At 43.6% G+C, this 72,089-nt stretch overlaps 1 protein-coding gene across 1 annotated transcript; it reads left to right on the forward strand.

Moving 5' to 3' along the window:
- Positions 1-2,972: 2,972 nt before the first annotated feature.
- RASGEF1B (RasGEF domain family member 1B) lies at positions 2,973-50,777 on the forward strand. The gene is made up of 14 exons (XM_083367173.1): positions 2,973-3,273; positions 21,230-21,412; positions 26,817-26,939; positions 28,360-28,497; positions 38,715-38,927; positions 39,475-39,549; positions 39,815-39,910; positions 40,593-40,695; positions 41,673-41,752; positions 42,459-42,554; positions 45,244-45,339; positions 47,218-47,341; positions 48,332-48,404; positions 49,330-50,777. The coding sequence occupies exons 2-14, from the start codon at positions 21,236-21,238 to the stop codon at positions 49,352-49,354; spliced, it is 1,419 nt and encodes a 472-aa protein (XP_083223299.1). The 5' UTR covers positions 2,973-3,273; positions 21,230-21,235; the 3' UTR covers positions 49,355-50,777.
- The last annotated feature ends 21,312 nt before the right edge of the window (positions 50,778-72,089 follow it).

The following is a 72,089-nucleotide window of genomic DNA, read 5'->3' on the forward strand; positions in this document are numbered from 1 at the left end:
TTAAATGTAAGGTTTAAAGCAATGTAGAAACACAGCATTTTCAACAGAGTAAGCCCATAAGATACTAACTCTTGTTTTTAACTAGTTCACTAAATAAACTGTCATTGTCTGGCTTTGCAAGAAATATAAACTATGCTTCCCATATTATAATGGCTAAATTAGTACGTGTTCATCTCATGGTCCAATTATATGTGGTTCATTGAATGAACCCAATTTAGTAAATCATATTTTGACTGGAAATGTTATGATGTAATTACAACCTGCAATAGTAGCTATCTCTAGCTAATATACTTGAAAGTGTAATACTCAGAAGCGATTATCGTTTCAGCTGGTGAAGCAACTACAACTAAGATAATCTGTTTATACATTTATCACCTACTATATGATTCATCACCAACACTCCCCCTGAGAATGTAATTTTTCTCCCCAGTTACAATTCTTCAGAAAGATCTCTGTTAGCCTGTTGACAGTTCCGAGTAAATCCACATCATAGGAGCTACATCATGCCAGAGCTGCAGGCATTTCCCACTAAAAGGAATGAATTCAATGACCTTTTTTGCTTAAATAGCTGGTGATGATTCCCACTAAAAACAGTATTGCTCATCTTCTGGGCACAACTTAAGGTTGATCAAGAGATTGGAGCTTTCAAGTACCAGCATATTTCTTGTTTTATAGTCAGGCACCTCTCCCACTTCCTGTCAACACGTTAACTCAGTAAGGAAAATGGGAGCAGAACCCAACTTCACATGAAGTGTTAACGCCACTCTATAATGCCTTGGTAAGACCACACCTGGAACACAGTTTTGGTTGCCACAATGTAAAGCCTGTGTCTAGATAGGGCTTTAAAAAAAGGGGCTGTAGGAATCTGACCACTTGTTCCCCCCCCCCCCTGGTCGGTTTCTCACAACTCTGCTTGTCCAGGTCAGTCAAAGATAGGGGTGGCTGTTATTAGTCTTAGTTTTAACTGCGGTGGGCTTAGTTTATTGTGTAAGCCTTCCTATTTGCTTCGGCTTAGTCTTCAGTATGTTTTTATAACCAATGTAAAAAAAAGATGTTGAGACTCTAGAAAGAATGCAGAGAACAGCAACAAAGATGATCAAGGGACTGGAGACTAAAACATATAAAGAACTGGATATGGCTAGTTTAATAAAAAGAAAGTCTAGGGGTGACATGATAGCAGTGTTCCAATATTTGAGGGGCTGTCACAGAGGGAAAAAAAAGGGGGAGTCAATCTATTTTCCAAAGCAGCTGAAGGCAGGACAAGAAGCAAAGGATGGAAACTAATCAAGGAGAGAGCGCCAATCTAGAACTAAGGAGAAATTTCCTGACAGTGAGAACAATTAAAATCAGCGGAACAACCTGCCTCCAGAAGTTGTGGATGCTCCAACCCTGGAAGTTTTTAAGAAGAGACCGGACAACCATTTGTCTGAGCAGAGGGTTGGACTAGAACAGGGGTAGGCAACCTCGGCTCTTTTATGACTCATGGACTTCAACTCCCAGAATTCCTGAGCCAGCCAAGCTGGCTCAGGAATTCTGGGAGTTGAAGTCCATGAGTCATAAAAGAGCCGAGGTTGCCTACCCATGGACTAGAAGACCTCCAGGGTCCCTTCCAACTCTCTTATTCCGCTGTCCAACGTTTGGCGACATGAAGCGCAGGAGGGGACTTGGGCCGGCCCCATCTGAAGAAAAAAAAAAAGACACTCAACAGTTTCGCTCCGGACTCCAACTCGATCCCCACCCCAACCCCGCTCCGACAACCTTCCCTCATTTAAAGTTAGCAAGCGAAGATTCAGCCGTACCAACAGGCGTAAAAATAGCTTTTATCCGTGGGCTGTTAGGCTTTTAAATGGGACATAATCTTATGCAGAATTGACTTGGGAGGCCGGTGTGTGGTGTAGTTGGTTCACATAGTGTGGTGGGATGGAGGGTTTGTTGTCACTGTGTGTTGGGGGGGGGAGAGAGCACGGGGGGGGAGGCTCAGCTAATCTCAATGCACACATGGTGTACTTTGACAATAAAGGTTTATTATGGCATGGGTCCGGAGTGCATGGCATGGGTCTGGAGTACCTCGGGGATCACCTGCTGCGAGCGTCAACTTCCCTCCGCCCTGTGCGTTCCCACAGAGAGGGCCTCCTCAGGGTGCCACCGGTCAGAGAATGTCGGCTGTTGGCCCCCAGTGGGAGGGCCTTCTCTGTGGGTGCCCCGGCTTTATGGAATCAGCTGCCGGTTGAGCTCCGGATGGCACCCGACCTTCGCTCCTTCCGACGCGGCCTGAAGACCTACCTATTTGAGCAAGCCGGCCTGGCCTGATGGGGGATGTGCTGGGGTTTTTATTGGGGATTTTTATATTATTCTACTGTTTTTAGTTCGGGCTCTTATTTAATTCTTTTTTAATTTTTGTATTCTGTATTTTTTATGTGCCCTGTTCACCGCCCTGAGTCCTTCGGGAGAAGGGCGGTATACAAATATAATAAATGAAATGAAATGAAATGAAATTATTATTATTATTTATTTATTTTATTTTAATTCCATTTATATCCCGCCCTTCTCCAAAGACTCAGGGCGGCTTACAAGCTTAGCAGTAGCCTTCATTCTATGTATATGCCTGCTTATTAGGGCTTTCACACACCCCCAAGCGGCATTATTACAAAGTCAGCTTAATTGCCCCCAACAATCTGGGTCCTCATTTTACCTACCTCGGAAGGATGGAAGGCTGAGTCAACCTTGAGCCTGGTGGGATGCAAACCTGCACTAATTGCAGGCAGCTGGCGTTACTTAAGGAGGCATTAGCCCACTGCTCCACCGAGGCTCTGTGTGAGCAATTATTATTATTATTATTATTATGAGCAATCCACATCCCGACTCTTCTCTTCCCCCCCTCCCCGTTCACCCCCCCACCACCACCCATTTTAACTTCTCCTGCTCCGGCCCCGCCCACTACCGTGTCGGATTGCAGAGCCAGGATTGGTGGGAGAAGCCTGGACAGGCGGAGTCCAAAGGCGAGAAGGGGGAGTCGGCGCTACTACTGTCGTGCCGGCCAGACGCGGTCTAGGCGCATTCGAGAGGAGGGGCCGCCGGCAGAGTCGCCTGCGCGCAGCATCCAGCCGTCGCGCAGCATCCAGCCGTCCCCCAGCTCCGGAGGGCGCTGCTGCTGCTGCTGCTACTACTGCTGCTGCTGCTCGCTCCTCTGCGCTTTCCCGGAGCCAGGTGTGCGGCGGCGGCGTCTCGGACTTTCCCGAAAGGGGAAAAAGCTTCTTCCCGGGGCTGCGCGCGGTAGGCATCGGCGTCGCCTTCCTAATTTTTATTTTTATTTTTATTTTTTTTGCGCCCAAGCAGTTGGGTCTTCTTGGCGGCAGGCGAAGTCGCGCTCAGCAAAGAAAGCCTGGAGCCGTGCCGCCTTCTCTCCGGCCATCCGGATTCTCTTCCTTCCAGGGGGGGGGGGACCCCCGTCCGGGGCTTGCTTTCCCGTTGCTCCCGGGGGTGTGTGTGTGTGGCTTTGCTCACCTGTCCCGGACTGGGAAGATAATTTTGCCAGCTTAGAACCGTTCACCTGCCGGCCCCGGGTTAAGTGTTGCGCGGCGGGACGAAAAGTCTCGGAAGCCGCCTTGCTTGCAGGTCGTTCAAAGCGGCGGAGTAAAGCCCCCCCAAAGCTCATCGCGGGACCTTCGAGGCGCTGCTGTTGGAAGGTAGCCAAACCCCGTCCTTTCGTGTGTGTGTGTGTGTGTGTGCACGCTTCTCACGAGCGGCTTTCCGAGTGGGAAGGTGGCGGCGAGAGATGGGGACACGAGTGAGGGCTGCTCGGTATTATAAATTAACTCTCAAAGTAAGGGAGAGTTCAGCATTGCCTCCCTTCCACCACTGACGGTGTTGCCTAGCTGGCTAATGAAACGTCTGCAAAAACAACTAACCAAGATCAGAGAACACACACACACACACACACACACACACGGGGTGTTGCGTTTGGCCCTGCCGGGTTGCTTAAAGCAGGCTAGGAAGGCGCGCTTCTTCTTCGACTTAGCTTGCGGGTTTAAAACGGCGATCCTAGTTGTGGCTGTGAATGAGGTTGCGCGATAAGAAGCCGCCGGGTGGATCCCTAGGCTGCGATCTCTTTTCGAGGCGGAGCTGCCGCTCTTCTCTGTCCCCGCTCCGCTTCGAAATCCTCCCCGTCTCCGAAGTATTAAATGCGGTCTGAAGGAAGAGAGCCGGCTGCCTCTTCCCATCTATAGATTTAGCTTTCGGAAAGCAAGCAAAGAATTCCCAGCTGAATTCCAGCAGGGGAGCCGCTATTAGCCCCGGGAATCCAGATCGGGGTTTTGGGGAAAGCCTGTGTCTTGTTGTTGTTGTTAGCTGCGAAGTCGTGTCCGACCCATCGCGACCCTATGGACAACATTCCTCCAGGCCTGTGTCTAGATACGGCTTAAAAAAGGGGCTGTAGGAATCTGACCACTTGTTCCCCCCCTCCCCCCCCCCGCTGGTCGGTTTCTCACAACTCTGCTTTGTCCAGGTCAGTCAAAGATAGGGGTGGCTGTTATTAGTCTTAGTTTTAACTGCGGTGGGCTTAGTGCATTGTGTAAGCCCTGCCTATTTGCTTCGGCTTAGTCTCCAGTGTGTTTTTATAACCGACAAGATGGGTTACTTCAATAGTTGGACCCAGATTGTTGGGGGCAATTAAGCTGACTTTGTAATAATGCCGCTTGGGGGTGTGTGTGAAAGCCCTAATAAGCAGGCATATACATAGAATGAAGGCTACTGCTAAGCTTGTAAGCCGCCCTGAGTCTTCGGAGAAGGGCGGGATATAAATGGAATTAAAATAAATAAATAAATAAATGTTTGTGTGAATTTATGCTGTGCTCCCTTGCCTGATTTGACCTAGGTCAGCAGCAGTAAAATTACCCAAAATAAGCTCTCTGGATGTTTTAGCTGGTTTATTTTGTTAGTGACGAAAGAAGCTAAAAACCACTTGATCTGTGTCGCTAAGTCAGTGTATATACTCTGAAACTTTAGAGTCAAGCTAGCTGGCCATAGCTCTGTTTTTCAGGCTTATTGGCCATTAATTCCTAGATAAGTCCATTAATGGTGTTGACTGCAATAATCTCAGTTCAGGGAAAGGGTATCAAAAGCAAATAGGCTTGAGCAGAATGCAACAATGTGAGGAAGTGGTTAAGGACCAAGGACACTCAGATTTAAGTTCCTATTGAAACTAGGAATGGATAGATCTGCTGGTTGTATTAAGAGAACTGACTCACTCTATTTACTGAATTAAACTATTTTATGAACTTGCACGATATGCTGAACCCTATGCTTTGGGTATTCCTACCATAATTCAAGAGGCTAAAAACTGATTTAATTGAACCCCCAATAAAACTTAGAATTTTGGAATGCACAAAGCTGCTTTTAGCTTGATCAGGTATTTTCTGGGTTAATGACTGGTAAGTAACTTCCAGCTGGTCACTTTCTCCCTGGCCAAATGATAAATCCTGATGTTGTGGCCTTATCCAGCCAGGTATGGCCCAGGTATCTTGAAATTCAGTTCCCAGAATTTCAGGTCATTTTGAAGATGCCAAGTTGGCCAGGTTAAGGATAGATTATTCTGGGGGGAAAAATATATCTCATTATGGGGTTGCTCAGAGTCAATATAAACTTGAAGGTGCTTAATAATAGTAATAAAATTTGGATCTGGTCTTATAGGATCAGCTTGGTTATTGACTTCCAGTAATATAATCATGGTGATTAAATTGTCAAACTACAAACTTCCAGAAGTATGATCAGAACAACATTTAAAGCTGAAGGTAATGTCCTCGTGCATTGCCTTTTAGATAGTAATATAATTATTTCAGGCACTTCAGGCTGTGGAAAGCCAGATCTTCACCCTGCTAAGTTGCTCCCCCCCCCCCAAAAAAAACCCACACTGATCCTGTAACACCTTTAGGATAATCTATATTAATGGCTTCTCATTGGATTGCTCCCTTTTAATTTGAGCTGGTGACTCTCTGCTTGTCTGTGGCCAAGGAGAACAGCCTAGAGAAATGGTGGGAAATAAAAAAAAAATCCAGTTATCAAGATCAGAAATGAAACTACAGTGACAGCAATTTTAATGTTGTCTTGGCTGGCTGGTGTATTTCCTTCCACTCTGGGGTGTGTCTTTAGCCTCCTTTTCTCGGAGGTGGATTAATGGGCTTGTTTTGGCTTTCCTTGCCAACTTTGATCTCCCACAATATGCCTGTGTCTGTGCGTTGCAGAATCCTCTAAATTTAGCACCCAGGGGATGCACAACTAAGGAAGCTAAAGCTGAGAGAATCTCGGAAATTTACAGGGAGAGAGGGCTGGACCTGGTGCCTTGTTTTGATCACAGCATGGTGAGACAAGTAACACTCAGCTTAAACGATGACACATTCTTGCTCTTCCATTGGAAATGAGTGCATATTTATATCCAACTATGGCTTGTGGTTCCTGATGGCTACCAGGAAATAAGGGGATGGCTAGGAAAAAGAATAGGAAGTTTTAATTTCAAAGGGAGAATGCAGTTCTCTGTGGCTACTTGGAAGTAACTCTTGTTGCATTCAGTGGGGCTTGCTAGTTGTGACTGCAAGAAAGATTACTCTTGGTTGTGCTTTGTCTTAGAAGATCATTGTTGGTTAAGCCATAATTGATTGGATTCTCTCAAGACTATTGGTTGGAAACATGCGGAAGAGGCCTTCATCCTGCGGTGGATAGACAATGGCTAGAGTGATGATGAAGATGATGATGATAATAATTGGGTTCTTATAGTAAACCATGAGCAATGGTTTTGAAAGGCTAAAGGACAGTTTTGGCTTTGCACAATGTGTTCTAACTCTTACAAACCATTTACATCTTCCTGCTATTAGTTAGCTCGGATGCTGCTCATAAGTCATGTTTATATACTTCAAGGATTCTCGAGGTCAGCAAGCCCAGCCTATTGTGATTCAGTTAATAAATTATGCTTTACGATTAGGATTTAACTGAATGTGTGGATCCAGTCATAGAAAACTACTGGGTACTCCAGGAGTAGATATTCAGTCTCACCACTTGCTACTCCAGTCAGTAGGGCAACCATAATACAGATTGGAAAATTAGATGTCTTCAATGGATATCTTTCCTTTTATCTACAAAATCCTCCAGCCAAAAGCAATCTGAAGTAAAATCCTGCAGAGTGAATCCCATCACATCTGCAGGGGATCAGGTTGGGAACGATTGTGTTACGGCTGGCTTGAGGATTAGTGATTGGCAATGTGTGTGTAATATATATATATATATACACACACACACACACTCTGCTCAAAAAAATAAAGGGAACACAAGATAAGACATCCTATTAAATACAGTACATTGTGTTGTTTAAGTGTTCCCTTTATTTTTTTGAGCAATACACACACACACACACACACACACACACACACACACACACACACACATATATATATATATATATATATATATATATATATATATATATATATATATATATATATGCAATAATTATATATGTAGATTGCCAGTGTGTCTAAAAATAAAGAGGAGGAAGGTATGTTTGAGATGTTTGCTGCCTTGAATTATTTGTAAAAAAAATAATAAAGGTGGGACATTAAATAAATAAATAAATGTAGCCTTGTGCTTCAGGCAGGGGTGGCGTTACTGGCACAAGGGTTTGTGCTGCTGGTACAAAATAGGTTTCTATACGTCCTACACACACTTCATTTTATCTATTTATCTAGAGCTTTCTTAAGCTCTCCCTAACCCTCCTTTGTGATTGAAACTCTTTGATCTCAGCAAGGCTTGTTTCGATTTAACAGTGGCAGAGATTTTGATTGCATTTATTATCCTGTGGGAAAGTGAGGTTAGGGTTAATCTTTCCAAGACGTGTTTGTGATGCTGACTCCTAGCTTGCTTAGCCTAAATAATAAAAAAGGGGTATGGGTAGTCCTTGACTTACAACCATTCGTTTAACAAATGTTTGAAGTTACAACGGGGCTGAAAAAAAGTGACCTACGACCCATCCTCACACTTATGACCATTGCAGCGTCACCACATCCCTATGTTCAGAATTTGGGTGTGTGGCAACCACCATGTGTTTAGGATGGTTGCAGCATCCCAGGGTCACTGAAATGCCATTTGGATTTTCCCAGAGGGCTTCCAGGAAACAAAGTCAAGGAGAGAAGCCAGATTTCCTTAATGACTTTGCTTAATTACTTAACAACCACAGCAAAAAAAGGTCATAAAATTGGGCACAACTTTCATGACTTCATGGCTTAAGGAACCCTGGTGGCGCAGTGGTGAGAATGCAGTGTTGGAGAATAACTCTGCCTGCAGCCAGGCGTTCGATCCTTGACTCGGCCTTTCATCCTTCCAAAGTCAGTAAAATGAGGACCCAGGTTGTTGGGAGCAATAGGCTGACTCTGTAAACCACTTAGAGAGGGCTGTAAAGCAATATGGAGCAGCATATAAGTCTAAGAGCTATTGCTATTGCTAATGGAAGTTCCAGTCCCAATTGTGATTGTAAGGCAGGGGTCTTCAAACTTTGGCCCTTTTATGACTTGTGGACTTCAACTCCCAGAATTCCTCAGCCAGGCACACTGGCTGAGGAATTCTGGGAGTTGAAGTCCACAAGTCATAAAAGGGCCAAGTTTGAAGACCTCCTGTTGTAAGGAAAAACGACTATTTGTAGACTGATCCAGAGAAGTCAAGAGGATCAACAGCTATTGTCCTTCAAGACATTGTGATTTAATTTAATTTAATTTAATAATATTTGTATACCGCCCTTCTCCCTGAGGACTCAGGGCGGTTCACAGGGCAGAATAAAATACTAAATACAAACATTAAAAAGAGATTAAATGATTGCCCAAGTTAAAACAATTGGAATAGAATTCTAAAACACCAAGTTAAAATTAAGACACCAAAAATAAAAAACCCCACCAATCCCCATCAGGCTAGGCCGGCTTGTACAAACAGAAACGTCTTGAGATCACGACGAAAGGAGTGAAGATCGGGCGCCATCCGGAGCTCTACCGGTAGCTGATTCCACAGCTCCGGAGCGCCCACAGAGAAGGATCTCCCCCTGGGGGCCACCAATCGACATTCTCTGATCGGTGGCACCCTGAGGAGGCCCTCTCTGTGGGAACGCACAGGGCGCAGGGAGCTTGATGCCGGCAGCAGATGTTCCCTAAGGTACTCTGGCCCCATGCCATGGAGGGCTTTGAACACCGTTACCAGTACCTTGATGACTGAAGTTCAGCTGCTAGATAGATTGGTAGAGCTGCCTTCTGTTGTTGGCCACTTGAGGATAGACTGGTGGGCTTAAATGGGCCGGGGGCAATGGTGGGATTCAAATATGTAAACAACCGGTTCTCTGTGTGGATGCCACTTCCAGAAGTCCATTCTAGGCCTGGGCAACAAAAAATTACCTGAAGTGGTGCGAACTGGCTGAATCCCACCGCTGGCCAGGGGTCCATTCTGCAAGCACATTGGTTATGTTCTTCTTATAAGTATAAGAATTCCCTCCTTAGAGTCTAGTATGAGAGCAAGGGGAAGCATTGAAATGGATGTGTTGAGGAAAAATGTCCAAATTGACCATCGGTACATTTTGCTCTCAGCTTTCCAATTTATTAATTCCATTAGGGATCGCAAGCCATATGTTTCAGCTCTGGGTTTTTGAACCAGGCTTAGTGGTCTAATTCACAGTAAGCCCAAAACAAACCAGATTGTGATACAGCATTACAGGTAGTCGAGTTGCAGCAGTTCATTTAAGTGACCGTTCAAAGTTACAACAGCCCTGGAAAAATGACTGATGACCATTTTTCACACTTAATGACCATTGCAGCATCCCCATGGTCACATGAACAAAATTCAGACACTTGGCAACTGGCTCACATTTATGACAGATCCCAGGGTCACGTGATCCCCTTTTAAGACCCTCTGACAAACAGAGTAAACAGGGAAACCAGATTCGCCTTACAACAGCGTTACTAACTTAACAACTACAGTTGTGTTAAGTCAGGGCTTTTCAACCTTTTCACCCATTGTACCACTTTTAGGATATGGCAACATCCGAGTATCACCAGTCGCCTAGCAAGGTGTCAGAAACTTGATGACCAAAAAAAAGAAAAAAAGTGATGAAGTACAGGTAGTCCTTGACTTACAACAGTTTGCTTAGTGACTGTTCGAAATTACAATGGCACTGAAAAAAGTGCCACCCCAAAGCACAGCCGAGCAAGACGCCTGCCCGCCCGCCCAGCGGCACCCTTCCTCCTGTCCGAGGTTTTCATTGTTGTGAGCATTTCTGTTGAGGATTGGCAGTGGGGATGGGGTGGGAGTGGGGTGTTTGGTTTCTATTCACCTCCCCCCCGCTGGGTGGTTGCAGCAGGTTTTGGTCACTTCACATGGCCTGGGACACTCTAACCATCATACATGTGAATCAGTTGCCAAGCATCTGAATGTAAATCACAAGACCCTGGAGATGCTGGCAACATTCCAGCTGATCTTTCTGGGCTCAGCAGAAGCACCAGGATCAGCGCCAAGCTCCAGCTGGAGCCTGGCGCTGATCCTGGCGCTTCCACTGAGGCCTGAGAGCCGCAAAGAAGCGCTGATCCTGGCGCTTTTGCTGAGCCCTGACAGCCCTGCAACTCCATCCGTCTCTCGCTCAGGCGGTGTTACCACTGGTTCAGCTCATTCCCCTCCCCCTCTACCACTTTTCTAGGATGGTCGCATACCACCTGCCAGGTGCCAATGTACCACAGGTGGTACCCGTACCACTGGTTGAAAAGCCCTGTGTTAAGCAATTTGCTTAACCACTGCAGCAAGAAGGTTTGTAAAATGAGGCAAAATTTACTTAACTGTCTCACTTAACAGAAGTTTTGGGCTCCACTGTGGCCGTAAGTCAAGGACTACTTGTAATATCTGTATGACTAACCTAAATTACAGAGATTGTGCTTTTCAAAACAAAGAGTTGGATAACAAGCTTTTGTATTTATATGGCTACTGGAGAAGAGAACATGTAGGAAAGTTTCTGGAACTAATTCTGTGAGACAGGTGGGACATCCTGAAAATAGAAAATAAATTGAGCACTAGTGAAATAGTTAAGAACCATGACACATTAAAGCAACAGACTGAAAAGACCTAGACACTTATTTTTATGTATTAGATTTTTATCCTAACTTTATTACTTTATAGGTAATGCAAGGTGAGCCCTGCTGGTCGTAAACACTCTTATTCTTCAGAAATCACTGAACGAATAAATGTGGGATGACTGAAGTGGCACCTGAATGCTATCTCACTTAATGTGCACCACAGAATCTGCACAAAGCAGGATTACAGCTTATACCGCAGTGCATTGTGATGCAGGCCCTAAAAGCGTCAGGCTTTGATTCATGTCTGCTGGTGGAGATACCTACAACACCTGCATTGCGAGCAACCCCGTTCCTACTCCCTTCACCAGTGTTTTCCAGATTGAAGCTGCCGCTGCCACCATTCAGATATATTGTCATGCAGCATTTGTCACTCTTTAAGATGTGGGGACTTCATCACCCAGAATTCCCCAGCCAGCATGTCGAGAAGATTGAGAAACCCTGTAGTGAATGTACATCTGTGGTGAGGAAATGCTTGCAGACCCATTTTTTATATTAAAAAAACCCAAACAAACACGGCAGTGGTGGGATTCAAATATGTGAACCACCGGTTCTCTGTGTGGATGCCGCTTCCGGAAGGCCATTCTGGGCCTGGGCCACAAAAAATTAGCTACCGGTTCTGCTGAAGTGGTGCGAACCGGCTAAATCCCACCACTGAAACACGGTCTGTAAAGAATAGGAATTCTCACATCAGGCAGCTGCTAGGAACCTGACAGTTACTACTTCTTTTGCTTGTTCGTCTGTGCTGTTGATTTCAGATTGTTTACCTATAGTAATGTGTTGCACCTGACACTGTCAATTACTGCAGAACAGATAAAATGTTTGGTTTTTTTCCCAGCGGTTACTTAACAACCATCTTTGTCGGGCTGTCAAAAAGAGATGGCACTCCCATTCCAGGGCATGGAAAATTGTTCAAAAAAAAAATATCCATGTTTTCAGTGGGTGAAAAATGGAGAAATGAGAAGTGGCAGATGGTTTCAAAAGAGAGCAAAACTCCACAGTCCAGCTGATAATAGTTTGATGGATTTAGATCAGGTTGTATATCTCAGGCGCAGATTGAGTGGCAACTTGGTATGTTCGATTGTGACATTGTGGGGCAGAGGAGGGGTGGGGGAGAGAAAGACTTGGAACAGGCAATTTTTCATTGAGCGTCGACAGCCCTGCTTTTCCCTCATTTTCTCCTGCCTTGCAGTGTGCGCCTTTTGGTGGTTAGATAAGACAAAAACATCAGTGGGTCTCAGCGCTTTTGTAATAGAATGGTACCCGAGCTGATCTGGATTGGATTTGTTTCTCTAGAAGGAAGCTGACAGTTTATTTAGAGATTTATAGTCGGAAGGAAGGATCTGTTCCTTGCAGATAATGAAATAATTAAAATGTCTGCACTGACGCTGCTCCGTGTTAGAAAGCTGATTGCAGTCGTGGAGACTTTTTTTTAACTTGTGAGTGTAAATGCCAAAATGGGCAGAGGGCTGGGGTTGCCGCTCCGTATAAAAATAGTCAGAGGCAAGATCTTTTTGTGAGAGTGACTCAGGTCTGTGTGTGTGGTCTAGGGAATTTTGTTTTCCAGTGTCCCCTTGAAATGTGTGGGTGTGCATGTTGGAAACGGGTCTGAATAAGGAGGTTAAAAGTTAAGAATTCTTACTCATCTTGAATTTTTCCCCCATTTCTCCGCCAACAGCATGAGCATCTTTCTCTTAAAAAGAGAGCAGCAGTCACTGTGTTTCTTGGATGCCCGTGCAACACTCTCCTTAAATCTGTTGACTTTACAAGTATGATTGCTTGCAAGGCTGAAGCTTTGAGCCGAGAGTTTAGCGTCTAGAGTTCCACCTTCTGTGCAACGTGAGAATTGCTGGCAGATAGCTGAAATAATCCAGCTGCCGAAGAGCCTCTGATGTGGTTAATTCGTTTTTCCTTCACTCTGTTCCTTCCTTTGGATCAGGTTCCACTGGAGGAAATTAGCACTGAGATCACAAGAGACTTCGCTGAACATGGAACTCTAGAATAAGAGAATACCGGTAATCCTTGACTTATGACCACAATTGAGTCCAAAATTTCTGCTGCTAAGGGAGACAGTTGTTAAGTGAATTTTGCCTCATTTTACAACCTTTCCCGCCACAGCAGTTAAGTGAATCGCTGCATTTGTTAAGTTAGTAACACGGTTGTTAAGTGAATCTGGCTTCCCCACTGACTTTGCTTGTCAGAAAGTTGCAAAAGGGGAATCACATCGACCCCGGGACACTGCAACCGTCATAAATAAGAGTCAGTTGCCAAGCCTCTGAATTTTGATCACATGACCATGGGGATGCTGCAACTGTTGCAGGTGTGAAAAACGTCTTGCTCCAATGCCTCTTCCTTTAGGACTTATTTCTCTTGTGCTTTTCTCTGACATGGGGTCTCTCCCCACCTGCATAAGAACCACGTGCCTGGTCCTGATATAAGACGAGAGGAATGACTAGCATTGTGCAAGTCATGTGGGATTTGTTTCAGTTCAGCTATTAGAAGGTGATAGGATTAGAGTCAAATTGATCCAGTTTAATGGAAGATTCAGCAATGAGCTCTAAAGGGAATATGTCAAAATACTTTCAAGGATTTCACTTTTTATTTTTATTTTTATTTTTTTGCAGAATGGGGTAAAAATTATAGGGATGGCAAACTCCTTAGAGGCCACTAATCCTGCAAAATTTCAGCTGGATTGTTTCAAAGGTTTCACTACAATACATCTTAAAAATATTTCCTTGATTCTATTTTTTTTTAAAGGCGGAATTAATGGGGATGAGAAAAGGACAGTCAGCAGCTTGTACATTGTCCAGGAAGAAATCTATAGAGAAGCTCTCCGACTTAAAAAAAGATACACATTTAAAAATATTTTTAAGAAGTAGGCTCTTAAAAATCTGCCACTCCCATTCTTAACGAGTGATCATTTAATTAGTGATGGGAGCAGTGACATTCTTCACACCTAAAGCCAAGCTGAGAATGACTGTTTTTTTGTTTTGTTTTGATTTGAATTAGCATGAATTGCTCATCCTCTGGCTATAGTGTGGGATTTTGTGTGAATCAGACCTCTGATGCAGACCTTTAAAGAGCAAACTTGAGTTTAGCTTTGATTAGCAGCAGCTGCAAACAGTGGAGAAATGGAATCCTATAAAAACAGAATGTGTGGCTTCTTGTGTGAGTTCATTCCCTACAGAGCATTTAATGTGTGCCAGTGTGTTCACAGAAAAAGTGAGAATAAAGGCTATCTTATTATTCAGCTGATATGCCCTATAATCTGTATCCAGTTCTTTGCAAGTGTCCTCGTTAATTTTGAGGGGGAGGCTTAACTTCTGCTTAAATGCACAGGCTGGATTCACACATGGGAAAATATAGCTTGATTTGCTTGGTTTATCATCTTGTATAAATGCAGACAACTTTAGTCAACAGACTAGTTAAACTGTGGGGTCCTTTGTGCTCTTAGAACTTGGTGGTTTTCTTGCAGACGTTTCATCACCAAACTAGGCAACGTCATCAGTGCAACCCTGAACTACAAATATTATCTTCTATGACAGAGGTCCCCAATTTTTTGGGCACCAGGGACCCGGTTCTGTGGAGAGAGGTTTTTCCGTGGACCGGAGGGTGAGTGGTTTTGTGTGCTGCCTGCATCTTGTGAATGGGGCTTTGCTTGTTTGTGCAGACCGGTTGCCGGCATGGGACTGGTCCACGGACATGGGGTTGGGGATCCCTGTTCTGTGGAGACGAGTTAAAATAAACTGCCGTTTAGGGTCACTGGAGTCCCCAACCGCTTAGAAATCTTTCCGCTTTGGGTTCAAATAAAGGAGCCAAATAAAGTCAACCTCAGGGGTCCGAATAGAGATAATAGGCAGAAAATGCAGATGTGAAGCTTGTGCCTTCACTTCAAGATGGGCTATTGTTTCAAAGGGCTTCCTTGCCAGCTGCTTTGGTCATAAATAATGACTTGGTAAGACACCGGCCTCAGATGCTGCTACGCACCACATGGAGTTAAGGCATGCTTGATTTGGCTTTGGCTATTCTCAGATCCTTTGTGTATGCTTTTCCAATTAATTCAGTCCATAAATCACCTGAGCTTTCCTTTGTAACAAAATAAATAGCTGGCCAAATTTTTTCAGGGCCTTTGGAGGATAATAGTACTGTGTGCAAGTGCCTCTAGCACAGGGGTTGGCGACTATGACAACTTTACGACCTGTGGACGTCAACTTCCAGAATTCTTGAGCCAAATGAAGCATGGTGCATTTCCTCCTCTGCTTACCCTTCTTCCCACACACACAAGCAAAGGAGCTATCACTCAGCCGAGTTGAATCACATGCAAACTTACTACAGTAATCATTCGTGGTGAATAAATGAGGTGCACCATAACCATGGAGGAAACCCTCAGACATTCTATTAACAGCTGGTTTGGGATGAGATGCTTACCAGCTACAGTGTAGACTGTTTGGCTTGGATGATAACATGAAGTCACCCATGAGTTGGTTCATACATCCTATATGGGCCACCATCTTTTAATGGCTTCACTTAACCATTGTTTGCAAGATGTGTGGGTTCTGGTAAGCAAGGACAAGTCACATAAGGGGCGGGGGCAGGTTTGTATGCGTTGCCATGGGGTTAAGATGGGTGGGAAGTTCCTAGGGAGCACACGTAGCCATTTCAAAGATGGCTTTTAGCATGTTTAGATCTCTACATGATTGACCTGCGGAGGGTTTTCCTTTGACTTTATACATGGTATTATTTTCACTCTTGGCTGGGTTTGTCTAGGGCTTTTTTATTGCGGTTTGTTTTCCCTTTTAATCTCCTGTACATCTGATAGGCAGCTCACATTCTTGGCCAGTCGAAAAGTGCCATAAAGAAGGACTATCCGTGTAAGATTTATAGTGAGAAAGCACGGGCAAACTCTTTCATGAAAGAGACTCCATCCATGTCTATAAACTGATAAATTTCTAAATTGTGGGATCCTTGGTTGCTCTCGAAGCTTGGTTGTTTTCTTGCAAACGTTTCACCCACACATCTTGCAAACGTTACAAGAGCCTTGGTGGAGCAGTGGGCTAATGCCTCCTTAAGTAACACCAGCTGCCTGCAATTAGTTCAGGTTCGCATCCCACCAGGCTCAAGGTTGACTCAGCCTTCCATCCTTCCGAGGTAGGTAAAATGAGGACCCAGATTGTTGGGGGCAATAAGCTGACTTTGTAATAATGCCGCTTGGGGTGTGTGTGAAAGCCCTAATAAGCAGGCATATACATAGAATGAAGGCTACTGCTAAGCTTGTAAGCCGCCCTGAGTCTTCCGAGAAGGGCGGGATATAAATGGAATTAAAATAAATAAATACATAAATTACACAACTAGGTAACGTCATCAGAGACGACAAAAAAAAGTCAAGAAGGAAACCAAAAGGCCAGAACATATCCTCTCCAGCAGCCTACACTTAGATAAGCAGGGATTAATACCAGACAAACGATCAAGCCAAAAAAAAATACCCTAATCAAAGAGAAAACCACACTTCCACACCAACACAGACAAAAGGCGAGCTACTGTTTATAAACTGGGAAGCAAACCCCACACTCCGTTGCCCTGATGACGTTACCTGGTTGGGTAATGAAATGTCTCCAAGCAAACAACCTTGCAGAGAGCACCAAGGACCCTACGGTTCAACCCTTGAGCTGCAAATATATTCTCTCTTAATTTCTACATGACCTTCTCCTCCTTTCTCTCTCCCTCTCTTTTTTTTTTTTTTACTTTTCTTTAAGCATCTTTTCCTTCCAAAGCATTCTCAGCCTGGCTCTTTCCAGCTTCTTTCTTAAGGCTCCTAGTTTTGCAGCATTACACACACCCACACCCCCACACACCCCCCCCGCGGTTCTCCTTCTTGTTAAGGCACGTGGAAGCCTTTCCTTCAGGGGCCCCTCCTGACCTATTTGTGCTGGGAAGAATCCAATCCCCAGTTGAACAGCTGCTCCCAGGGATGAACGTGACTTTTCGAGATCTTTGCCGGGTGCCCTCCCTCATTTTGATGCAAATCTCCTTTGGCATTTTGAAAAGAGGGATTAGCAGAAAGGAGGGGGGTCCCCTGGGTGGGAAGGCTTCTCTCAGTGTGCCCTCTATCCCCTAAGCAGCAAGTTTTTGCTTTCTCTTATTGTTTACTGGCTGAATCCTTTACTTGGGGTGGGGTGGGGTGGCTTTTGAAAGCTTTCCTTGTTCTGACCTGCTGCCAGAAGCAAGCCAGCCTTTTGAATTCCTTTTTGAATTCTTTGTGCACTGGTGTGTTTTCCTTTTTTTTTTGGGGGGGGGGGGGTTAGGGGGTTAGAATGTCCCTAGGAATCTGGCTAATAACTTAATAGCTTCTCTACTCCTACTGCAAACGCTTTGTACGGCACAGAGTGGACAGATGGAGGCAAAAAGAAAAAACAAAGAAAAAGTAGATTTCTCTGTAGGCAGCCCCATTAGCTCTGGCTTTTCAAAATCAGGTGTTTTCCCGGCCTGCCTTTCCTTGCTTTCATTTATGCTCGGAGAAGCTTTCCTTCTCTTTTTACCAAAAGAAAAAGGATGGCATCATGGCTGGGAGGGGGGTGGGGGCATTTGGGCTCTTTCTGGGCACAGGGGTGTGCAGTTTGCCAGCAGCTGGCCTGCACAAATGAGGCTTGCCATTTGGAGATTGTCTCTAGTGAATTGGGGAGGGGCAGCTATGCTAGGGAATATAAGGGGTACATGTGGATCCCTAAATGTGCTTAGAAAGAGGTTAGTTACAACCGAGGCGCGTAAAGCTGAAAAAGCTTGGAAAGGGTCCGGGACAGGTAGTCCTCGACTTATACCCATTGGTTTAGCCACTGTTCGAATGACAAAAGCCCTGAAAAATGGGATTTGTTAACCTGTCCTCATACTTTACGACCATTGCAGCATTGGCAGAGTGATCAAAATTCGGCTACTCGGCAACTGGCGTCTATTTCCAATGGTTTGAGCTTCGATTAAATGCGTATATATGCAGTGGTGGGATTCAGATAGGTGAACAACCGGTTCTCTGTGTGGATGCCGCTTCCAGAAGTCCGTTCTGGGCCTGGGCAACAAAAAAAAAATTAGCTACCGGTCCTGCCAAAGTGGTGTGAACCGGCTGAATCCCACCACTGTATACATGGCATTTTAACCAATTAGCCTTAAGGCGAGTGAGGAACTTTCAAGTGAAATGTTTTTAAAAAGATCCTCATGGATAGCTGATTCATTCTTTCTGCTGCATGGTTTGTGACAGGGCCATGCTAAGATGAGTGGAAGGTCATGAGTTGTGCAGTCTTTGAGAGTGTGCAAGCTTGCATGTAGATTTGGGGAGAAAATCAGTGATTGGTGGTAGGCTAGCAGGGGAAATCTAACATACCCGGGGAGGGGTTTACCAGATTGGGGAAATCTGGATTAAATAGGACTTGCAACTGGTCTAGGGAAAAATACCCAGATGGACAATGATGCAGTCCACGTGTAGAAGGAACGTCGTAAAGGGAATCGGAAAGGCAGAACTTTTGGGAATGGCAATGAATTTTAGGCTTTATTTAACCAGTTGTTATCATGCCCTCTTTTCCTCTAAAATTATTTGTGACCCTGATTTTGCCAGTTGTAAGTGCCTGTAGGAGAAGGAGTGGCAGAGATGGGGGCGGAGTCAAAAGAGGACTCAGCCTGGAATCTCTACATAGCCACAAATGGACAAAATCCAACCCCTCTTGAATTCCGTTGACTCTAATCGAGTACCGAAATAGTGCTAATCCTTAGTTGTGTAAATTCCTGTGCCTAGGCCTGAGCATTAAACTTCACACGTGGTCCTGTCTTCAGCATCTGACGGTGCTGGTCTGGTCACGTTGGGCATTAATCTACGACTGTAGCGACTTAACATCAAAATTCAAACTCCAATGTGATCGGAAGTTGAGGACCACCTGTATGGTTGCAAAAACACTCTGTACAGTAGTCATGACCATGTTCTCCCTGGGACAGGGATGTCAGAGGCCCGCAGGCCGGATGCATCATAGCAAAAGCATCATAGCAAAACCGCTCCCACCCCATTGCCGGCAATGGCAAAAAAGCCGCGATACATCACATGACGTTGCAAGTTTGGCACCCCTGCCCTAGGAGTTGACTTAAGAGAATCCACATTTATTAATCAAGTTCCACCCAGGCCATGTCATGTCATTGGTTGTTTTGAACTGCAGTATTTTGTTAGGAACAATAATGTCATTTTTATTTTGGTGAGAGATGGGAGGAAATTTCAAAAATTTATGGAAAGAGAATATTTGTTTGTTCTAAGATCCTAATGCAGTACAAGAGCTCTATTATGCTGCCTCTTGAACAAAAATGTGCTAAACCCTCATATTTTATTTACTGCTTACAACAAAGGATTAGCCACAACTGAGTTCTTGTTAATATTGCACATCTTCAGAATATTCCCTTTGCTAAGTGAAGCTTGTAGCTTTAGATACATGAGTTGGTGCTTCTACAACAGGGATCTTCAAACTCGGCCCTTTTATGACTTGTGGACTTCACACTGGCTGAGGAATTCTGGGAGTTGAAGTCCACAAGTCATAAAAGGGCTGAGTTTGAACACCCCTGAAAAATCAACTTGATTTTTCAAACATTGGCATCGTACATGTTCTCACAGTGTGATACCTGCAACATGACACTATGTAAATACTGTTTTGCACAACTTCTCTCTGAAGCGTGGGCAGGCTGGGGAATTCTGGGAGTTGAGGTCCACCCATCTTAAAGTGGCTGAGGTTGAGAAACACTGCTCTAGAGCAAGTCAAATCAATGTGGCTGTGATTTGATTTGATTTGCAATAGAATTTAATGTACTGCAATGATGTACAAGCTATTTTGATTTTGAAATGCCCTCTTTTAAGTGCAAAACAGCTATTTGGAAGGCAAAACAATTAGTTTTGACCTCTTGGAAGGTGTTTTGAAGAGGGCATTTCAAACATGGGAGTGTTTTGCACAGTCCTTTTGAATTGTGATTTGAATTTTGCAAAGCCACATAGTTGACTTTTTTTCAGAATGTAACATAATCCCTCAAAAAGCTTGACCTCTGACCTAAAATCTTAGGTATAACTCAGGCATCATAACTTATGCAATGTGATTTAAGCAAGGAGCAATGGCTCTATTCAAGATTCCTTTGAGACAAAAATAATTAATTCAATGTAACACTAGTCAGTCAAAATGATCATTCCTGGACAAACCTAATGATATAAAAATTTAATTTACAGATCATGATCTCAAAGAAATTCGCTTGATGTTTTGTTAGATCTTTAAAAACCAATTGATTTTTATTGTGTTTGACAACTTGATGGCACATAATCAAGCTGAATGACAACACAACCACAATTACAACCGCAACTGGACAGATCTAGATCTGAACTCATAATACAGGTCGTCCTGTATTGCAACTCAGCCCAAAATTTCTGTTGCAAAACACCACCGTTGTTAAGAGAGTTTTGCTTCATTTAATGACCTTTTTACCACAGTTAAGCAAATCACTGCAGTTAATAAGTTAGTCATGCAATCATTAAACGAGTCTGGCTTCTCCCATTGACTTTGCTTGTCAGAAGTTAGCTGAGAAGGTTTACAAATGGTGATCATATTAGAATTTTAGAATTTAGAATACTTTATTTGGCCATGTGTGATTTAGGCACACAGGGAATTTGTCTCCGGAATGGTGCAATTGCCATAGGTGACCATGGGGATGCTTCAACAGTCATAAATACAAAAACTGATCATAAGTCACTTTTTTCAGGTGTATTGTAACTTTGGTCAATAAACGAATGATTGTAAGTCAAGGACTACCTGTATAGTTTTTTGACCTTATTAGTTTGGGACTACTCATGGCTTTCAGCTGTAAAAGGGGAAGAAGGGCTAAAAGAAGGCAACAAGCAGTGTTGGGATTCAAATAGGTGGACAACCGGTTCTCTGTGTGGATGCTGCTTCCGGAAGGCCATTCTGGGCCTGGGCCACAAAAAATTAGCTACCGGTTCTGCCGAAGTGGTGCGTACCGGCTGAATCCCACCACTGACCTTAAGCCATCCGACTGACACTAATGTTTTTTTTGTGGCTGTTTTTCTTCAGGAAACTATGCCCCAGACGCCTCCCTTTGCAGCAATGTTTGACAGCAGCGGCTACAGCCGATACCTGTTCCAGTCCAAAGAGGACAGCTGTGAAGGGCTGTATTACCATGACAACAATTTGCTCTCAGGATCTTTGGAAGCCCTCATCCAGCACTTGGTGCCCACTCTGGATTACTACCCAGATGTAAGTCTTCTCCATTTGCAAATTAAATCCGCTCACCCTGCTGTGTCAAAAGCGGAAGGCATGGCAAGGAGCCATAAGACATGTACGTTATGGAGAACGATTAGAGAGCACTTGCCAGCTCCACTTTTAGGCTGTCTTTTCTTTTCTTTTTTTTATTTCCATAATGTATTTTATCAGTTTTATCAAATTATAAAATGCAGAAGTACAAAGAAAAATTAAAATAAGGGGGGGGGGAAACCAGGGAGGAAAAGGGGGAAGAGAGAAAAGCTTAGGGTGAGGTGTCCGGAAGATGCTTTTTCAAAAGGCAACTGGACTTTGTTTTTCCTTGAAGACGTTTCGCTTCTCATCCAAGAAACGTCTTCAGAACTTGTCAGACGTTTTGTCCAGAACTAAAGAAGCTTCTTGGACGAGAAGGGAAAAATGTCTTCAAGGAAAGACAAAGAAAATCCAGCAGCCTTTTGTAAATGCACCTTTGGGGCAACCATGACCCAGATGACTGAGAATCTCCATAGACCTGTAGGGTAGGGTGGAAAAGTAAAAAAAAAAAAAAAAGCATTGACTTCCAACGCCTTTAGTGCAGTAGAATAAGGTAGTAACATAAACCTCGACCTCTTACTTGTATATGACAATACATACTAGCCACTTCTATAACAACAAACCTATCTATTCGGCAAAACTCAAAATCGAAAGTTTCATTTCCCCCCCCACCTCAGGCTGTATTTCTTTTTTTTTTATTGAAGAGTTTTACAATACATTTTATCTTTAACAATTCCTCCCCTCCTCCCTCCACCCAACCCTCCCTAACCCTCCCCCCCTTCCCCCCTCCCCCCTCCCCGACTTCCCAGAGCTAAATACAAGGTATAAAAGTAAAAACAATCATAAACAACCATATGTTAACAACAATAAACTATTAAGTCTATCGCACTCTAGCTCATATGAAATGACTACAAGCAATACTAATATCACATAAAAAAACCTTATACAAATGCTAAATGAAACTTTTTGGTCCCATATTTCTTCTGGATATAATCAGTCCACTTTTTCCACTCCATAATATAACGTTGTTGCGAGTGGTCTTTCAAATAAGCCGAAATCTTTGCCATTTCCGCCAGGTCAGAAACTTTTAGAGTCCATTCTTCTATAGTCGGCAGTTCCTCCTTCTTCCAATATTGCTGCCTTTAATTAAGTTCAGCATCAACTTGGTGTCCACAACAGTAGTATCTGTAATTATACCCAATAAGAACAATTGCGGACAACTCAGGCTGTATTTCTTGACATAGCTACTTGGAGCATCTCTAAAAATGAGCCAGACTACCATGACGTGGTAACTTCATCTCTCTCCCCCCCACACTCCTTTTTGCTTACACCTTGAGTTTTCCAGCCAGGCAAAAACCTATCCCTGGCTCTTGAGAAAAGATCACAAAAGCGTTGTCGTGTCTGGATTGCATCTCTCTTTTTTCTCCACGTCACTTGGCCGACGGCTATTTCTGTCAGGGCTGCTATGTGCACTACAGACATCGATGTTTGGCATTGAAGATGAAGCCAGCTGCCGATGGTCTCTTTGATCTTTTCCTTGGACAGCTCAGAAGCAGCTGTGTGTCTTTGCAAAGAAGTATTTTCCCTTTGTGCCCCTCAAGGAGGAAACTATCTTAGGGGCTGGGCAAATGACAAGGACAAGCAGGCTGCGCTTCTTGTCCTGATCAAGAAAATAATTTTTCCTGATCCAAACTGGGATGCAGAATCAATGTCTCTCATTCTCCTGGTTGATTCTCCTTCCACCTCACTTCTGTACTAAAGTTGCTGTCAAGCTGAGCTGGAGTCCCTAGCGATGTACAGGTACACATTCATGCATTTTTCTTGGCAAAATACACAAATGGCTGCTTTCTTTTTTTTACTTCCCAGTCTTAATATGCAGCCATGATTACGAGGTCCCCCACCTACATAATAAGCAGAGGTGGCCCCGCTTAGCTTTTACATTCAACCAAAGTCAGCTACGTAAAATTACGTAGCTGAGGTGATCCTATTATCTAATGACACCATTGCATGGAAATTGTGCTATGATTGTCCCATGCGATACAGGTAATCCTTGACTTATGACCACAATTGAGTCCAAAATGTATGTTGCTAAGTGAGACAGTTGTTAAGTGAATGTTGCCTCATTTTACAGCCTTTCTTCCCACAATTGTTAAGTGAATCACTGCAGTTGTTAAGTTACTAACACCGTTGTTAAGTGAATCTGGCTTCCCCGTTGATTTTGTTTATCAGAAAGTCTCAAAAGGTGATCACATGATCCCCGAACACTGAAACATTTCATAAATATGAGTCAGATGCCAAGTGTCTAAATTTTGATCATGTGACCATGATTATGTGTGCACTTTTTCAGTGCCATTGAACTTTAAACAATCACTAAACAAACTGTTGTAAGTCAAGGACTATCTATACCAGGGCAGGCAACCTTGGCTCTTTTATGACTTGTAGACTTCAACTCCCAGAATTCCTGGGCCAGCATGGGCTCATCACGGAAACCTCTCCATTTGTCCTCAGCATGGCTGGCTTAGGAATTCTGGGAGCTGAAGTCCACAAGTCATAAAAGAGCCAAGGTTGCCTACCCCTGACCTATATTATGGGAAGATCCTATACCCTTCGTGCAGTTGCTTTTTGATGTCTATCATGTTGATAGAATATTTTTGCTGTACTATTAGTGTTAGGAATGATTATTTCAAAAACCAGCAGGTAAAAAGACAAGTTGGTTTTTTAAAAGACTCTCACATGGAGGGTCATAAGTTGGGCAATAATTATATATACATCTTTAAATGCTTCTAATGCTATGCTTATTTATTGAGATACTCTGGACAGATCAATATAAATGCAGCTTTATAATTTGTGTCACATATTTCCAACACAAAGTCTCCCTCACCAGGCTAGTTTTAAGTTTCTGAAGAATTGGAGACAGGATACATCTTCTCATTTTGTGTGATGGCTCCAAAGTACAACAAAATTTCTATCTATTTTTCTAACTTCAATGCAGGCTTGGTATTATTCCATTTGAGTACTTCCCTTTCATCCAGTTCACGTCAAAACCATCTCCTGTTATGAGAATTGCTTCGTGTTTTGAGAAACAATTTTTGTTGTGTCTTCTGAGAAATCTTCATTTCATATGCTTCAAAAACTGAAATCTTCCAGAGCAAATTCTTCTGCCTGTTTGGTCTGCTTTGGGTGGAATCCATGCACTCCCATCTGTCATGTCTTTCTTACACAGACACACAAAATTACTAAAAAGTAAAACAGGTGACAGTGTGGTAATTACCCTCTTCCCCACAACACAGCCATTTCCTTGTCCTAAAAATTTGGGTGATGCTAGGAAATTCTTTGCAAACTGTTTCTAAGTTAAAAAAATCTGTAGCTTGGTGCTCTCTGAGCTTGCTTGTTTTCTTGCAGATGTTTCATTACCCCAACTAGGTAACATCCTCAGTAGCTTGAATTCTTCAAAAGGAGTAGCTTTCCAAGTTTTCATTAGTCTACATCAGGGGTAGGCAACCTTGGCTCTTTTATGACTCCTGGACTTCAACTCCCAGAATTCCTGAGCCAGCATGGCTCAGCTTGGAAACCTCTCCCTTTCCCCTCAGCATGGCTGGCTCAGGAATTCTGGGAGATGAAGTCCACCAGTCATAAAGCGGCCTAGGCCTAGGTCAGGGCTAGGCAACCTTGGCTCTTTTATGACTCCTGGACTTCAATTCCCAGAATTCCTGAGCCAGCATGGCTCAGCTTGGAAACCTCTCCCTTTCCCCTCAGCATGGCTTGCTCAGGAATTCTAGGAGTTGAAGTCCACGAGTCCTAAAAGAGCCAAGGTTGCCTACCCCTGGTCTACACTGTGCATTAATCTTAATGACATCAATGATATATGAGTTGTCTATATGCAACTTGGGCCTCTTTCTCATTTTAGCACAAGCCTGTTCCTCTCCCCACAAATCATTTGGCACACCAAAAAGGGCTTGAAAGAGGACAATTTTTCCCCCCTCTATGCTATAGTACAGGGGTTTCAAACTCAATTTCATTGAGGGCCGCATCAGCATTGCGGTTGCCCTCTGGGAGCCGGGTGGGTGTGGCCAGGGTGGGCGTGGCCTACTGGGTGGGCGTGGCTAGAGTGCGTATGGCCTACTGGGTGGGCGTGGCCAGCTCTACATCATTGGCATCAAGGGTGCCTATGGGGGCCTGGGCAGGAGTGGGACAGATCTGAGGGTCTCTGGCAGAAGGAGGGTCTCTGGGCCAGGGCCTAGGCAGTGGGGGCCGTTCCCTCACTGTTTCCAGGATGGCTTCGCGGGCCGCATGAAACCACTTAGCAGGCCAGATCCGGCCCCCGGGCCTTGTGTTTGACATGTCTGCTATAGTAGAATAAGGATAAGATGCCAGGTGAGAGTTCCTTGCTGTATATCTTCTCCAAACTTCTATAAGGAAATATATACTATAGGGTACAGGTAATCCTTGACTTACAACCATAATGGACCCTGGATTCAGATATAATACAAAACTATGCAAGTATGTAAAAGTTAAGAATCTCTTGTGACTTGGGCCATTTCTTTAATTGTATCTTTGGAGGTTGCAGGTGCCATACTTCAGAAGGCCCAACAGATGCGAATACTTATTGCTGACTCATGCTTTGTGTACTAGCCAGCTGCAGTACTTACTCACAGCCTGGTATCAATCACAAATAGATACTCACCTCTAATTTGTCTTAGATGTCAACAGCAGGTCCTAAGGAACGTGCTGGATGATGGGTTGATTCCGCCTTAGGTTTCCTTAAGGTGGAAATGATGTGCTTGACTCCACTGATGTTAATTACTCAAATAAGTTGCACAATATCTGTTGCCCCACGAAGCTGATTCACTCTCACATATGGAAGCATAGAATAAAGTGAATAACACCCTTCTGGATAACTCATGTGGGATTGGTTAAACTCTGGAAGCCTGGTGGAATTTTCCATCTTGTGACTGACTGGTTGATGACCTTAAAGCAACAGAAATTCCCTGTTGGAAAATTGCAAGCAGGTTTGCCGTCCCCTTCATAATAAAATGAAGCTCCTTACAGATTTATTGAATGTAGAATTTGTCAGCCATGTTGGCTTCAGGCATTCTGGGAGTTGAAGTCCACGGGTCATAAAGAGGCCATAGTTGTCCTCCCCTGGCTTAGCCAGAATCAGTGTCAAAACTGTCCGCCCAACTCTATGTATAAGGATTGACACATACAGCTGAGTAACTGCCCCATGTTGCCTTATTCAACCAGGATGTGATATATTCTAAGCAGGTTTTGCATAGAGTAGCATTTGCTGCAATGGAACTTTAACACCTTTGCAGCATGGTATATGAACAAATAGGTGGTGATTTTTTTTTCTCTCTCTCATTTACAGAGAACATACATCTTTACTTTTCTGCTGAGCTCTCGGCTTTTTGTGCACCCTTATGAATTAATGGCAAAAGTCTGCCATCTTTGCACCGATCAGCAGAGGCGAGTGGATTCTGCAGCTGATCAAGTAAGTGGCCCACTAAGTCTTTGGATTTGAGGCCTGTGCCAGGAGAAAGACAGGAAAGGAGAGAATCTGAATTCTAAATACATTGGAAACTAACTGTTTATGATGCTGGCTAGTTGAATTTATAAGTTTTCCCTCTTTTTTTCCCCCCAGGAAGTTCACTCTTGTGAATCTAGTCCTTTTTTAAAAAATTAATTCTCAGAACAGACTTACAATATGTACTCACTGAGATCCAGTGAGGATCATGCCTGTGTGAGTTTGTAGTAGAGAGATGCAAAATCAAGCGTTCTAGAGAGAAAATGGCCAAATGCATTCTGGGTGAAAAATGGACCCTTTCAAAGAAAAGTGGAATGGTCTGTCTCTAGAATGCGGATTTTGAACCTAATTAAACTGAAGCTGGCTGTTTTTGGATCTGGTGGAGCATATAGGTAGTCCTTGACTTATGACCACAATTTGGACTTCCATTGCTAAACAAGGCAGCTCAATGAGTCACATCTGATTTTACAACCTATTTGTGACACGGTTGTTAAGTGAATCATTCTTTTCAGCCGTTAAATGAATCCGGCAGTTAAATGAATCTGCCTTCCCCTCTTGACTTTGCATTGACTTTATGACAGTCGCAAATGCGTGGACCAGTTTTAAGTCACCTTGTTTTAGTGCCATTGTAACTTTGAACAGTCACTATGCAATCAATTATAAGTTGAGGACTACTAGTAGTTATCACCTCCAGGAGTATGTGTGGTCCACTTTAAGAAAGACACAGACAAAACTGGAAAGGGTGTGAGAAAGAGAAAACAGACATTTAGATTCCTGGAAGACTGGGGAAATTAGGAATATTTTACCACAGCAAAAGATGACCCATTGGATATAGGATAATTCTCTTCAAATACCCAAAGAATATTTGGGGAGACCCAAAGAATGTCACATAGGAGAGGGCCAAGATTTGCTTCTACTGTATATATTTCCCAAATGCAGGACACAGAATAATAGGTTTATTTATTTTAAAAGGAAGGCTCATTCCAATGTAATGTCGGGGGGGGGGAAATCTTGATGGTAAGAATTCAGTAGGGAAAGCAGGTATGGATCGAGGTCTTTTTCCCTTGAAATGTATTTATTTATTTGTAAAATGTATCGGCTGCCCATCTTACCTCAGGGTAACATTTACCTCAGGGTAAATGTTCATGCAGAGGTTGGGAAACCATTTGCTGGGGGTGGAAGTTAATTTGGATTTTTTTTTTTACTAAATAGAAGGACAGAATCAGTAACCTCTTTCAGTTCTTCGATTTGCCCATCTTCCTTAACACTGTCATGTCACCTATCTTGGAATGCGGTAAAGAAAACCTATATTCTGCCCAACTTTCAAGGAGATTTCCCCAGTCAGCTTTGTAATCACTTTTCTCTTTCACTTCACCTTTCTCTCCAGATCCGGTTAAGGAAAATTGCCCCCAAAGTCCTACAACTCTTGACCGAGTGGACGGAGACATTTCCGTACGATTTCCGGGATGAGCGCATGATGAGAAATCTAAAAGAATTGGCCCACCGAATAACCAGTACAGATGAGGTGAGTTGCCAATAAAAGAAAATAATATGCAGAATGTTTATATATGTGGAATATAGGGTAACATGGAATGTAGTGGTTATATATGTGGAATGGAATATACAGGTAGTCCTCGACTTACAGTCCCAATTGAGCACAAAATTTCTGTTGCTAAGCAAGACAGCTGTTAAGTGTGTTTGCTCCATTTTACAACCTTACTTGCTGCAGTTGTGAAGTGACTCACTGCAGTTGTTAAGTTAGTAACCCGGTTGTTAAGTGAATCTGGCTTCCCCACTGACTTTGTTTGTCAGAAGGTTGCCAAAGGAGATCACGTGATCCCATAAATATGAATCAGAGGCCACAAATGTGACCAAAAATGGGGGATGCTGCAATTGTCGTAAATATGAAAATGGTCATAAGTCACTTTTTTCAGTGTCCTAACTGTGAATGGTCACTAAATGAATGGTTGTAAGTTGAGGACAACCTGCATGAAAAATGATTAATTCGGCTGTATTTGCAGAATACGTATAGAAGTAGAATGTCAAGGGTCTTCAGTTGCAACTTCTGTACAAATGGAAATGACCACATGAAAGAGCAGGAAAGCGGTTACATTTCAGCCTTGATAAGTTGCAATAAAAGGTAGATTGGTATATTCAGGGAATGCAAAATCCAGTTCAGCCATTTTATAATTAGTGATAGTTCATAGAAATTTGCAGGTCATTGCAAATTTGCATGAGTCCCCAAGGAGGAAACATGAATGTTTCCTTTGGATCTATCTGTCACTCTCATTTATTCAAAACAATTTTGGATAATGTTTGGTGTTCTGATTTTGGTAAAGTCTCTCTGAGCTTTGTCAGAGGGGATACAATATAAGCAGTTACATCAGAGAGAACTCATTCCATCTCACATCCATTCTGGGGATGGTAAATTAGATTTAGCTAGCTTTCCTTTTCTCAACTTGTTTCTTTAACTCCTTTACTCTTGCATAAGGCTGCTTACCCCAAAACATGAGAAATATGTGTCTATGCACAGTTTTCTGCATAGAGAAGGCAGTGGGGTTCCCTGATTTGAATCGATAAATTGCATAGAGATAATAATAAAAAAATAAAAATAAAACCTTTATTGTCAAAGTACAACATGTGTACATTGAGATTAGCTGAGCCTCCCCCCGTGCTCTCTCCCCCCAACACACAGTGACAACAAACCCTCCGTCCCACCACACTATTGTGAACCAACTACACCACACACCGGCCTCCCAAGTCAATTCTGCATAAGATTATGTCCCATTTAAAAGCCTAACAGCCCACAGATAAAAGCTATTTTTCAGCCTGTTGGTACGGCTGGCTATACTCCTGTATCTCCTACCGGATGGTAGGAGAGTAAAGAGATACCGTCCAGGGTGTGAGTGATCCCTGAGAATCTTCCTCACTCTTCCAAGGCAACGAGCCCTGGCGATGTCATCCAGTGGTGTCAGGGGACAGCCCACAATGTCTTGTGCTGTGCTCACCACCCTCTGTAAGACTTTTCTATCCGCAGCTGTCAGACCAGCATACCAAACCACAATGCAGTACGAGAGGATGCTCTCTATAGTAGACCGGTAAAAGAGGGTCATTAGCTGTTGTTCTACCCTGTTCTTCCGCAAGACCCTAAGAAAGTGAAGCCTCTCTTGGGCCTTTCTTAGGATATTCCCACATGGATGTGTGAATTCATCCTCATTGGATATGCTTCATGGCCCCCATGAAGGGACATTCTTTTCCACGGAGGCCCCCACCTTGGTTGATTAGCCTTCCTCTAGAACAGGGGTGTCCAACCATGGCAATTCCCCATGTTTGGGAGTTGAAGTCCACAACAAGCCTTAGAAGTTGCCAAGGTTGGTCTAGAAATTCACTTATTACTGTCCTTGGCATTGTTCTGTAAGGCTGACCTTTGGCAACTAAGATGATGGTAATTGTGTGGTTACTCATAATTTTTCTATTTTTCATTCTTTGCCGCTATTCTGAGCATGTTCAGTCATTGTGTAACTCTTTTATTGTTCTGAATTTGATACTTGAGGTTGTTTCAATTGTTAGAAACCACATTGAGTCATTGTCTGCTTGTGATGTTATACAAACAAGACAGATTAATAGATAACTGTTGTTGAGGAATGCAGAACTATCCTGAGAAATACTGGAGGCAAGAGCAGCTGGAATATTTCATAATCACAAGGAAAATGCCCACACACTACTCTGAGCTAGGAAAATACATGTGTACTTTTTAAAGGATGAGTTTTTGTTGTTGTTGTTAGTTGCGAAGTCGTGTCCGACCCATCGCGGCCCTATGGACAACGTTCCTCCAGGCCTTCCTGTCCTCTACCATCTTCTGGAGTCCATTTAAGCTCATGCCTACTGCTTCAGTGACTCCATCCAGCCACCTCATTCTCTGTTGTCCCCTTCTTCTATTGCCCTCAACATTTCCCAGCATGAGGCTCTTCTCCAGTGAATCCTTCCTTCTCATTAGGTGGCCAAAGTATTTGAGTTTTAGCTTTAGGATCTGGCCTTCTAAAGAGCAGTCAGGGTTGATCTCCTCTAGGACTGACCAGTTTGATCGCCTTGCAGTCCAAGGGACTCGCAGGAGTCTTCTCCAGCACCATAGTTCAAAGAAAGGATGAGTTAAAGGAAGCTTTTCCCAGTGGTAGTATCGTCCAGATATATTGGGCTTTAATATTATTTTGTATAAATAACTCAAGGTAGTGAACATACATAACACCTTTTTTTCTTCCTGTTTTGCCCACAACAACAACCCTGTGAGGTGTGTTCGGTTGAGAGAGAGAGAGAGAGAGGGTGACTGTCCCAAAGGCACTTAGTCTGCTTTCATGCCTAGAACTCACAGTCTCCTGGTGATTGGTCCAAAGTCACCCAGCTGGCCTTCATGGCTAAGGTGGGACTAGAATTCACAGCCTCCTGATGATTGGCCAACTGATCATATCAGCTTTTTCCACCCAATATCCTAAAACTCCACTATATAACATCTCATAAGTTCATCAACCTTTACACAGGTCTCATTTCAGATCTCTAAGGTCTTATGCATGAGTTGAGGAAGATGGTCCATTGCATTAAATGGGGCTGTAACAATGACATCAGAAGTTAGACGTGTAGTTGACCAGACAAATATTGTACAAAGGAAATATGAAGGTCTTTTTTTCTGTCTTTCCAGCCTCACATTATCATGTTAGGTGGAATGCAAACTCAGAAAAGCTTGCTGCTCGAAGGATTTAAGGAGGACACAAGAGAATTTGTCATATTAAATCAGTTTTTCATCCATAAGTGACAGATGTAGACAGATGTATGCTCAGTTCTACATGTTGTAGAACTGTGTAGTGGCAGTTGTTGTAATAAATGTTGGACCTTAAGGCAATGTTTCTCAACCTTTGCAACTTTAAAGATGTGTGGACTTCAATTCCCAGAATTCCCCAGCCAGCATAGTGGGGGAGTTGAAGTTCACACATTTTAAAAGTTGCCAAGATTGAAAAACACCATCTTGAGGTTTGCACTTGGTTGGCTTTGAACCTAGGAATTGTCTTTCAGTTACAGTTATGAAACTGTTAGAAAGATTTTTATTGTTTATTTCAACTTTCAAGTCACCTTTGAGAGGGTTGTTTTGTCCGTGGACAATCCACATGCAATTTTAAATAAGTGCTTCTGTTTTTGCATACTGAAAATGAGATTTGAAAAAAGAAATGGAAAAGTCAATATTGTAATACAATTCAGAGTGCCGTAAATTATTTGTGATGTTGACCAGCAGTTTCTTTGTAAAAGTAAATTGTGACCTTGTGTGTGCATCGCACTGCATTGCGGATCAGGACAAGGAGTGTTGGGCTTCCATGAATATGACTTCCATCAAGGCCACCTTCATAGATTTATGCTTTCCATTTTTAAAATCCAGGAACTGGCAATTGATTCATATTTATGACGGTCACAGTGTCATGTGAAGTGACCAAAACTTGCTGCAACCACCCAGCAGAGGGGGGGGAATAAAAACCAAACACCCTCCACCCCACCCCCGCTGCCAATCCTCAACAGAAATGCCCACAACAATGAAAACCTGGAAGAGCGCTGCTGGGCGGGGATGCAGGTGTCTTGCTCGGCTGTGGCTTGGGGGGCATTTTTTTTTGTGCCATTGTAACTTTGAACAGTCACTAAGCGAACTATTGTAACTTGAGGACTACCTGTACTTCATCACTTTTTTCCTTTTTTTTTTTTTTTTGGTCATCACGTTTTTGACACCTTGCTAGGCGACTAGTGGTACTCGGATGTTGCCATATCCTAAAAGTGGTACAATGGGTGAAAAGGTTGAAAAGCCCTGGTCTAAATAACAAACAACAACAACATTGCCAGTGTGATTTGATTCTGATCCCTTAAGAGAAGGTAACATTTCTGTCCACTCGAACAGACAAAATTTGGTACATCAAGAACCACACTTTGGAATGGCGAAAGAAGAAGTCAGTGTAATGCAAGATCTTAAAGTGAAACAACATAGGCGGGTTTAAGTTCTCCATATTGTATTGTTCCATGTTGTCCCTGGTTTAGTAGGCCAGGAAGAGAGCAAAACCAGGGTTGGACCTTGAACTTCTTTTTGATTGTTGTTGTAGTTGTTGTTCAGTTGCTAAGTCATGTCTGACCCTTCACGACTCCATGGACCATAGCACACCAGGCCCTCCACGGTCTCCCAGGGTTTTCCCAAACTCATGTTCATTGCATCGATGACACTATCTAACCATCTCATCCTCCGCCATCCCCTTCTTTTTCCTTCCATCTTTCCCAACATCAGGGCCTTTTCTATATTCGGTGGTCAAAGCATTTGAGCTTCAGCTTCAGAATCTGTCCTTCCAATGAACAGTCAGGGTTGATTTCCTAAGATGGACTGATTTGATCTTGACTCCAACACCACAATTTGAAAGCATCAGTTTGCCGATGTTCAGCCTTCCTTAACGGTCTTAACTTTCATACCAGAATGTTTCGTACCAGAATGAAATGGAAAGGCACAGGTGCCCATGTATTTAGTTTTGCCTTCCCTCATTACTCTTGAGTATCAACCATAACCAGTCGTACCAACAGAATATTTGTAGCTCAGAATTGAACTGTGGCTTCCTTGGTGCACTCTGAGGTTGGTGGTTTTCTTACAGACGTTTCATTACCCAACTAGGTAACATCGTCAGTGTATGAATGAAACATAAAGTTAAATAAATAAATAATGTTGGAAGGGACCTTGGAGGTCATCTAGTCCAACCCCCTGCTCAGGCAGGAAACCCGATACCATTTCGGACAAATGGCTGTCCAGTCTCTTCTTAAAAACTTCCAGTGTTGGAGCATTCACCGCTTCTGGAGGCAGGTTGTTCCACTGGTTAATTGTTCTAACTGTCGGGAAGTTTCTCCTTAGTTCTAGGTTGCTTCTCTCCTTGATTAGTTTCCATCCACTGCTTCTTGTCCTGCTTTCAGGTGCTTTGGAGAATAGCTTGATTCCCTCTTCTTTGTGGCAGCCCCTGAGATACTGGAACGCTGCTATCATGTCCCCCCTCGTTCTTCTCTTCATTAAACTAAACATACCCAATTCCAGCAGCCGTTCCTTATATGTTTTAGCCTGCAGTCCCCTCATCATTTTTGTTGCTCTTCTCTGTACTCCTTCTAGAGTCTCAACATCTTTTTTACATCGTGGTGACCAAAACTGGATGCAGTTTCCAGGTGTGGCCTTACCAAGGCATTGTAAAGTGGTATTAGTACTTCCTTAGGGATGCGGTGGCTCAGTGGGTTAGGAGGCTGAGCTTGTCGATCAGAAGGTCGGCAGTTTGGCAGGTCGAATCCCGAGTGCCGCATAACAGAGTGAGCGCCTGTTACTCGTCCCAGCTTCTGCCAACCTAGCAGTTCGAAAGCACGTAAAAATGCAAGTAGAAAAACAGGGACCACTACGGTGGGAAGGTAACAGCGTTCCGTGTGCCTTTGGCATCTAGTCATGCCGGCCACATGACCACGGAGACGTCCTCAGACAAGCGCTGGCTCTTCGGCTTTGAAACAGAGATGAGCACCGGCCCCTAGAGTTGGAAACGACTAGCACGCATGTGCGGGGGAACCTTTGCCTTTTTACCTTTATTAGTACTTCACGTGATCTTGATCTTGATCATCTTCAAGAAAAGAGCCACGCTCAAATTCCCCCCTCCCCCCAAAAAATAACCAGTTGTCATACACACTTGCCATTAACAGAGAATTGCGACAGAATGTATTTGGATGTATTTTTTAGTTTGGGAAGTTTTTAAAAAAACAGCAAAGCCGGTTGTTCTCACTATCCGGGTATATTTTTTTATTGTTTTTGCCATAATGATTAAAAATAGCTATAGTGCCAGCCTCTAATGTCCTTTTCAGTTGGATCTGTCCCTCTAGGGCATGAGAGATGGAATGCTACCAGGGGAAGAAGAAGCAGGGGGAGTGAAAGAAATAAAAGTAAATAAATTGCCCTCACCCATAGTATCCTTCCCCCCCCCCCAGAAATTCAGATATGATGTACATTCGTTCTTTGCCTTTAGGCACCCTGCGTGTATGCCTAGCGTGAAAGACATCTCTCGTTACAGTTCTTCAATCCATCAAGGTCCTTACAAGGTCCTTTACTGGTCTTTTGTTGTCTTTTCACATTTAATCAGAAGTTTAAATTCCATTTTTTTAAAAAAAAAAATGTGAGTTTTGATTTAAGAATAAAAATCTAAAAGGACTTGACATATACACCCGTTCCCTCGCGCACACACACACAGCCTGGATGTAAATTAGAAGTTATCCTACAGATTAAAAGTCGCTTTTGTGGTTTCTTGTTAAAGTTACGTCATAGCCTCAAAAATGCTGGCAAGTCAGTTTTGTGTTGGAAACTCGGCTTGCGCAAACGATTTGGTCACATAGCCACAAGCTAAATCTGTTGAAGGAAGAGGTTAAGCCAGAAAAAGAAAGAAAATTAAAGATGTGGTTTTTACTGGAAGAGTCTATGGTGGACAACTTAAATTGGCACGCGTTTTGTTGTTGTTGTTTTTTCTGTCGCTGCAGTTTCTACCCCCACTTTTTCTTCTCTTTTCTTTTTACAAATCATGTTTTTCATAGTTGTGCAGGTGAGCCAGAAGCAAATTTAATCCTGGATTTCCATTTTAGCTCCCTTTGTACCTGCCTAATTCTTGGCTTCCATTTTTTTTTAAATATATTCATTAAAAATCTCTATATGCATGAGCTTGTGTTCTGCATAGGAAGAAGTGAGCTTCAGAGCATAATACAGGCAGTCCTTGACTTACAACTTTTTGTTTAGTGATTGGTCGAAGTTACAGTGGCACTGAAAAAAAAGTGACTTACGTTTTTCATATGACCCTTGCAGCATCCCCAGGGTCACATGATCAAAATTGGCTTCTTGGCAACCGGCATGTATTTATGACAGTTGCAGTGTCCCGGGGTCATTTGAGACCTTCTGACAAAACAAAATCAGAGGGGAAGCCAGATTCACTTAACAACCATGTTACTAATTGCAGTGATTCACTTAACAACTGTGGCAAGAAAGGTTGTAAAATGGGGCAAAATTCACCTTGTAGCTGTCTTGCTTTAATAGTGAAAATTTTGGGCTCACGTGGTCTGTTGAGGACTGTTTTTTCCTAGAACAAGTATCATATCATTAGTCACATCTGCTGCAGTAATCATTTTGTGACGGTGCTCATATGTGATCTGGTTGTGCCCGTTGGCTCGGAAGAGCTTAGTGGTACATGTTGGGGGCGTGGGGGGGGGTCATCACACACCCCTAGTGCTATCGTATACCCTTGACCGAAGATCGGTACACTCCTATCTGGGATGGTCGTCCTCTTCCACCGAGCGCGCAGCTTCGGGAGGGACGCACATGGAGCGGTGAGGGAGGAAGGGGACACCCGCCTAGCCAGCCAGATCAGCCGAATCAACCCTGGTGATCAATGGGGTGACAGATGTCGCAGCCAGATCGCCCTCACATCCACACACCCCTAGTGCAAAAAAAGGTCTAAGGGGGATTTTCTAATTTGGTCATCTTCGCTTACAGTAATGTATGTAGCATCCCAAAAGCAAAATAAATAGACCAGATCCATTGTTGTCCCCTATTTGGGATGGTGATTCCCACAATTCCCAACTTTTATATTTGGCGAAAACTCGGTTTTTATACCTGCTGCTCCTGCTGTCTCTCTTCTCCCTTTGTCAGCTTTATGGAATTTATTAGTAGGTTTAAGGTGGAAAAACTCAGTGGAGTATAAGAAACTTGCAAATTCTTTTTTTTTAAAAAATACAGTTAGACCATGCAGACTCAAATCGTCAGAGGAATATTATTCTTCATTGCACAGTTCCGCATATTGATATCGTTAACAGTATGTCATGGTTCCGATAGGTGAAACTCTTCAAAAGAGCTTCGAGGCATTGTTTACCTTAAAGAATCTTTTATTCGGGAAGCAAAGCATCGGCACGACATAGTCGAAACCAGAAACTAAATTACCTTCCCCTGGATACAAAGTAACAAAGTGCAATTCCCTCCTCCAATCAACAGTCATAAATCACATTCCCCAATTAGCTTGAATTGTGGGCTTTCTCCCCAGCTCTCCAGCCTGCCAAAACACTATCAGCTCTGGGCCCAATGTCCTTGGGTTCCCACAGCTGAGTTATTATTGTTATTATGACTAGCTGGACTCTCATCCCTCTTCCCCCTCCCAGCAGCAACTAATTCTAAAAGCAATAGAGAAAAATGGCTGCATTTCCATCTGTTGTCAAAGCAAGAACACCCGATGTTAGCAGCATTGACACCAGTACCTCCTGGTGAGAATTTTCTCTTGCAGTTACTTACGCAATCAAATCATTGTGCTTTATTCACTTTATGTGAATAAAGTAATGCCAATAGCAGTGGCCCCCAACCTTTTGGGCACCAGGGACCGATTCTGTGAAGAAAGATTTTTCATGGACCCGAAAGGGCGTGCTTTTATGTGCTGCCTGCATCCCGTGGATGCACTTGTTTGCATGGTCCAGTTGCTGGCGTGCCACGGGCCGGAGTTGGTCCACGGACCCGGGGTTGGGGACCCCTGGCCTATAGCATTGTCATGAGAAAATGAGAAGACACATCATGTTAAAAAAAGGATTTAACAATTGCATGCTGACCTAGTTAGTCAAATGTATAGTTAGCTCACCATTTTTGCTTAGTTTTCTACATTCCCTCTGCTAGTTCCAAGGAGGAGGAGGAGGAAGAGGAGGAGGAAGAGGAGGAGGAGGAGGAGGAGGAAGAGGAGGAGAAAGCCTCAATGCATAAAACAATTGTAAAAGAATAAACAAAAAAAAGTTAAATGAGAATTCTGGGTTTAGATGCAGCTGCAAATCATGATTGCTGTTGTTGAAATCTTCAAAAGGATGTGGTTTCCAATTCTCTTTGGTTGCGAAGCAGTACAGAACCACTTTGGTCTAGTGCAGGGGTTGGCAACCTCGGCTCTTTTATGACTCGTGGACTTCAACTCCCAGAATTCCTGAGCCAGCTATGCTGAGGGGAAAGGGAGAGGTTTCCAAGCTGAGCCACACTGGCTGAGGAATTCTGGGAGTTGAAGTCCACGAGTCATAAAGGAGCCAAGGTTGCCTACCCCTGGCCTAGGCCTAGGCTGCTTTATACTCGTGGACTTCAACTCCCCGAATTCCTGAGCCAGCCATGCTGGCTCAGGAATTCTGGGAGTTGAAGTCCACGAGTCATAAAAGAGCCGAGGTTGCCGACCCCTGGTCTAGTGCATGGGGTCTTCAAACTTGGCCCTTTTATGACTTGTGGACTTCAACTCCCAGAATTCCTCAGCCAGCATGCCTGGCTGAGGAATTCTGGGAGTTGAAGTCCACAAGTCATAAAAGGGCCAAGTTTGAAGACCCCCTGGCCTAGTGGTTAAGGCACCAGGCTAGAAAGCAGGAGACCCTGAGTTCAATACCCACCTTAGCCATGAAAGCTGGCTTGGTGATTTTGGGCCAGTTACTCTCTCTCAGCCCAACTTACTTCACAGGGTTGTTGTTTTGGGGGAAATGAGAGAAGGAAGGTGTGTTGGATTTGTTCACTGCCCTGAATTATTTGTACAAATAATAAAGGCGGGATACCAACAAGGTCCTCACGAGCAGATCTTCTGGCATACCGTTATGTGTAAGCTCCACCAATAGAAAGCATTTCAGGTATGCAAAAATGACGATCACTTTCATTATTTCTCTTTCCATTGACAGGCCTATCGGAAAAACGTGCAGCAAGTCATCCAGAGCCTCATTCGTAAGCTGGCTTCTCTTAACCAATATGAGGAAGTTCTTGCAAAAATCAATGCTACTTCAACCGATAGGCTGACGGTTTTAAAGACCAAGCCCCAGGCCATCCAACGAGATATCATCACCATTTGCAGCGATCCTTACATGTTAGCCCAGCAGCTGACTCACATAGAGCTTGTAAGTTTATTCCCCCACTGTATTTTACTGTTGTTTGATCATTTTTCTCAGTGATCTTCTACAAAGGGCGGTGCGGTGGTTCAGTAGTTAAGACGCTTGGCTTGTTGGCTGGAAAGCCGGCAGCCCAGGTTTGAGCCCCGAGCGCTTTGCGATGGGGTGAGTTCCCATCCTCGCCTCAGCTCCTGCTAACCTAGCAGTTCAAAAGCATAAGATAGATAAGATAACCTTTATTGTCATATTTTTTTTACTGTGAGCACACTGGCACACATTAAAAATGAAATTCACGCTCTCAAAAGCAATGCAAATGCAAGTAGATAAATAGGTACCACTTCAGTGGGAAGGTAACAGTGCTCCATGAAGTCATGCTGGCCACGTGACCGCGGAAATGTCTTCAGACATTGCTGGCTCCATGACTTGAAATGGTGATGAGCACCACCATCCCATAGTAAGCGACGACTAGCGTGTAAAATCTGCAGGACTCCTTTACTTTTACTTATACAAGGATGAATGTTGACCATGCAGTGGATTTTTTCTTTCTTTCTTTCAGGAGAGACTTAGTTACATTGGGCCACAAGAATTTGTCCAAGCGTTTGTACAGAAGGATACCCTGGACAATGAGAAGGTGAAAAGCGTGAACAATTATAAACTATGGTTAAAATTGCTGGCTGGGGTTGGATGAACCAGGGCATTTGGCTTTTACTTGAGTCTTCATTTGAGTCTTCATTTCTGGGTCCCAACTGGCCTGGCCACTTCTTTAAGCTTATGGAATGAGAGAAGTGAACATAAATGTTCTCTCGCTTTACTCCATAAGCTTAAAGAAGTGCTACCACTTCTTTAAACTCACAGAGTGAGAGAAATGAAGACCTGATTTTTGTTTTCTTCTCAAGAATTCCTATGGGGATCGGAAGAAGTCTCGGAATCTGGAAGCTTACGTCGAATGGTTCAATAGACTGAGTTATTTGGTTGCCACAGAGATATGTATGGTAAGCAAAACCCTTCATTGGTCTTCCTTCCGTATGCGGTGCCCTTTTCTTCCTTCTGATGTGATCAGACCTCAAGAGACTTGCCGGGAGCTGTATTCTATGCACAAGATTGTATGGTACAGAAGAAAAAACTCTGCACCAAACCCCCTTGAGGTTGCAGCTTTTGTTGAATGGAATTCACGCTGGTAATTTATTCCTCGCTATAAGAATGCCTCCTGTTGATCTACTTGAATGTTCCTCTGATGCCCTTGCTTTCTCCAGGTGGGGAATACGTGTGGGTGGGTATATTTTTGGAAAGCTGACAGCCCGGGTTTGAGACCCGAGTGCTGTGCAACAGGTTAAGCTCCTGTTCCTTGCCCCAGCTCCTGCCCACCTAGGAGTTTGAAAGTATGCAAATGCGAGTAGATTAATAGGTACCACTTCGGTGGGAAGCTAACAGTGCTCTATGTGCCTTTGGCATTTATCCATACTGGCCACATGATCACCGAAATGTCTTCAGACAGAGTTGGCTCCCTTGGCCAAGAAACAGACTAGACATGGAAACCTTTATCTCCGGCTCCAGCCTGAAATGTAACTGTTTCTTTAAAAATTAAAAGCGATGTTCTAAAAAGCTCAGCGATCCTTCTTCAAATTTGGGCAAGTTCTCAACTAAATGCCAATCTTGTGTTTTGCTCTCTCATAGCCTATCAAGAAAAAACATAGAGCAAGAATGATAGAATACTTCATTGATGTCGCTCGAGAGTGCTTCAACATCGGCAACTTCAACTCTTTAATGGCTATTATTTGTGAGTATAAATAAGAAGGCTTCCTATCCATTTCCTTTATGTTAATGCTTTGGAAGAAGTGCTTAGATGTTTCCCCTTCATCTAATTCTGCCCCAAATTAGGAAGCTTCTGGATCCTGTTGGATAACCTGGCAGCTTCCACATTTGGGATTTCTAGGAATTGTCTTAAAACTGGTGTTTCTCAACCTTGGCAATTTGAAGATATGTGGACTTCAACTCCCAGAATTCCCCAGCCAGCTATGGAGTTGAAGTCCACATAGGGTATCTTAAACTTATGAAAAGTAATAGACTAGAGAAGGCAACTTTTGAGGTGCCTCTGTTCTCTTCTTTCTCATCTTCTCCATAGTGGCATTTCATGCCCAAAATACGTCCTGTGCTCAACCCAGTTTTATTTCATTGGCGAATCTGTGCAAAGATGGAAAATCCAACCAGGATCCCTCACATAACCTGGTTTTTTGTTGTTGTTGTTGTTTGCATCAGCCAGATTGCCGTACTACACATGCATTAAAAATGGCTGCCATCTTTTAAGCCTTTGACTTAATGCTGAGTTTACTTAAGTCTCGTATTAATTGGAAGTTGCTTAACCCTTGTGAAATGTTCTTCAAAGCTTATTTTATGCATGTCTTCCGGTAGGAAAGCAAAGGAAATCCACCACGTATTCGTCTTGAAACAGATTTCTGTTAAAGGAATTGGTAGCCAGAAATCTGTGCCCAAAACGCTTATGAAAAATATGTGTCTAGAAAGAAGCATACCTCTCTGAATTTCTGTCTCTGCGAATGTTAACCATGATTGCATTTTTTAAATTGTATGTTTTGGGATAATTTGTTGTAACTGAGTGAAAAAAGAAAAATGGAAAAAGTAGATATCTTTACGGTTGATTAATTTCTCCTGTTATTCCAAATTGGCTTCAAATACAGCTGCGTGTTTTATCTTTTATCTCTCGGCTCTTCTCTTTCTCTTTACACTTTGAAATAAAAGCGGGCATGAATATGACTCCTGTCTCCAGATTAAAGAAAACGTGGTCGAAAGTCAAGACTGCCAAGTTTGACATTCTGGAGGTAAGTCTGACCTTTCGATCTGAATCTTTGTTATTCGGTTATCTAAGGAGATTCTCAGTCATCCAAGTCATGGTTGTCCCAAAGATGCTTTTCCCAAAAGCAACTGGACTTTGTTTTTCCTTGAACACGTTTCACTTCTCATCCGAGAAGCTTCTCTAGTTATCCAGTGTTGATGAGTTGTCTCTGGTGTTAGTTCTGTTAATGTGGGAAAACTGAATAAATGTCCTGGCTGCGTTTTCTTAGTCTGATACGCTGCTAAGTGGAACACTGTCAGAGATGCTATGGCTAGAGGTATTGAGACTGCAGCACCCAGAATTCCCAACCTGCATGATCTTAGGTTGGGAATCCTTTGATTTGTAATCCCAACACTTAAGGAAGACAGCATAGTGGATTTTGATCTTTGAAAATGGTTGCCTGTCACTTACCAATGAACCTGTTGCTACTTTCAAATAATTTTGATCATCGGCACTTTCAGCTAGAAATGAAATTTTATAATTATTTGCTTCATCTGGGTTTCCCTCCCCCCTGCCCCAGATTTGGTTAGCTTTTTGATCCATAACCTGGTTCTGACTCTTAACTTTAAAACTGTTCTGTGTCTGCTTTATATTGGAAATGGTCTCCCCAGGTTAAAAACTGGACTTTTATAGCAATATTTTGATGGCATTTGGGGCATTTTCTGCATTTCCACTTTTCCTTCTTCTTCCAGCACCAAATGGACCCTTCCAGCAATTTCTACAATTACCGCACTGCCCTACGTGGGGCAACCCAGAGGTCTTTAACAGCTCACAGCAGCAGAGAGAAGGTACAGTCTGAGAAAGAGAGAAGGGTCGTCTTTGACTTAGGACCATTCATTCTGTGACCGTTCAAAGTTACAACGGCACTGGAAAAAGTGATTTATGAGCAGTTTTAACAGTTAGGACCACTGAAGCATCCCCATGGTCACGTGTGTGTTTGGCAACTGGGCATGTATCATCATCAACAACAATAACAATAATAATAAAATTGGAAGGGACCTTGGAGGTCATCTAGTCCAATCCCCTGCTCAGGCAGGAAACCCTATACCAGGGGTAGGCAACCTCGTCTCTTTTATGACTCATGGACTTCAATTCCCAGAATTCCTGAGTCAGCATAGCTGAATTCTGGGAGTTGAAGTCCATGAGTCATAAAAGAGCCGAGGTTGCCTACCCCTGCCCTATACCATTTCAGACAAATGGTTGCCCAGTCACTTCTTAAAAACTTCCAGTGTGGAGCATTCACAGCTTCTGGAGGCAAGTCGTTGCACCGATTCCTTGTTCTAACTGTTAGAAGTTTCTCCTTAGTTCTAGGTGGCTTCTCTCTTTGGTTAGTTTCCATCCGTTGCTTCTTGGCCTGCCTTCAGGTGCTTTGGAGAATAGCTTGACTCCCTCTTCTTTGGGGCAGCCCCTGAGATATTGGAAGACTGCTATCATGTCACCCCCTCATCCATCTCTTCATTAAACTAGACATACCCAATTCCAGCAACCGTTCCTTATATCAGGGCTTTTCAACCAGTGGTACGGGTACCACCTGTGGTACATTGGCACCTGGCAGGTGGTACGTGACCATCGTAGAAGAGTAGCTGGGGAGGGGAATGAGCTGAACTGGTGGCAGCACTACACAAGTCTGAGCGAGAGATGGCTGGAGCTGCAGGGCTGTCAGCGCTCAGCGAAAGCGCCAGGATCTGCGCCTGGCACCAGCCAGAGCTCACCATTGATCCTGGTGCTTCTGAGTCCAGAAGAAGCGCCGATCAGCTGGAATATTGTAGCATCTCCAGGGTCTTGTGATTTACATTCCGATGCTTGGCAAATGTTCATATTTATGATGGTCACAGTGTCCCAGGGTCATGTGAAGTGACCAAACCTGCTGCAACCACCCAGCAGATGGGGGGAATAAAAATCAAACACCACCCACCCCACCCACCCCCACTGCCAATCCTCAACAGAAATGCTCACTACAATGAAAACCTCGGCCAGGTTTTAACTTCGAACAGTCTCTAAGCGCACTGTTGTAAGTCGAGGACTACCTGTACTTCATCACTTTTTTCCTTTTTTTTTTTGGTTATCAAGTTTTGGACACCTCGCTAGGCGACTGGTGATACTCAGATGTTGCCATATCCTAAAAGTGGTACAATGGGTGAAAAGGTTGAAAAACCCTGCCTTATATGTTTTAGCCTCCAGTCTCCTGATCATCTTTGTTGCTTTTCTCTGCACTCTTTCTAGAGTCTCAACATCTTTTTTACATCGTGGTGACCAAAATTGGATGCAGTATTCCAAGTGTGGCCCTACCAAGGCATTGTAAAGTGGTGTTAACCACTTCACGTGATCTTGATTCTATCCCTCTGTTAATGCAGCCTAGCACTGTGTTGGTTTTGATGGTTGCAGTGTCCCAGGATGTGATCACCATTTGTAACCTTCCTAGCCAGCTTCTGACAACCAAAGTCAATGGGGGGGAAGCCAGATTCACTTAACAACCATGTGGTTCACTTAACCACTGCAGTGATTCACTTAACTGTGACAATAAAGGTTGTGAAATGGGGTGAAACTCAACTACCTGCCTTGCTTAGCAATGGAAATTTGGGGCCCAGTTGTTTGTTGTAAGTCAGAGACTACCTGTATTCATTTAATCCAGGGGTCTTCAAACTTGGCCAGTTTAAGACTTGTGGACTTCAACTCCCAAAATTCCTCAGCCAGGCATCGCTGGCTGAGGAATTCTGAGAGCTGAAGTCCACAAGTCTTAAATCGGCCAAGTTTGAAGACCCCTGATTTAATCTATCCATTGGAATTTGGCCTCCCACTCATCGTATGACTCTGGCTGACCCACAGGCATTATAATGAACAATAAAAATGTCAATAACAACACCAGAAACACAAAGTACATCATTCCATGGGCAGCACACATATCCATATCTACAAACATCTGAAAAACATCTGAATGTCTCGTTTTGGGACATGGGAACAATTTATGGAAGACCAGCAGGTTGAGGGCCATTCAAATTTTGGGCAGACAGGTGTATTCTAGAGGGCACTAAGATGCAAGTAGATGACCGGTAAAAGTGGTGGTGGGGGGTAAAGGAGTTATGGCTATGTAATATACTGAATGCTTGGCTTATTACAAAGATGTGCAACTGTGGCCCTTTTATGATTTGTGGACTTCAACTCCCAGAATTCCTGAGCCAGCCACAAGTCATAAAAGGGCCACGGTTCCCCACCCTTGGCTTACTGGGATGCTTGAACTCTTAAATTCTGCAAAGGTGTTTGACCAGAGCTGATAGTCAAGCAAAGAATCTTACCTTCAACAATCTTTTTGTTGTATAGCTTTATGGAGCTACCTCTGCCTCAAACGTGATGCAGTTTATTCATTATTTGTCCTGAATGTAACAAAGAATTTCCACCTCCCCCCCACCCCTTCTTGTTCCAGTGACAGGTGTGTTGCTAATCTGGGTTCTTCTCTCCCCCTTCCTTTCCTTCTTTTAGATTGTGATCCCATTTTTCAGCCTGCTTATCAAGGACATTTACTTCCTCAACGAGGGCTGTGCCAATCGCTTGCCCAATGGCCATGTCAATTTTGAAGTAAGTACGAGTCTGCTCAGGGTTTCCCAACTTCTCTTAAACCCTGACCTCGTTGAGCAGCAGAGAGCCTAGCTAAGATTTTAGAATGCAGGTACAGGAACTTGGCAAGGGTTACATCAAGGGGCAAACACCAAACACTGGGCTCCGACACGTTTCCTTCCCTTCCAACAGTTGTTTGCTTTTTCGAAGAACCCCGTCTCCCCCGAGCACGTCCAATATGCCTTGTTTTCATTGGCAAAGCACTGGTCTTTTCTTCCCCAACACACAGAATTAAGGAATAGTCCATCCTCAGAGGCATGAAGGAGCGGAACTTGAGCAGAATTCCAAAGGCAACAGTTACAAGGGGTCCTTAGTGCTCTCCGAGCTTGGCTGTTTTCTTGCAGACGTTTCTTTACCCAAACTAGGTAACATCATCAGTACTGGAAGAGAGTGGGATTTGCTCTCAGTTCATAATCTAGTGAATTGCCCTGTCTGAATTGGTGGGGATGCTCTTGGAGGTTCTTTGCTAGGGCTGTTTATTGTTAGCCACTATAAACAGCAAATAGCCAAACAGCAAATAGCCAAACCAAAGAACCGTTTTAAGACCACCCACACAACACTGAGAGGGCAATTCACTCCAACGGGACTCATCAACCTTTCTGGGCTGGTGGCCTGGTGGGAAAGGGAGGGGCAGACACCTTTACGCACGCATGCGCGCACACCCAAATGTAGCTGTGCGAACGTATGCGTGAATGGGGCCGCAAGCAAACAGGCTCTGTAAATGGGGCTGCTAGCGCCGGCGTGAGGGTTGCACCGATTCTAGCGCCAGTGGAAGAATCATACCAAGGGTCGTGCCGAGGCTAGCGCAGGCGCGAAGGTCACACCGAGGCTAGCACCGGCGTGACGATCGCGCTGAGGCTAGTGCCAGTGTGAGAGTCACGCCAAGGGTCGCGCCGAGGCTAGTGCCAGTACAAGAATCACATCAAGGGTCGCGCTGAAGCTAGCGTAGGCGCAAGGGTCATGCCGAGGCTAGCACTGGTGTGAGGCTAGCGCCAAGGCTGGCACAGGTGTGAGGGTTGTGCCGAGGCTAGTGCTGGTGCGAGAGTCACACCAAGGGTCACGCCAAGGCTAACGCCAGCACGAGATAACATAAGCACATGCACACAGACTGACCAGTCACTTATGTAGCCCAATGGCCAAGGGGCACGGCCCGGTAGTGGGCCATGGCTCATAGATTTGGGATCTCTGCACTAGAATATAAACTGAGAGCAAATCCCACTCCCTTCTAGCACTGATGATGCTACTAGTGTGGGTAATGGAACGTCTGCAAGAAAACAAGCAAGCTGAGAGAGCATCAAGGACCCCTCTTTCAATCCTGAGCTGCAAATAATCTCCTTCATTGCAAGACATATCTGATCAGTCCTTCTGAAACAGAAGAGTAAACCCTAAAAAGGTAAAAAGGTTCCCCCGCACATGTGTGCTAGTCGTTTCCAACTCTAGGGGCCGGTGCTCATCTCCATTTCAAAGCCGAAGAGCCAGCGCTTGTCCGAGGACGTCTCCGTGGTCATGTGGCCAGCATGACTAGACACCAAAGGCACACAGAACGCTGTTACCTTCCCACCGTAGTGATCCCTATTTTTCTACTTGCATTTTTACGTGCTTTCAAACTGCTAGGTTGGCAGAAGCTGGGACGAGTAACAGGTGCTCACTCTGTTACGCGGCACTCGGGATTCGACCCGCCAAACTGCCAACCTTCTGATCGACAAGCTCAGCGTCTTAACCCACTGAGCCACCGTGTCCCTAAAGTAAATCCTATATATTGCCTTATTTGAATGGAACCCTTTCACCTGCTTCACTCATGTGCTTTTTTATTATTATTATTTTGCTAATTCCTTGCAGAAATTTTGGGAACTGGCTAAACAAGTGAGTGAGTTTATGACATGGAAGCAAGTGGAGTGTCCTTTTGAGAGGGACCGGAAAATCCTTCAGTACCTGCTCACCATTCCAGTCTTCAGTGAGGATGGTAAGAGAAAAATACCTGTAACTGTTCAGTATATTGTGTATCACACTTATTTTGATAGACAGGGTGATACGTAATTGCCCACTTTTATTTTCCTTCCAACTTCCAACGCCACAGGCTGTGGCATCGATGGAAGCAGTGGATGGAAACTAACCAAGCACAGAAGCAACCTAGAACTAAGGAGTCATTTCCTGACAGTGAAAACAATTAATCAGTGGAACGACGTGCCTCCAGTAGTTGTGGGTGCTCCAACGCTGGAGGTTTTAAAGAAGAGACTGGACAACCATTTGTTGAAATGGTGTAGGGTCTTCTGCATGAGCACGGGGCTGGACCTGAAGACCTCCAACTCTGTTATTACATTAGTCTTGCTTGTCTGAACTGATTGGACAATCAGGCCAGAGAGTGCTTGTGGTTTACGACCACAGCACCACATCCTTGCATTACAAAAACACCAATTTAACCAATTTCCTTGGTTAAAATTCTCCCTTGTCGTCTTGCAGGACTTAGCATTGCTTCCAAAGTTATTTTGGTGCATCTCCCAGTCTTTTTGAACAGTTTTTCAGAGCATTGCTGGGAGAAGGTGGAAGCAGCTAACATGTCTACCCCTCCTTGCGTAATACCATAATAAGGATGTTCATAGGAGCCTTGAATCTCGTTTATGAACTATTACGTGTGCTCCAGTTCACACAAGCTTTTTTTTTAACCCCGTTAGATATGAGAAAATTATTTCCCCCCCAAAGATCTGAGGACCACACGTTTGAAACGATGCCATTGCTATCCCACAGGGAACATGATTCAAGACACTAGAACAGGGGTCTTCAAACCTGGCCCTTTTATGCCTTGTGGACTTCAACTCCCAGAATTCCTCAGCCAGCATGCCTGGCTGAGGAATTCTGGGAGTTGAAGTCCACAAGGCATAAAAGGGCCAGGTTTGAAGACCCTCTACACTAGAAGATATCTGTAATGTTCATATTTTCTTTCTTCTGGTTGCAGCACTTTATTTGGCGTCATACGAAAGTGAAGGTCCAGAGAATCACATTGAAAAAGACAGGTGGAAGACACTCAGGTTAGTGCTAAAGGTTTCCGATGTCCACAAACAGGCTGAATATTTCCTCTTGCATTGGAACTCCTCGCTACCATATTTTTTTTCTGTTGGGATAATAATAGCAATAGCACTTAGACATATATATCACTTCGTAGTGCTTTACAGCCCTCCCCTAAGGGGGTTACAAATATCAGCATCTTATCCTCAACAATCTGGGTTCTCGTTTTACCAACCTGAGAAGGATGGATGGCTGAGTCAACCTTGAGGCATTCAGGATTGAACTGCTGGCAGCTGGCAGAGTTAGCCTACAATATGGCATTCTAGCCCCTGTGCTGCCATAGCTTTTTATGGGCACCACAGCTCTTTATCCTGTTTATAGGATAGGAGTGATGGATATCATTTTGCTTTATACAGGTAGTCCTCGACTTACAATCATTCCTTTAGGGACTGTTTGAAGTTACACCAGCCCTGAAAAAAAGTGATTTATGACCACTTTTCACACTTGCGATCCTTATAGCATCCCCATGGTCATATGATCAAAATTCGGACACTGGTATGTTATTTATGACGGTGGCAAAGACTCGGGATCATGTGATCCCCTTTTGCGACTTTCTGACAAGCAAAGTCAAGGCGGAAGCCAGATTAACAACCATGTTACTAATTTAAAAGCTGCAGTGATTCACTTAACAACTGTAACAAGAAAGGTCATAAGATGGGCCAAGGCTCATTTAACCAATGTCTCACTTTGCAACAGAAATTTTGGGGTCAACTGTGGCCCTATGTCGAGGACTTAGCTGTACATCTTTCTCTCGAAGCAGGCAGACTGGCCCTGATGGCCGTTCAGATGGACACGTGACCTACCGTTCAAAGCAATTGGCAAACTCACCTGAGTGTCTTCTTGATGTTCTAATGGAAGGTCTCCTTTCTCTGTTTGATTTCTCTCCAGGTCCACGCTTCTGGGAAGAGGTTAATGCGTGGCTGGGCCCTTGCTGCAATTGCTGCTATGATCTTGACGTGGGTTCTTAATGATGAAGGCCATGGCTGAGGTCGCTTATTTATTTACCCATCCCTCCTCTCCTCCTCTTGATGGCCAAGAGGACTTTTAAGTTCTGAGAGCTAAATAGTTGGTGAAGAGCAAGTCGGGACACGATGCTGAGAAGAAAGCCAAGCTGACTTGAGTGCAGGAAAGGCAGCTTTCCCCAACCCACTGGCATGTCAAGTTGGGTGGCATGGGCTTGATCAAAGACAACCCAGTGAAGAAAGCCTTTTGAAGATCTGAGTCTACTGTGAATCATTTTGAAGCATCTGGATGGGATTCCCCCTTTCTCATCCCATCCCACCTGCAGACTCCTGTCATTAAGACTTCTGCTACTTCACCCCCTGGATTCCAAATAGAACTTCCCTTCAATCTATCCAAGGCCAACTGGACTGTTTCAGATGCCACGTGATCTAAAGAAGATCTTCGCTGGTGATTCTTCTCAAAAGAAATCTAGGAACATTTGCATTTTTCCCTTGAGGGGATAATGGCTCACAGTGCAGTGTTATTGCAGAGTTCCTAAGATGCTCAGCTATTTATTATGAAAAAGGGCATGAGTGCTCTGGATTTTTTTTGTTTATGTTTGTTTGTTAGTTAGTTTGTGAGTTAGCTGCTGGTTGGCCAACTCAGACTGGATGTTATTTGGAAATTTAAAAGTTAAGTTCAGCATAGCGCTAAGAGAAGCAGAGGCTAGAAAGCTAGGTAGCAAATGTAGCTAGACTATGTAGAAAAGTCACCTTTCCAATCTCTCCTCTTAAATGTATTATTGTGCTGTTTTTCATCTGGGCAAATCTGTGCTACAAAGCCATCTGAAGTAGGCATGAAGCCAGTTTCATTTTGTGACTTTCGCCTGCAAATATTTGGACAGAAATCCTAACTTAGCCCAATTTTGAAAGAGGAACCCATTGGAATAAGTGGGATTCCAGCTTTTGAGGTTGTTCATCAATAGGACCACTAACTGGCTTTTATAGAATGTTTATTTCCAAAACTCATTCCTTGGAGAGCCAGAATAATCAGAGAGGTTTGGAGCTGGCTTACATTTTGTGATGTGGACTTCCCCAAAATGTCTGTACTTTTCTGCGTCTTTTTCTCCACTCTCTATATTATTGAATTAATTGATTTTGTTTTATTTTATTTAAGAGAGGGGAAAAAACCTGCTGGGATTGTAGGTAGATATAAATTATGATTTTACAGGGTTTTTTTAAAAATGTGCGGAGATAATATCCGATCTAGCAATGCTAATTTAAACTCTGAAATCTTACAGACCACTGGAAGTTTCTCCTAGCTGAGTCTCTAGCTATAAGCTAAAGGTTTGGGGTTTTTTTTTATTTGCTTCATGAACCTCTCAAAGTTGCTTTGACTACAAAACCTGTGATGTCAGTAGTAGCTCTGAATGCATAGTCCCCACAATGCCTTCCCCAAGAAATTCTGAAAAATTAAAAGAACCCCCAGGCTGTTAACAAGTGATATCCAGCAAAAGGATTTGTATAAAATATGCTATTCCTCAAAATTAATAATAAATAAAAATACATAGTTTGATTGTTCTTCATTTCTTACAACTGTGGTTTTGTTGGTGAATTTGCACATAAGTTCCAGTAACACATACAGTTTAGTGACTTTTCACCAGCTCTGAAAAAAGTGATGTATAACCATTTTTCACACTTGCAACCGTCACAGTATCCCCATGATCACGTGATCAAAATTCAGACACTTGGTAACTAACTATGTATGACATTTAGCAGTGTCCTGGGGTTACTAACTTAACAACTGCAGTGATTCACTTAACCAATGTGGCAAGAAAGGTTGTAAAATAGGGCAAAACTGCTTGCCAACTGAAATCCGGATGGCCCCCGACCTCCGCACCTTCCGGCGCGACTTAAAAACTTACCTGTTCCAGCAGTCCGGCCTGGCCTGATAGCTCTAATTGGGGTCCCAGTTTGTTTTGACTATTGTTTTTCAGTATTGTTTCAATCTGTATACCTACCTTACTCTGTACACCGCCCCAAGTCCCTCGGGAGAAGGGCGGTTTATAAAAACAAACAAATAAATAAATAAATAAATAAAACTCACTTAACAAAGGTCTCACTTAGCAACAGAAGTTTTGGACTCAATTGTGGTCGTAAGTCAAGGACCACCTGTAATAAGGCACAAGCAATCCAGATTTTACTCCTGAATTGCATTCTGGCACAGCCTTGAGTGGAGGGAGTAACTTCAACATAACCACAATTTTTAATTCTCTAATCTCTGTTCTCTTAACCCCAGTGCACAACTCTTTCAGAACTGATTCACTTTGCCATCATTATTTTATAAAGTAGATGTGAATTTGCTGCATGTTTTAATTAACTTGGCTATTAAAATTCTGCATTAACTGAATAGCATTCATCTGTGTCCTTTATTGGGCAACATTAATTACATTTTAACATTCCCGGTTTTAAAAACGTGCTGAAAGCAATGAATTTTTGTCTTTGGGCAGGTGACACCTGCTACTAGGTATTAATGCACCTACCTTACTAAAAACCCTCTTTTTCAAATGGATTGATATTGTCAGATGCAAATTTGAGAACTATGGTTGATTGCTTCTTGCTAATGAGGTTCCTCTATTAACTTGCATAATGCATCACTTTTAAACTCTTCCCATGATAGGAATTCTGATGGATTATGTGCAACACGTTTTCTTTATTATAATAGTAATTTTATTAAAAATTATACTTACAATGATGAAAAGTAATACCAAAAGAGGAGAAGAATTAAAAGAAAAACTGATGCACAAAAATGAAAAGAAAAATCAGGAATGTAGCAAAGAAAAAGAAAATATATATAAAGAAATGGCTTCCTGCTTCTTCACAACAATTTTACTAATTTATCACCTTGTGATAAACATAACAAATGATCCTTTCTTCCAATATCTCATCTCTCTATCTATAAACAAATTCTTAAAATCTCATCATGTTGGGGCTGATCAGCAAAAGTCCATTAAGGGTTACCATATCTTTTTAACCTTGATCAAATAAGCAAATTTTACACACCTTCATTTTACTTTTAAAAATCTCAATTTTTAGTCCCTTCAAATAATCTTAAACTTGATTTTTTCCCATTTTTTCTTTGTTGCTTCTCACAAAATTCTTCAAAGCTTACCAAGCCTCGACACGCAACCACAATTGAGATCACAATTTGTGTTAAGTGAGGCCGTTAAGTACGTTGTGTCCAATTTTACAACCATTTTTGTCATGGTTGTTAAGTGAATCACTGCAGTTGTTAAATAAATCACACAGTTGTTAAGTAAATCTGGTTGCCCCTATTGACTGGTGATCACATGACCCCAAAATGCTGCAGCCATTTTAAGTACATGCTGGTTGCTAAGCGCCCACATCTTGATCATGTGACCATGGTGGTGCTGTGGCAGTTATAAGTGTGAGGACCAGGTGTATGTCAGTCTTTTCAATACCATTGTAACTGAATGGTCACAAAACGAATGGTTGTAAGCCAAGGACTGCTTGTAAAGGAAATTTTATTCAGGTCAGCTTCTTGGTATGTTAATTTTAATTATTAAGGCATCGACTGGTTTCTTTTTTTATGTCCAGTGTAACAACTTTTCCTCTGTCATTCTTGTGGCCTATTTTTTTAAAATCTACTTTTTAAACCAGTTTCAATCTTGTCAGGTAAAACTTGTTCCTTTTCCGTAACATGTTTTAAACCAGGGCTTTTCAAACTTGGTTCTTTTATGACTTGTGGACTTCAACTCCCAGAATTCCTCAGCCAGTGTGCCTGGGTGAGGAATTCTGGGACTTGAAGTCCACAAGTCATAAAAAGGCCCAAGTTTGAAGAGCCCTGGTTTAAATACAGTCTCTGCATAGATGCAGACAATCTTAAAATTAACTTTTGAGTCCGTTGTTTGAAAACATATGTCCAAAGTTAAAATTCCTTTCTCCATTCTCCATTAGTAAGTCAAATTTAAGTTCTTCTCCTTTAACTGTAATCTTTAGTTCCTTCTAGTTCCCTCTAGTATTCAACCTTCAAATTCCTATCCTATCATGTTTTTTAAAAAAAATGGAATTCAAAACAAGCGTTTTCCCACCAAGAAAAATCCTTATTATTAATTCCAAAATCTTATTTCAAACCCACCTGGACCTTTAGTCCATTTGTCACATTCCAAAATAAAAGTTTCTAATAATTCCTTTGGTCTTTCTTTCAGATTTTTTTTAAAAAATAATAATTCTTGAGCTTGTATTTAAAACCTCATTCACTAAGGATTGAAGGAAAACTCACCCCATGTTTTCAGACTTGTTGATTCAAAGCCGCCTGATAACTAAAAAGCTAACAAGCAATTTCTGAAAGAGATTAAAAAAAGAAAAGTACGGGTAATGCTGAACTTACAACAGCTCAATTCATGATCACAGGTACAACGGCACTGGAAAAAAAGTGACTTGTGACCATTTTTCACACTTAACGACCATTGCAGCATCCCCATGGTCACGTGATCAGAATTCAGACACTTGGCAACTTGTTCGTATTTATGACGGTTGCAGGGTCCCGGGATCACATGATCCCTTCTTGTGACCTGACAAGCAAAGCCAGATTCATTTTATAGCCGCGTTACTAACTTAAGAACAGCACTGGTTTATTCAACAACTGTGGCAAGAAAGGTCATAAGATGGGGCAAAACTCACTTAACAACTGTCTCACATATCAACAGAAATGGGCTCAATTGTGGTTGTAAGTCGAGGACAACCTGTATGTCTCTTTCAAGGTACTGACTGTGGTTTGAGTAAGCCCTACATGGCCTGGGTCCGGGGTATTTGAGGGAACACCTGCTGCCGGCATCAAACGCCCTTCGCCCAGTGCGCTCCCACAGAGAGGGTCTGCTCAGGGTTCCGCCGGTAAGAGATTGCCGGCGGGTGACACCCAGGGATAGGGCCTTCTCGGTGGGAGCGCCTGCCCTCTGGAACCAGCTGCCGGTGGAGCTGAGGACTGCCCCCAACCTCCGATTATTCCGCCGGGGCCTGAAGACCTGGCTCTTTGAGCTCTCGGGACCAGGCTGAGGAGTAAATTATTTTAATTGGGGTTTTTAATAATACAGGGTTGATTTAATATTTTTAAATTGGTTTTTAACTTTTGTATGCTTGATTTTTAACTCCCTGTAAACCACCCTGAGTCCTCAGGGAAAGGGCGGTATATAAATGCAATAAAATAAAAATAAAATAAATAAATAAGATCCCTCATTTTTCAGAGTTCTCAAACCACTGTCTTGTGGTCTCGTGAGAAGAATGGTTGTAGGAACTGGGTACGTCTAGTTTAATGAAGAGAAGGATGAGGGGGGACATGATAGCAGTCTTCCAATATCTTAGGGGCTGCCACAAAGAAGAGGGGTTCAAGCTCTTCTCCAAAGCACCTGAAGGCAGAACAAGAAAGCAACGGATGGAAACTAATCAAAGAGAGAAGCAACCTAGAATTAAGGAGGAATTTCCTGACAGGGAGAACAATCAATCAGCGGAATGACTTGCCTCCAGAAGCTGTGAATGCTCCAACACTGGAAGTTTACAAGAAGAGGTTGAACATTGAATTGTCTGAAATGGTATAGGGTTTTCTCTCATTGATTAGAGGGTTGGACTAGAAGACCACCAAGGTCCCCGCTTATTTTTTTTTTAATCCCATTTATATCCCGCCATTCTCTGAAGACTCAGGGCATCTTACAATTTAAGCACAAACCAATGTGCTTAGCAATAGCCTTCATTCTATGTATATGCCTGCTTATTAGGGCTTTCGCCGCCCCCCCCAAGAGGCATTATTACAAAGTCAGCTTAATTGCCCCCAACAATCTGGGTCCTCATTTTACCTACCTCGGAAGGATGGAAGGCTGAGTCAACCTTGAGCCTGGTGGGACTCGAACCTGCACTAATTGCAGGCAGCTGGTGTTACTTAAGGAGGCATTAGCCCACTTCCAATCTGTTATTCTGTTATTCTCTTTACAATCAATGGACGCAATTGCAGACTACATAAAAGGACACTGGGAGGAAAGTGAAGGCCTCTGTTGGAATAATGAAGTCTGTGAGAGGCCATTTGGTGTGCTGCATTTCTTATTGCTGCAAGAGACAAACTTTCTGTTTGTGTGTGTGTGTGTGTGTGTGTGTTCAGGAACAGAATGACTAGCGCAATTTGGGGGCCTTCAGATGTTTTTGATAGCAACCTCACAAGGCTAGCACTTTTGGAAATTGACCTTCTACCAATTTGAAGGCTATCAAATTATGAAAAGTTACTAAACAAGCTTTAAAAAGTGTGTGTGGGGGGTGAACCATCTTCAATGGAAGAAACCTTGAGGCAGAAATAGGGTTTCAAAAGAAATGTGTACATTTCTCCAGGTAGGATAAAGTAGGATAAAGTGATAAAGCAAGCAGTTGGCCAGGTAACACATTCTGAGGCAAAAAAAAATTTGGGTGCTAGAACTGGCACATAGTACCCAACCCATTTCTGTCTTTCTTGGGATAATTTAGAGAAATTGTAGAATCCCTCTTTATATAATTTGTTTTCAATTTTGTCGTTTGCTGATCCAGTTGAGCTTCTCCAGCTATCTTCCTATGCATCATACTACAAATGATGTTGATTATATACTGTATCTCTGTCATTTGCACAATGACCTCATGTCAGTGTTCCAATATCTCAGGGGCTGCCACAAAGAAGAGGGAGTCAAGCTATTCTCTAAAGCACCTGAAAGCAGGACAAGAAGCAACGGATGGAAACTAATCAAGGAGAGAAGCAACCTAGAACTAAGGAGAAACTTCCTGACAGTTAGAACAATTAGCCAGTGGAACAACCTGCCTCCAAAAGCAGTGAATGCTCCAACACTGGAAGATTTTAAGAAGAGACTGGACAGCCATTTGCCTGAAATGGTATAGGGTTTCCTGACTGAGCAGGGGTTGGACTAGATGACCTCCAAGGTCCCTTCCAAATTATTATTATTATTATTATTATTATTATTATTATTATTGTTGTTGTTGTTGTTGTTGTTGTTGTTGTTGTTGTTAGTTGCGAAGTCGTGTCTGATCCATCGCGACCCTATGGACAACGTTCCTCCAGGCTTTCCTGTCCTCTACCATCTTCTGGAGTCCATTTAAGCTCACGCCTACTGCTTCAGTAACTCCATCCAGCCACCTCATTCTCTGTCATCCCTTTCTTCTATTGCCCTCGATCTTTCTCAGCATGAGGCTCTTCTCCAGTGAGTCCTTCCTTCTCATTAGGTGGCCAAAGTATTTGAGTTTTAGCTTCAGGATCTGGCCTTCTAAAGAGCAGTCAGGGTTGATCTCCTCTAGGACTGACCGGTTTGATCGCCTTGCAGTCCAAGGGACTCGCAGGAGTCTTCTCCAGCACCGTAGTTCAAAGGCCTCAATTCTTTGGCGCTCAGCCTTTTTTATGGTCCAACTTTCACTGCCATACATTGCAACTGGGAAGACCATAGCCTTGACTATACGCACTTTTGTTGACAGGATGATGTCTCTGCTTTTTAGTGTGCTGTCTAGATTTGCCATGGCTTTCCTCCCCAGGAGCAAGCGTCTTTTAATTTCTTGGCTACAGTCCCCATCTGCAGTGATCTTGGAGCCTAGGAAAATAATAATAATAATAATTATTATTATTAACCTGCCTCCAGAAGCTGTGAATGCTCCAACACTGGGAGTTTTTAAGAAGAGACTGGACAGCCATTTGTCTGAAATGGTATAGTGTTTCCTGCCTGAGCAGGGGGTTGGACTAGATGACCTCCAAGGTCCCTTCCAACTTCTTCTTCTTCTTCTTCTTCTTCTTCTTCTTATTATTATTATTATTATTATTATTATTATTATTATTATTATTATTATTATTATCATCATCATCATCATCATCTTCCATGGGACACACATTGTCGCTTCTGCAGATGTTCTTGTAGTATGTTCAATTTTACCTGCTGTTCAAATTACCTCTATTACAAGCCCTTTACAATCAGCATTCTGCCCTGGGTCTGGATATGAGCTAGGGCTCAATGACATTTTTATGAATGGTAAGATATGCAAAATCACACTCTTCAGCTCTCAATCCATCAGCCATGTCTCCTGTGCAAACTAGATTGTTTTCTTATCTTTAGATGAATTGGATCTGTGGCTTTAGTACATGCATTCCTTCTATGGATCTATATACTAGCAAAACTCTCATCATAACCATTAACGGGGCAAAAGGGTGCATCATGGGCATCATAGGATTCAAATATGTGAACAACTGGTTCTCTGTGTGGATGCCACTTCCGGAAGTCCATTCTGGGCCTGGGCAACAAAAAATTAGCTACCGGTTCTGCCGAAGTGGTGAGAACCAGCTGAATCCCACCACTGAAGCAATTGTACCTCATAGTTATAGCAACAGCAATAGCATTTATATTTATATATCACCCCCATAGCACTTTACAGCATTCTGGGTGGTTTACAGAGTCAGCCTATTGCCCTCAACAATCTGGGTCCTCGTTTTTCCAGTCTTGGAAGGATGGAAGGCTGAGCCAACCTCAAACCCCGTCAGGATCGAACTCCTGGCAGGGAGCAAATTTAGCCTGCAATACTGCCTTCTAACCAGCGTGCCGCCAGGACTCTTAAAAGTTATGCGGATTAAATAGTTGAAAAGAAGTGAAGCAAAGTAAATCATGGCTCCTCACAGTTGAAATCCGGAGCTTTGTTATCTCAAGGCTACAGATATTGGGCAAAAACAATCTCCGCATTCCTTCCTCCCAGCTCCAGTTCAAAGGAGAAAAGAATTTTGGACAAATTCTCATGGGTGGGATGTGGTGTCCTTGATTTTTTTTTTTTTTGCAATGAGCTGGCTGAAGAAATATTTCTCATTGTACAATTATCCCTCCAAGATCTGTAGCTTCTTTGGCTTCCGTACTAATTCCCAAGAGGAGACATCCACATATCTGTGGCAAGGGCAGAGGGAGACAAGGGACAAAAGGTTAAGTGATGTCATGGCTTCTGTGTCCAAATTGTATGAATGGTATAATTTGCATGAAGACATCGGGACGCAAATGGCACCATCTATATCAGCAAGGTTTTTCTCCCATGTATTTGGTTACAGGACCACCCTTTAGAAATGTTTTCTAACCTCCCACCTCTTGAAAAATTTGTTTTTCCTATAGACTTTCAGAGAAAAGACGCCTCCAATTTCTCATCCCAGAAATTTGGCAAATTTTGACTGGCCATCTGCACAAAGCCCTTGATACCTCCATAATATTATGGTTTTAATTAGTTAATTTTTGGAACTATAGCCCCTAGTGGGGTGTTGGGAATTCTTTGATGTTGATAGAATGTACTTCAATCAATGTCAAAGACATAGAATATAGAACATAAAATAACAGACTTGGAAGGGACCTTGGAGATCTTCTAGTCCAACCCTCTGCTCAAGCAGGAGACCCTATACCATTTCAGACAAATGGTTGTCCAGTCTCTTTTTGAAAGCCTGTAGTGATGGAGCGTCCACAACCTCTGAAGGCAAGCCGTTCCATTGGTTGATTGCTCTAACTATTAAGAATTCTCTCCTTAGTTCTAGGTTGCTCCTGTCATTGGTTAGTCTCCATTCATTGTTTCTTGTCTTATCTTTTGGTGCTTTGGAAAATAGTTTGACCCCCTCATCTTTGTAGGAGCCTCTCAAATATTGGAACATTGCTGTCGGTCTCCCACAGTCCTTCTTTTCCTTAAACTAGACCAGGGGTAGGCAAGCTTGGCTCTTTTATGACTTGTGGACTTCAACTCCCAGAATTCCTGAGTCAGCATGGCTGACTCAGGAATTCTGGGAGTTGAAGTCCACAAGTCATAAAAGAGCCAAGCTTGCCTACCCCTGAACTAGACACATCCAATTCCTGCAACCGTCCTTCATATGTTTTAGCCTCCAACCCCATAATAATTTTTTGTTGCTCTTCTCTGCACTATTTCAAGAATCTCAAAGTCACAACCGTCGCACGACCCCATGGTCGCACAGTCATGATTTGGGGTACTTGGCCATGGACGTGCGCTTACAATAGTTGGGGCATCAGGTAGTCACACCATCACAATTTGCTACTTTCCCAGCTGGCTTCAGAGAAGAATAATCAACGAGGAAAAATTAATAAACCAATAAACCTTGCTTTAGCTGCTATGACTTTCTTCTCAGCAAAAGTTCCTCTTTGAAAAAATAGAAAATACGTGTAGCTCAGGTTTTAGATGTTGGCTATGGTTTGTTCTCCAAGCTTGCTTCAAGATAATATTTGAACGTTACTTATTTATTATTTATTTCTGAAAGTACCTCTTTTCTTAAAAAACTGGAGTTGGGCTTTTCTTTCTTCAGGACTGAACGGAGGCAGTCCTGACATTTAGCAAGATTTGCTTGACAGCTGTGATTCAGTTAATGACCATGAGATTCACTTAAGAGCCATGATAAAAATGGTCATAAATTTGGGTCCAGTCACTTGATGAGGCACTTAATAACTGCATCACCTAGTGACTGAAATTCGGATCCGAATTGTGGTTTTAAGTTGAGGTATGCCGATAGTGTTTGATTACCAAGCTTTCTAAAAAATAATGTTTTTTTAGAAAATGTAGACTAAACCTTTTAGAGCAGGGCTTTTCAACCAGTGGCACGGGTACCACCTGTGGTACATTGGCACCTGGCAGGTGGTATGCAACCATCCTAGAAAAGTGGTAATGGGGGAGCGGAATCAGCTGAACCGGTGGCAGCACCGCACAAGCCTGAGCGAGAGATGGCTGGAGCTGCAGGTCTGTCAGGGCTCAGTGGAAGCACCAGGATCAGCGCCAGGCTCCAGCTGGAGCTCGGCGCTGATCCTGGCGCTTCTGAGTCCAGAAGAAGCTCCAATCAGCTGGAATGTTGCAGCATCTCCAGGGTCTTGTGATTTACATTCAGATGCTTGGCAACTGATTCATATTTATGATGGTTACAGTGTCCCAGGTCACGTGAAGTGACCAAAACTTGCTGCAACCACCCAGCAGAGGGGAGGTGAATAGAAACCAAACACTCCCCCACCCCACCCCCACTGCCAATCCTCAACAGAAATGCTCACAACAATGAAAACCTCGGACAGGAGGAAGAGCACCACTGGGCAGCAGGCAGGCAGGTATCTTGCTCAGCTGTGGCTTGGGGGGCACTTTTTCCAGTGCCATTGTAACTTTGAACAGTCTCTAAGTGCACAGGACTACCTGTACTTCATCACTTTTTTCCTTCTTTTTTTTTGGTCAAGTTTTTGACACCTTGCTAGGTGACTGGATGTACTTGGATGTTGCCATATCCTAAAAGTGGTACAATGGGTCAAAGGGTTGAAAATCCCTGTTTTAGACCAGACTAAAATCTAAATTAATAATGGTGATAGGTGTCTTGGGTGCCATCCCCAAACCCCTGGAGCACCACTTGAACACCAGCGGCATTGACAAAATCGCCGTCACTCAATTGCCAAAGGCAGCCTTACGTGGAACAGCTTCCATCCTGCCACGATACCTTTCACACCATCAAACATCAAGACCTGCCTAACCCGAGACCTTGGGAAGGAGTCAGTAGGTGGATAAAATGCCTAAATCCAATCCGTACTTCTGGCAGACTGTGCAACATACCGTAATTAACACATTTAGAAACTAGCAACCCCATCAGAGACAAAGCTTTCATCCAATGAACACCTAAAACCCATCAAACCACTTTTGAACACAGGCTGCAATCCAGAATAAACGGAAGTGCCAAAGTGGGAGGTATAGGTAGGTCCTCAAGCTATGACAAGTGAGCCCAAAGTTTCTGTTTCTGAGACAGTTGTTAAGTGAGTTTTGCCCCATTTTGCCTTTCTTGCCACAGTTGTTGGGTGAATCACTCCAGTTATTCAGTTAGCAACACGGTTGGTTCGTAAGGGAATCTGGCTTCTCTATTGACTTTGCTACTCAGAAGGTCACAAATGATGATCACAGGACCCCAGGACACTACAACGGTCATAAACATGAGTCAGTTGCCGAGCATCTGAATTTTGATCACATGACCATGGGGATGTTGCAAGGGTTGTAGTCAATGTGAAAATGATCACAAGTCACTTTTTTCAGTGCTGTTGTAACTTCAAACATCACTAAGTGAACAGTTGTAATTCCAGGACTATCTGTATGCAGATCCCAAAGTTGCTTTTTCAAGAGACAACTGGACTTCCTTATTTTTCTTTGAAGACGTTTTGCTTCTCATCCAAGAAGCTTCTTCCGCTCTGACTGGATGGTGGGCAATGGAAGGATTTATTCTGCTTGCAGACAGCTGGTCATTTGCATTCTTTTAATAGAGCCGTTGAGGCCACCTGGAGGTTTATCTGTGTCCTCAGGGTCACCTGAGAAGTGCAAATGGATGTGGAGCCGCCTTGGCTGCAGAATGTTTTCTGCCCTGTTCCTGTAGTCCGCAATGTTTTCTGGAAATCCGTTCATACTCCTGCACTATTCGAACGGTGTTCCTTCCTGAATGCAGAGTCAGCAACTTGTGGTTTGGAGGCCTCGATAGACCCCTTCTTACCTCCTCTTCTTGCTTTCGTGACCTCAAAGAAAGTCTTTTAAAAAACAATATACTAAATGAGAAGGTGATCTGCTACGCAAAGTAAGATGCAGTCTCTGGCATGATCTTCATTCTGAGAGTGTTTCTCTTCTTGCGTGGTTGTGGTTTTTGTTTTATTGAGATTGAATAATTTTGAGCAGGGAAATTTTGGATAAGAGGATTAAAATGCTCCTCTCTTCCTAATTCAATTTCCATCTCCGAGATGAAATTTCATTTGCACTGTACAGCAATGACTCCGCACATATCTCCAAATCAGAGGGAAGGACGAGAAACAATGGTTTGAAACTGACCAAAGAGAGAAGCAACCTGAAATTAAGGAGAAACTTCCTGACAGTGAGGACAACCAACCAGTGGAACAGCTTACCTCTAGAAATCGTGGGCGCTCCATCACTGGAGATTTTTAAGAAGAGACTGGACATTCACCTGTCAGAGACGGTATAGGTTCTCCTGCTTGAGCAGGGGGCTGGACTAGAAGACCTCCAAGGTCCCTTCCAGCTCTATTCTATTCTATTCTATTCTATTCTATTCTATTCTATTCTATTCTATTCTATTCTATTCTATTCTATTCTATTCTATTCTATTCTATTCTATTCTATTCTATTCTATTCTTATTCTAATCCCTGTGCTTGAAACAAACCTGCTCTAAATCAAGTTGGGAAATATTTAGCATTGGTTGATCAATGGTGCCCTCTTGTGGCCAATGGTCTATATAGATTTCTTTTAATCACTTTATTAAAGTTTATTATATTTATAATAAAGATGAAACTTCATTGCAAGATGAAGTAAAAATAGAAACAAAAGTTGAGAAAGTTAAGAAAAGAAGAAGAGAAGTGCATAAAGAAAAGGGGGGAAAAAAGAAGTCACTTCTGATTTTTTTTTTCCAGTGCACAAGCCACTGAAAAGCCACAACTTCAGCCCTTTGCTTTATTTACATTGTTAAGTGTTTCAAGTCACTTCTGTAGCAACCAAGTCATTCTAGTCATCAAAACCTAAAATCAAATTTTCATGGTTTTCGGTTTCAAGCACAAAATCCAGACATGGTTTCCAAGTGGAAATAAAATAGATAAATAAGAATTTCTTCTCTTTGAGGGGTCTAGGACTAGCACCGACAAAGTTACCTAGTTTGGGTAATGAAACGTCTGCAAGAAAATGAGCAAGTTCGTTTAATATCTTAAAAAATCTACAGACATAACATGTTGAAATCATCAACTAATGTTCTTTGCCAAATACTTTTTTTTAAAAAATCACAGAATTAAATAAGGAAACGGCTCTGTTGGGAAGAGAAAAGGGAATTGTTACCTGAATTCTGAAATATCTTCTCTGGAGCTAATTTTTTTTTTAGAATTAGTCAAAGTTGCATATTTTAGTAGTACTGTACATTTTCATTTAGCTAGTCTTAGATCCAGATCTGCAGGCTGTTGATGCCATTGGCCTAGTCCAGGGGTCCCCAAACCCCAGGTCCATGGACCGATACTGGGCCGCAGCATGCCAGCAACCGGTCCTCACAAACAAGCAAAGCCCCATCCACGAGATGCAGACAGCACACAAAACCACACACACTCTGGTCCGCGGAAAAACCTCTCTCCACGGAACTGATCCCTTGTGCCCAAAAGGTTGGGGACCTATGGCCTAGTCCAGGGGTAGGCAACCTCGGCTCTTTTATGACTCGTGGACTTCAACTCCCAGAATTCCTGAGTCAGCTATGCTAACTCAGGAATTCTGGGAGTTGAAGTCCACGAGTCATAAAAGAGCCGAGGTTGCCTACCCCTGGCTTAGTCAGTGTGTACAATGGAATTCTGGGAATTGTAGTTCAACAGTGCTGAGGCAATCAGGTTGGGGGGAATATGTTTTAAGTTCCATTTTCTCTTTTTCATATTTGTCCACTATTATTATTCTTGTATCACCGCTGCTTTTATTTCCTGCTGATTGGACCATATGGCAGTACTACTATATCGTAAATACATTATTAATGTTATTAATTGAATGCATATCATGCTCTTAATAAAGTAAAACGGCAGCAAAAAAACCAAACTATTAAGCACCGAGAGAGAAACAGTTTATACAGCAGTCGTCTGTAGGAACTATACCCAGAGAAACCCTGAGTAGAAATTAAATTGGATTTTCAGAGCATAGTAAAATAGAAATCCTGAGGTTATCAAATGCATGCTGGTAGGTCTACCTATAGCAGCGGTCTTCAAACTTGGCCCTTTTATGACTGCCTGGCTGAGGAATTCTGGGAGTTGAAGTCCACAAGTCATAAAAGGGCCAAGCTTGAAGACCCCTGACCTGTAGGCTGTGATTGGGAAAATCAGACAACCACTAGAGGGCAGAAAAGGGATACAGAAAAAAAAAATTACTCATTGCTGCAACTTAAAGGAAATCTTCAGGCTTGCAGCCCAGTTATGGAATGCTAAATTAATATAGCAACCAAGTTGTTCAAATACAATTAAATTAATGGTAATTAGCTGAAACTAAGGCCAGTAGCCAATGTAGCATACAGGTAAGGTAAAGGCTTTGATCCGGTGCCATCTCAGGAAGCCAATTGTAAGTATCAAGAGGGTCAAAACTGAAAAATCTGGTGATTTTCTGGACCTGTTATATTTGTATTTTGCCATGGATGAAAGTGTTATGTACTGGGCTCTTGTGAAACACCATGTGGGTTGCTGGAGCAGCTAATGGCTCTCCAGCAACCCCGACTACAAGTCTTCTGTGCTGCAATTGGCTATCTCCAGGCGGCAATGGTTGATTCAAACCTATTGGCTGCCACCTAGGGGCTAGACTATAAATTGCAGCTAGTTGCAGATATTTCCCCAGTACAGTTCCAGCACGAAATAAACAATGAGTTATCCTGTACTCTGTTCCGCGTCTTCATTCCTGCACCAAAGAACCCGCCATTTAACAGAAAGCATGGCTGAAGGTTGGCCTACAGTTGCTATGCAAGCAAGAACTCAGTTGACCCAAAAGACCAATGGGATTCTATCTGCTCCTTTAAAGCAGGGGTGTCGAACCTTGGCAACTTTAAGACTTATGGACTTCAACTCCCAGAATTCCCCAGCCAGCATGGAGTTGTTCCCCAAGAGACATTTGGGAGAACTTTGAGCCAGCCCTAAGGATTTCCTGATAAAGCCAGGCAAGAGGTGAGCCAATCTAATCTTCACAAAGTTACCTGAGGCTGTTCCCCCACTCTTTCTTTTGCATTCAAGCAAGCCTTAAGGCAATGATGGTGAACCTTTTGGATTTGGGGTGTCCAAAATTTGAAAAATGTCTAACGTGACTGCTGGTGTGTGTGTGTGTGTGTGTGTGTGTGTGTGTCTCACACACACACCTCCAAACAAAAGAGAAACAATTATTTATCTCTCTCCCCTCACACACACACACACCCGTACTCTAAGCCACCCTGAATAGTAGCACTTAGTGGCAGCAGCAAAGCTGGGCCTGAAGGTGTGGTCTGGCACTCAACTTCAACCCTGTTGCCATCACTGACACTCAAAAAGTCCACATCTCACCCGTTCTTGGTGTGATTGATCCATGTCCCAGGGCTCCCCAGGACTTGCTGCACACACTGCTTTTCTTCAGGTGGGCTTCTTTGTCTGTCGACAGGCCCCTGCAGCTTACCTGAGGCTGCTCCGGATTGCACCAGACCTCCATCCTTGAAGCAGCTTTGGAGAACGCTCTTCTGCACCCTCTGAAAACCATGTGAAAGTGTGGTCCATTCTCACCATGATTTTTGGAGACTCTGGAGGCCCCGTGAGAGTACCCCAAACATCATGGCACGTCATGGCACGTCACTTTTCATGCACCTATATCAATAGCAAAAGCACATAGACTTATATACTGCTCCACCACAGTGCTGAGCTGTTTGCAAACGTCAGCCTATTGCCCCCAACAATCTGGGTCCTCATTTCACCGACTTCAGAAGGATGGAAGGCTGAGTCAACCTTGAGCTGGTCAGGATCGAACTCCCGGCTGTGGGCAGAGTTTGCCTGCGATACTGTATTCCACCCACTGCGCCACCAGGACTCATGTCATAGGTTCACCATCATTACCTTAAGCCCGGCTCCCCCTTCCATTCTCGCTCTCAGCCCTACCTGTCTTTGGAGTCTGCACCTGCAGGAATTCCGTCAGTGATGGAGCATGGTCAAAATTCCAGGGATAAAAATGGATTATTCCCAGGCCACCCATCCTGAGACTCTCTAAAAGGCTGTGGAATTTATTGGCCGTGATGCCACCTGTATGGTGCAGCTGTCAGGACCACTTTTCTGAGGCAGAAAATGTGATACTCCCGAAAGGGAGACGGGATGCATGATTTAAGTGAAAGTCATGCTCGGTGGAGGTTTGGCTTTTATCTAATTGGAAACATCGACTCTTTTTTTTTTTCCCCTGTTAAAGCGTTGAAACTGGTGGCCCTCTCTTTGGTAGAAATCTCTCTCTTTCTTTCTCTCCTTCCTCCTTCCCTCTCTCCTTCTCCCCCCCTCTCTCTTTCTCCCTTCCTCCCTCCTTGCCACCCTCTCTCTCTCTTCCTCCCCTCCCCTCTTCCCCCTTTCCTCTTTCCTTCCCTCCCTTTCCTTCCCTCTTTCTTCCTCCCTTCCTCCTTCCCTCTTTCCTTCCCTGTCTCTCACTCTTTCTTCCTCCCTTTCTTCCTCATTCCCCCCTCCCTCTCTTTCTCCCAGCCTCTTTATCTCTTTCTCCCCTCCCCCTCTTTCCTTCCCTCTCTCTCTTCCTCCTTTCCTCTTTTCCTACCTCCCTCTCCCTCTCTCTGTTCCTCCCTTCCTCCTTCTTCCTTCCCTCTCTCTCTCTCTCTTCCTCTCTTTCTCCTTCCCTCTCTCCTTCCCTCCCTGTCTCTCTCTCTCTCTTCCTCCCTCCCTCCCTCACTCCCTCTCTCTCTCTGCAGATTCCATAAATATAGAAGCAGGCTGTGGCCTCCCCCGGGTGCCAATTTCTTGAAACAGACCCAAAGAGTTTTCTTTGGTTCTCCTAAAATTGCTTTTTAGGAGATGAGATGAGAAGGAAGAGAGCTGATTCTGTGCAGAGGTTGACCCCTGCCAAGCCTCTGCAGGCACAAATGTGTAGCTTTGACCTCCATCATCTATTGTGGGGGCAGAAAACAGTCTGAGCTATGGAAAAACTCACCTCCTTCGCCCTTATCTGAGTCCAATGCTGTTGTTCGAAGGAATGAAAAAACGTACCTCTCTGTCTAAATGGGATCAAGCAATGGATCACTGAGAATTTCAGCTGGAGCATTTTTCAGAAATCCGGACCGCAATAGCACATAATGTTTAACCTCCTAATTTTTCCCCTGTCCTTTTTTGTCAGGAAACTGGACTTCAAAGTGAACAAATCAATCATTTAATGCTTTTGAGAGAAAAGGTTTTTTATAAACGTTTTGTCTGTTTCTCCATTTTCCCCCCATTCTTTTTCTTGCCTTTAAAAAAAAAAAACTATTCCCAAACAGTCACAGCAGTTCTCAGGTGGAAAACTGAAATACCAGGGACTTTGTACTCGATCTACATCAGGGGACTCAACCATTCTGATCTGGTGGCCCAGTGGGAAAGGGAGGGACAGGCACCTTTAGGTGTGCAAATGGGGCTGCGTGCATATGCACACGAATGGGGCAGTGAGCATTCATGCTCTGCAAATGGGGCTGCTAGTGCCGGCGTACAGCACGCGTCTCAGCTAGTGTCAATGAGAGGCTCGTGGCTTGCGGCTCGCAGCTCGGCTAGTGCCAGCTAGAGACTCAGAGCTCGTGGCTCGCAGCTCAGCTAGTGCCAACAAGAGGCTCGCGGCTCACGGCTTGGCTAGCACCTGCGAGAGGCTTGCGGCTCGCAGCTCAGCTAGCACCACGAGAGACTCACAGCTCGTGGCTCACGGCTTGGCTAGCACCTGTGAGAGGCTCGTGGCTCACTGTTCGGCTAGTACCAGCAAGAGACTCACAGCTTGTGGCTCGCAGCTCGCAGCTCAGCTAGTGCCAGCTAGAGACTCAGAGCTCGTGGCTCACAGCTCAGCTAGTGCCAACAAGAGGCTCGCGGCTCACGGCTTGGCTAGTGCCAGCGAGAGACTCACAACTCATGGCTCGTGGCTCGCAGCTCACGGCTTGGCTAGTGCCAGCGAGAGACTCACAACTCATGGCTCGCGGCTCGCAGCTCACGGCTTGGCTAGCACCTGCGAGAGGCTTGTGGCTCGCAGCTCAGCTAGCACCACGAGAGACTCACAGCTCGTTGCTCACGGCCTGGCTAGCACCTGTGAGAGGCTCGCGGCTCATGGCTTGGCTAGTGCCAGCGAGAGACTCACAGCTCATGGCTCGCGGCTCGCAGCTCACGGCTTGGCTAGCACCTGCGAGAGGCTTGCGGCTCGCAGCTCAGCTAGCACCACGAGAGACTCACAGCTCGTGGCTCACGGCTTGGCTAGCACCTGTGAGAGGCTCGCGGCTCACGGCTTGGCTAGTGCCAGCGAGAGACTCACAGCTCATGGCTCGCGGCTCGCGGCTCGCAGCTCACGGCTTGGCTAGCACCTGCGAGAGGCAGCTCAGCTAGCACCATGAGAGACTCACAGCTCGTGGCTCACGGCTTGGCTAGTGCCAGCAAGAGACTCACAGCTCGTGGCTTGCAGCTCGCAGCTCAGCTAGTGCCAACAAGAGGCTTGCGGCTCACGGCTTGGCTAGTGCCAGCGAGAGACTCACAGCTCATGGCTCACAGCTCGCAGCTCGGCTAGCGCCTGTGAGAGGCTCTCAGCTCAGCTAGCACTGGTGCAAGGTTAGGGGATCAGCGCGAACACATGTGTGCATGCACTGACCAGTCACTCACAGGGCTCGGTGGCCAAGAGGCCACAGCCCGGTAGTGGGCTGTGGTCCATAGGTTGGGGACCTCTGATCTAAATTAAAGCATCCTGAAATGAAGTCGTCTGATTCTCTTGTTTGTTTGTTTGCAACAAAGAAGAGGAAATGATTTGTAATAGATTCATACAATATGCTAAAGTATTCCATTGCCAGCTCACTAAAAATTCAGCAACATCTGTACCCTAAATTTAGCTTATATCAAATTGCTTCGCTTGTTATTATTGTTTACAGCTATTAGTGCAACTGCAAAACTGCATAATGTAAATGCGTTCTCATGCTCTTATCTATCCCCTCCAATATTTTAAATGTTCAGATAATCCCAGGAATATATTATCAGTTATTGGCAGTTATTTAAATGGTGAAGATTCCTAGCATTTGTTCAAAAACTAAGAGGGGAAAACATAATTTGGTATACTCAGTGTTCCCTCATTTTTCTTTTTTAAGTGTCTTTTCTAATCTGGGTTGCACTGGCATTTATAAGAGATGTAGTTCCAACGTGTTTTGATTATGTCCTTTGAGGGGGGAAAAAACCCTGATTATTGAGGCTAGGAATTCAGCTTGTAGTCCCGAAACATCTGGTGGGGAACCACATTCAGGAAAGATAAGGTAAAGTAAAGGTAAAGGTTCCCCCGCACATGCGTGCTAGTCATTTCCGACTCTAGGGGCCGGTGCTCATCTCCGTTTCAAAGCCGAAGAGCCAGTGTTTGTCCGAGGACGTCTCCGAGATCACGTGGCCGGCATGACTAGAGTCCAAAGGCGCACGGAATGCTGTTACCTTCCCACCGTAGTGGTCCCTATTTTTCTACTTGCATTTTTACGTGCTTTTGAACTGCTAGGTTGGCAGAAGCTGGGACGAGTAACAGGTACTCACTCTGTTACACGGCACTCGGGATTCGACCCGCCAAACTGCCGACCTTCTGATCGACAAGCTTAGCATCCTAACCCACTGAGCCACCGCTTCCCTTCAGGAAAGATACTCCATAATAAATTAATCACTACGATTTCGTCAAGAGAGTAAAAGAACTGAAAGGGAAATGGGCTGATCACATAAGGAAGAAGAATTGATGGCAGGTGGACCACGGAGGTCAGAGAATGGATCCCACTTGATAAAAAGTGTCCACGAAAGAGATCTAAAACAAGCTGGATCAACAACATTAACAAGTATGATGGGCCCAATTGGCAACGGAAAGCTCAGGACTGTATCGGTTGGATACTGTTGTGATTCAGGGTCAGCCTGTGGGTTCGGCAGTTGGGTCGGACGACTCAGAGGAGGAGGGGGGTTTTGAAGAGCTTGCTGAGGGGGTTGGAGAGCTTGCTGAGGGGGTTGGAGAGCTTGCTGATGAGAGCCCTCAGCCAGGCCCCTCCCACCTGGTCACGACGGAGACCCAGCTGTGTGAGCCTGACAGCGTGGATGAAGATGACCCACAGCTGGCCCTGTTCAAGGACGCCCGACGCAGGAGGCAGTCAATCAGGAGTAAACAGAGGAAGGCAATGAGGCACCTCGGAAGGAGGCAGAGAGAAGCCACGCCCTGAACTGTATAAAAGGGGAATGCGTTGGAGGGCTGGTTTGCTGAAGGCAACCGCTTGAATATTTCCTGTTTCATAGCTCCTGATTCATGGTTCGTGTCTTGTTTTGCTCTGTTTTATGTTAATAAATTTGGCAGGCTTAATTCCAGCCTCTTGCCGTTTGTAAAGGGGTTGTCCCTGCCTTTTCTGCAGGGCCGGTAGCAGGCTGGTACAGAACAGATACATGAGGAGGAGGCCTTCATCCTGCAGTGAATAGACAATGGCTAGAATGAGGATGAGGATGAAATTAATCATATCCAGGTAACTAAACCCAGGTGGCTCTGTGATTAAAGTACAGTATTGCAGGCTGCATATGTGTTGGCTTTTTGTTTTTGGCAGCGGCAGTTCACGTTTGGACTTGGATTTCCCAATTTGAGGTGTCTCCAGCCTTTCAGTACTCTAGCAAGAGAAGCTCAAGAGTGGACAAACTCAAGAACTGGCCAAGGGTTGACAACTGATCCAGAGAGCTCTGAAGCTTGTTAGAAGATCCTTAGAGATTCCTAAGTAAGAAAATGAAGACGAGCAAACCAGTGATTTGAAAGACAATCTTCTACCCTGAACAATCAGCTCCTACAATGTGCAGCCAAAGGGAAAACAAGGAAGGGCATTGTTCCATGGGACACTTATGACCTTGGGTCTTTTTTAAATAAATGTTTATTTATTATTTTTTTAAACAGAGTTCAAGAGCCTTGGTGGAGCAGTGGGCTAAGGCCTCCTTAAGTAACACCAGCTGCTTGCAATTAGTGCAGGTTCGAGTCCCACCAGGCTCAAGGTTGACTCAGCCTTCCATCCTTCCGAGGTAGGTAAAATGAGGACCCAGATTGTTGGGGGCAATAAGCTGACTTTGTAATAATGCCGTTTGGGGAGGGAAGCCCTAATAAGCAGGCATATACATAGAATGAAGGCTATTGCTAAGCACATTGGTTTGTGCTTAAAATTGTAAGCCACCCTGAGTCTTCAGAGAAGGGCGGGATATAAATGGGATTTTTAAAAAAATAGTAATCATTCAACAAAACATGTTGCCTGAGTATCTTATTCACTAATACAAATTAAATTCCTAATCCCTAAATCTTTTCTCTAGCCATTGATAAAATAGATCCCAAATTTGAAAATATTCTGCTTCTTCTTTTTCTTTCAACCTTAAAGTAAGCCTGTCCATTTCCTCACAGTCTGGTATTTTTTTTAAAATTATTTCTTCTTCTGGTGGTGTTTCTTCGTTCTTCCAGTATTGTGTAAATATAATTCTTGCCACTGTTATGACATGTAAACTCAAGTACGTACTTGGCTTATCACGTTTTTCTGGCATTATACCTAGTTAAAAAAAATCAGGTTTTTATAGATGGCAGTTGCCACCAACAAGATTAACAAAAATGTTTAAAAATATGTCAGAGAAATGTTGGGAATGTAAGCATAAGCTAGGTACTTATTATCATATGTGGTGGACATGAGTTAAAGCAAGGAGATATTGGACAAAAATTCACACTTGGTTAGAAAAAAATGTTAGAGAAACGCATAGATTAGGAACACTTATGATTTTGGATGCTTAGAAACCTGGCAGGTGCAAAGATTCAGGACCACACATTAAATTCCAGCTAAGATGATTTATTTCTTGTGCCTATAAATAAGAATCTGGTCTACTAACGGTCAACACTAAATTGGCTCTAGATAAGTGATAATGAAATTCAAGACGGGTTGAACTTGGACTGCTTGTGGGGTG

The sequence above is a fragment of the Vipera ursinii genome, assembly GCF_947247035.1.
Source record: "Vipera ursinii genome assembly, chromosome: 7".
Taxonomy (NCBI): domain Eukaryota; kingdom Metazoa; phylum Chordata; class Lepidosauria; order Squamata; family Viperidae; genus Vipera; species Vipera ursinii.

Coding starts and splice junctions, on each gene's coding strand:
- RASGEF1B (XM_083367173.1), top strand. CDS start 21,236: ATGCCCCAGACGCCTCCCTTTGCAGCAATGTTTGACAGCAGCGGCTAC. Junction 26,940..28,359: donor TGGATTCTGCAGCTGATCAA/GTAAGTGGCCCA, acceptor CTTTCTCTCCAG/ATCCGGTTAAGGAAAATTGC. Junction 42,555..45,243: donor CTCACAGCAGCAGAGAGAAG/GTACAGTCTGAG, acceptor TCCTTCTTTTAG/ATTGTGATCCCATTTTTCAG.